The sequence below is a fragment of the Hemiscyllium ocellatum genome, chromosome 10, assembly GCF_020745735.1.
Source record: "Hemiscyllium ocellatum isolate sHemOce1 chromosome 10, sHemOce1.pat.X.cur, whole genome shotgun sequence".
In the NCBI taxonomy this organism is placed as follows: domain Eukaryota; kingdom Metazoa; phylum Chordata; class Chondrichthyes; order Orectolobiformes; family Hemiscylliidae; genus Hemiscyllium; species Hemiscyllium ocellatum.
The window spans coordinates 4,604,429-4,676,517 of NC_083410.1; the positions used below are offsets into that span (position 1 = coordinate 4,604,429).

The 72,089-nt window shown below is 44.7% G+C and overlaps 1 protein-coding gene across 3 annotated transcripts; it reads left to right on the forward strand.

The window, feature by feature from the left end:
* The first annotated feature begins 3,463 nt into the window (after positions 1-3,463).
* LOC132819314 (uncharacterized) lies at positions 3,464-39,509 on the forward strand. Of its 3 annotated transcripts, none has more exons than XM_060830764.1 (9): positions 3,464-3,598; positions 8,459-8,809; positions 18,161-18,505; positions 24,333-24,680; positions 32,114-32,233; positions 33,127-33,191; positions 34,926-34,967; positions 35,070-35,112; positions 35,763-39,509. In XM_060830764.1, the coding sequence occupies exons 1-9, from the start codon at positions 3,547-3,549 to the stop codon at positions 35,771-35,773; spliced, it is 1,377 nt and encodes a 458-aa protein (XP_060686747.1). In that variant the 5' UTR covers positions 3,464-3,546; the 3' UTR covers positions 35,774-39,509. The 3 variants fall into 3 exon arrangements, with proteins under 3 accessions (XP_060686747.1, XP_060686748.1, XP_060686749.1); XM_060830765.1 differs by having other exon boundaries at positions 35,079-35,112; XM_060830766.1 differs by lacking the exon at positions 32,114-32,233.
* The last annotated feature ends 32,580 nt before the right edge of the window (positions 39,510-72,089 follow it).

The following is a 72,089-nucleotide window of genomic DNA, read 5'->3' on the forward strand; positions in this document are numbered from 1 at the left end:
TCCCGCTCAATGCCTCCTCTCTCATTCATGCCCCTTCCCTCACTCACAGCCCCTTCCCGCTCAATGCCTCCTCTCTCATTCACAGCCCCTTCCCTCACTCACTGTCCCCTCCCTCACTCACAGCCCCTTCCCGCTCACTGACCCCTCCCTCGCTCGCAGCCCCTTCCCGCTCACTGCCCTCTCTCTCATTTATGTCCCCTCCCTCACTTGCCCACACCTCTCCACTCACTGCCCCCTTTGTCACTCACTCCCACAGTTCCCTCATTCACTGCCCTCTCCCTCACTCAGTCCCTGCCCCTCATTCACTGTCTTACCCTTCCCTCCTTACTCACGCATATCCCTCCCCACTCAGTGCACATTCACTCATTCCCTGACCCCTCTCTCACTCCTTCACCTACTCCCTGATGCCCACTCAATGCACCTCCTCCTCCCTCATTAACTCTTCTCTCCTTCCATCGATGATCTGAGGGATACCTCACCCTCGGGCAATGAAGTTGCTTCAATGCCCTCTGTTATTTTCTCACAGACTAGGGCCATCTGTCAGCTCTTTGTCTCTTTGACTGGAAGCTTGGTTTCTGATGCAGAGTGACACCAACAGTGTGGCTTCAATTCCCACCGTGGCTGATGTTATCATAAAGGACTCTCCTACTCAAACTCATTGTCACCTGAGGTGCTATGACCCTCACTTATCATCTCTCTCTCTCTCTCTCTGTGAAGAAAGAGCTGCCCTCTGGGACTTTGATGATGTTACCTTTTACCCTGACTGTATAGAGCACAGCGTTCCCCAGTGTAAACTCACAAATTGCAGTTGTGGATTGTGCTGTATTCAGCTGAAGGACTCTAACTGTAATATTGAAACCAATTTCCTGTTGTGTTTTTGATGAGTCAGCACAAGGTTTGGATGTATAGCAGGGAAAACACTGTGACTACATCACACTCACTGGGATTGAGTTATTTGCTGATGAACTATTTTCACTGTGACTTATTGTAAGTAGTTTGACCACAGTTATATGATATCTTAGGTGAGTTGGCCATGCTAAATTGCCCGTAGTGTGAGGTGCAGGGGTAAATGTAGGGGAATAGGTTTGGGTGGGTGTGCTTCGGCGGGTCGGTGTGGACTTGTTGGGCCGAAGGGCCTGTTTCCACACTGTAAGTAATCTAATCTAAACTAATCTAATCTAATCAAGATACAGTTGGAGGCGCTGGATGCTACAATAGCTATGGGCCCTGACACCATAGTGTCCAGCTATAGTACTGAACCCTTGTGCATCAGAACTTGCCGCACCCATAGCCAAGCTGTTCCAGTACAGTAACCCTGGCATTGATAGTGATCCCGTCTCGATTTCACCAGTTTCCTCAAATCCCCTCCCCCAACCTTATCCCAGATCCAACCCCCCAACTCGGCACCGCCCTCTTGAACTGTCCTACCTGTTCATCTTCCTTCGCACCTTTCCGCTCCAACCTACCATCATCACCCCCCACCTGCATCTAACCTTCACCTTTCCAGCTACCTTCCCCCAGCCCCATACTCCTCCCATTTAACTCTCAACACCCCTTGGGCTCCCCACCACCATCCCCCCCCCCCCCCCCACCTCCACCACCCCCACCACCCCCATTCCTGATGAAGAGCTTATACTCGAAATGTTGACTCTCCTGCTCCTCAGATGCTGCCTGACCAGCTGTGCTTTTCCAGCACCACACTTTTTGACCCTGATCTCCAGCATCTGCAGTTCCTCACTTTCTCCTGAAACTTGTCTACTATCTCCAAGTCACACAACAGGAAAGTGATAGAATACTTCCCACTGGCCTGGATGGGTATAACAATACTCTAGATGTCTGATACCATCCAGGAGAAAGCAGCCCACTTACAGTGATAGAGATATACAGTGTGGAAACAGACACTTCAGTCCAACCAGTCCATCCCAACAATAATTCCAATCAAAATTAGTCTTATCCCTCGGCACTTCAGCCATATCCCTCAAAACATTTCTTATTCATGTACTTATCCAAATGTCTGTTAAACATTGCAATTTTACCTGCATCTACCACTTTCGCTGGAAGTTTATTCCACACATGAAGCACTCTCTGTGTAAAAAACAAGTTAGCTTTCATGTTGTTTTTAAGTCTTTCACTCCTCACCTTAAAGATATGCCTGATAGTCTGGAAGCACCCCACTCCACATAAAAGAGACCGCTCATTCACCTTACCTATAACTCTCATTGTTTATAAACCTCTACAAGGTCATCCATCGATCTCTCTCGATTATCACCACATCCAGAAGCATCCACTCCCTCAGCCACCGACACTCAGTAGCAGCAGTGTGTATTATCTACAAGATGCACCGTAGAACCTCAACAAAGGTCCTCAGACAGCACCATCCAACCTCACGACCACTTCCACCTAGAAGGTCAAGGACAGCAGATACATGGGAACACCAACCCACTCACCAATAACCATCCTGACCTGGAAGTGCATTGTGTACGCTCAGTGTCACTGAGTCAAAATCCTGGAATTCCCTCCCTAAGGATATTGTGGGTCCACCTTCACCACACGGACTGCAGTGATTCAAGAAGGCAGCTCACCCCCAATTTCTCAATGGGGCAAGGGATAAACAATAAATGCTGGCTCAGCCAGTGACACCCCTGTTCCAGAAATGAATGAACAGATTTATTTATTTGAATATCCATTTCATCTGTGGTTGGTTTTGAAGATTCTGGGAAGTTTAAAGGAGAATTATCTGCAACTATCTTCAGGTAGAGCTGTGGAGTGGAGATTTCTTGTTCAGTGGAGATCTTATTGATTAATTACTGCAAAGTAGATTCGATATTACCAAAGGAAATTAGCTGTCTCCAATTACCCTGTTCCCTATTGCTTTAAATGATTGTAATGCTGAATTCATTGTTTGAATAAAGATGTTTAAGCAATTATTAGGAAGTTGGAGTCTCACATTTTGCTCCTCATACACCCAGGAATGAAATCAGAATCTGTGTGGCAATACTTCCACCAATCAGAATCCACGTTCAACCCAATTAGCAGTCTCCTTTCATACAGCATTAATGTTGCTTTCCCCTTGGGCTGCTATTTCTGTAAAGGGTCCTAATGGGAGAAAGTCAGAAACCTGTGACAAATCTCAGTCTTCATGGTTCCTGTAGGAGACAAGGTTACCTTGCGGGATAATTCCTACCAGAGACACAGTTCATGTTAGGGATATGAATGGACACAAGTGTGGACACCACTTTGCTGCTAGTACTGTGCTTGTAATGCTGAACCTATTCACTGTGGAACTCAACCTCACACCTCAGTAGCTCACTTGCGGCCGGAGGGAAGGACATAAACAGGAAGCATAGTCTCACTGCTGATCTGGAATGTGTCAATACATTTGCAGTAAATTCTTTCATTGTTGGTCAGCCCAGTTCCTCCTTCCTCTTTCTGTGCTGTACTTTATGCAAAAACCTCAAAGCATTCCATGTTACGGAGACCCTGAAACAGCAACATTACAACACAGTCTGAGATAGGACAGCAATTGAAAAAATACCTTTATTTGAAATGTTTTTACAGAAATTATTTGTCTTATTTCTAATGCTCTCTGTCACTGTGGGTAAGTAAATGCTTGGAATTGTTTCCATAGAGTTCTTGTTTGAGTTTCATTTTTGGATTGTGTGCTGGTGTTTGAGCTGTTATTTTGTAATTCACGATTTCCTATTTCAGGTGAAATTGGGCTTTCTCACAGTGCAATGGGAACATACAGTGTGAGATGTGACATTGAACAATGCTGTCTAGTTGTCCCACTCCTGGACGCCAGTGTCTGTCATTTCAGAATCCCATGTCAGCTCTGCACAAAGCTTCTGACTGGAGCATTGAACTTTTAAAAATCACCAAGTTATGGCAAAGTAAATGAACCTTCAGTATCTGTCCATCAAATAGACTCCTCAATACGCGATGTGATTCTGTGATACTTTTATGTTTCCTACTTTCACTAAAACAGTAGGGTAATGCCTTGGGGGAATGGATAGGAACTGGGGAATTGCCTTAATAATCCAAAAGAGATGATTGAGAAGGAACTGGGATGTTCAACCAGTCAGTGTGCCCCTCCGCGAGTCGACAAACCAATAGGATGCAAACTTGAACTGCTCAGACAAAGAGTGCTTCAGAAATCTGACATCGTCCTGCCTGGCTCATAATCCAGTGAGTTTACTGCAAGTCCCTCAAATGCTAACATATCTTTCCTGAGCTGGAGGGCTGAAACTGTTCATAATGTTCCAAATGCAGTCTGACCAGTGCCTTATACAGCCTCAACACTACACCCCTGCTCTTGTATTCCAGCCCTCTTGAAATGAACGCCAACACTGCATTTGCCTTCCTAACCGTAAACTGAACCTGGATGTTAACCTTAAGGGAATCCTGAACTACGATTCCAAAATCACTTTAAGCTTCAGATTTCTGAAGCCTTTTCCTTCTTAAAACGTAGTCTATGCATCTATTCTTCCTACCAAAGTGCATAACCTCACACTTTCCAACACTGTATTCGATCCGCCACTTCTTTACTCACGCTTTTAGCCTGTCCACATCAAGCTGCAGCCTCCTCACTTCTTCAACACTACCTGTCCCACCATATAGCTTTGTGTTATCTGCAACCATAGCAGCAATGCCCTCAGTTACGATGACCGTATCAATAATGTATAACATGAACAACTATGGACCTTCATTGACTCTTGTGGGACTCCATTAGTCACTGGTTAACATCCTTTAGCCTTACTCTCTGCCTTCTGCCAGCTGCAGTCCCTCTCCATACCAGTACCTTGCTCCTAACACTATGGGCTATGACATTATTTGGCAGCCTCCAGTGTTGCACCTTGTCAAACACTTTGTCGAAATTAAAATAGATCATGCGGAGGTATGTGGGTCTCTGGTCGAGTATGGTGGGAGAGGGATAGATCTCATTGCTGGGTCTGTCCATTCCACTGTGGGGTCATTGGGTTAGACTGAGGGAACTGGATACTAGATATTAGTGATAGGAGGTAGTGAAATGTGGATGAATTGAATTGTAGGGCTGTGGTAGCAAATGGTTTCAGGGGAAGGGAGTTATTGAATGTTCCAGAAACAGGAGCTTGGACAATGGGTGGAGGGAGTTGTGTGGATCAGGGCCAGGATGGTATGGGGATGGGAACGAGTGTAGACTCAAGGGGAAAGAGCAGAATCAGAGAATTATTACAGCACAGAAGGAGGCCATCCTGCCCATTGTGTCTGTACCAGCTCTTCAAACAATCATCGTTACCTTGTGCCAATCTCCTCTGTTTTCCCTGTATCCCTGCAGACCATTTCAGTCCAAATCTGTAATGAATCTCCTCTTGAAAGGCTCAGGTGAACCTGCCTCCACTACATTTCCAGGCAGGATCACATTTCCTTCGTTTGCAGATCACTTTAAACCTATGCCCCTCTTGTTCTTGTTCCTTTTACAGGCAGAAACCCCTTCTCCCTATCTACTCTGTCCAGCCTGATCATGATTTTGAAAATCTCAATCAGATTTTCCTCTCATCCTGCCTTCTCTCCAGAGAGAAAGTTCCCAACGTCTTCAATCTCTCTGCATCGCTGAAGTTCCTCATCCCTCGAATCATTCTGGTCAATCACTTCCTGCACACTCCGAGGACACTGCCTGCTTTATTAACCTCACTCTCCGTCTGTCTGTACAAGAGCAGGGAGCTGCTGTGGAACTTATACAAGACCCTTGTTCATTCCCAGCTGAAGTATTGTGTGCAGTTATAGGTCCCACACCACAGGAAGGATGTGACTGCTTTGGAGAGCGAATGTAAAAGTGATTTCTGAAACTGGTTTGAGGGATGAGGAAATTCAGCGATGAGGACAGATTGAAGACGTTGGGGCTGTTCTCTCTGGAGAGAAGGTGGATGAGAGGAAATTGATAAAAACTAAAGTTACTGTGGATGCTGGAAATCAGAAACAGAATTTGCTGGAAACGCTCCACAGGTCTGGCAGCATTTGTAGAGATGAGTCAAAGCTGACGTTTCAGCTCCAGTGACCTTTCCCCAGAAATTCTCATTTACAATTTTGAGCTCAACACTGAGTTCAACTCCGACAGATTGTGAACCCATTCCTTCCCTTTCCTTTGCTTGTTACATTCTCAGTCAGCATGTCCTCTCCCCTCTCCCCCATCTCCATGGAGTTATGTTCTTCCTAAGTGTCCCCTTCCAGAATAAAGTGTATCTGTCACTGTGTTCCTGGAGCTGACCTTCTCCTGCCCAGTGTCTCTCTCAGGGCAGGGAGCTCTGTGACAGAGTGTACACACTGCTGTGTTTGTGCATCGTTGGTGGAGTGGACAGTTGTGAATGTGATACCAATCAAGGGGCTGCTTCATCCTGGATGGTGTCAAGCTTCTTGGGTGTTGTTGGCACTGCGCCCATCCAGGCAAGTCATCCACCACACTCCTGACATGGGGCCTGCAGGTGGTGGACAGTCTTTGAGAAGTCAGATCAGTTACTCTGACCTGCACTTGTAGCCCCTGTGTTTGCATGATGAGTGCAGATACATTTCTGGTCATCGATAACTCCTCGATATTGATAGTGGGGGATTGTGTCATGGTGATACCATTGAATGTTAAGACACAACGATGAGATTGTCTCTTATTCGAGATGGGGCTCACTGCCTGGCAGTTTTACTTATCACACGTCAGCCCAAACCTGGTTATTGTCCAGACTTTGCTGCATTTCAACATGGACTGCTTCAGTGTCTGAGGAGTCACAAATGGTGCTGAACATTGTACAATCATTGGTGAACATTCCTATTTCTGACCTATCGTTGGAGGAAAGGTCATTAGGGCTAGAGGGAGCTGCAGTGCTCCCGGCTGAGCTCACCCTGCTCTTCGTTTGGAGATTCAGCCCATCCACAACATGAAACCATTTACTATTCCCCATCCTCAACTCCACCCTGGCCCCGAAGTGGATCCTCCCAATTGTTGCAGCCCTTAAGCCCTCATCCTGTGTCTCTCAGGTGGTGCAGTACAAATGTAATGAGGCAGACTTGATTCAGGAGTTCAAGGTCAAGGAATCCCGAGGACCAGTGACCATGATACAACAGAATTCACATGGCAGTTTGAGAAAGAGATGATTGAATCACATGTAACAGGATTACAACTGAGCAAAGATTAATACAAAGATGTGAGGGAGGAGCTGGCCAGAGTTGATTGGAAGGGAATTCAGAAGGGATGATGGTGGAACAGCAATGGCAGGGTTTCTGGGGAATTTGGGAGGCACAGCAGGAATTCATCCCAAGGAAGATGGAACATACTCAGCAGAGGATGAGGCAAACATGACTGACAGTACCCTCATTATGCCGTGGTCAAATGACATTTGTTGTCTTGCTCTTACCTTTCAAATCTCTAAAAAAATCTATTGCAATCCTCTTTTCACTGCTAGATAGCGTGCTCACATCTTTCATCTTCTCCACTTTGTTACTCTTTCAGTTATGTTCTGCTGGTGTTTAAAGATCTCCCAGTCCTCTCGTTTCCCACTCATCTTCTCCATATCGTCTGCTTTTTACTTTGCTTTTGTTCATCCCTGACTCCAGCCAGAACTTCAAGAGGATCCAGGGGCAGAGGTGAGTGTAGCAGAAGGGGCTGGGGAAGCTGAACGGTCTGAAAGAGAATAAATCACCCAGACCAGATGGAGTACAGTGCAAAGTTCCGAAGGAGATTTCAAAAAGATTTTAGAAAGACATGGGGGCAAGTCTTTAACACAGAGAGTGGTTTGGGCATGGAATGCACTTCCAGAGGAAGTGGTGCATGTGGGGACCGTTACAACATTTAAAAAATATTTATACAGGTGCATGAATGAAAAGGTTTGGAGGAATCTGAGCCAGGCACAGGCAGGTGGGACTGGTTCATTTGGGATTTTGATCGGATGGACTGGCTGGACCAAAGAGTGTGTTTCCAGGCTGTTTCACTCCATGAGATAGCTGAGGAGATTGTAGAGGAGATGGTGGTGATCTTTCAGGAATCACCCGAGTCAGGGAGGGACTCAGAGGACTGGAAAATGGCTAATGGAACACCCTGTGATAAAGATGGATAGGGTCCTGATTAGTAAGGGGAGCAAGGGTTAGAAGGAAAACGCAGGAGAATGGGATTGAGAAAAATATCAATTGTAATCAAATAGTGGTGCAGATATGATGGACTGAATGGCCTAATTTTGCTCCTCTATTTTATGGTCTCACTGTCCGAGTCCCACTCCACATCCTTGAGCACAAATTACTCTCTGAAGCTGTTGGTCAGTACGATATAACACGAAAGAGCAAAGCTCAGGTGTTGTCCAAAACAATTTGGTTTCTAATTAGTGGCTGGAATCCACAACAACTGTTGATTATATCCAGGAGATTTTGTCATGGCTTCGTTTCCAGGTGATTATTTTGAGGTTTCTCATCTGTTCTGATCTCAGTTATTTTCTATTCACAGGTCAGGATACAAGGACAGTTCTTATCCAATCCCCTGAAGCAGTGACAGTGCCTGAGGGTGGGACAGTGACATTTCGCTGTGACTTGCGAAGCAGCAATGTCAATTACACCGTGGACAGATATAATGTACACTGGCACCATTCCCGACGCTGGCCGGTCATACTGAGTCATTATGTGGGCGGCCGTGTTTACCGATCGAGAGGATTCTCTGAGCGGTTTCAGCTTTCCAGAAATGTGACCAGTAACAGCTACATTCTGACCATCACAGAGCTGCAGCTCAGTGACACCAATACCTACATCTGTCAGATTTGGGGGAACGTCTTTGGGAAAGGGACCCGGCTGAATGTGACCAGTAAGTATTCTCTAATACAGTATTCATTTGATTGCCTGTGATTTCACCATGGAAGCATCTTGTTTAATTTAACATTTTATAAACTTTATAACAGACCCAGGCCCCGAACTCAACCCCCTCCACAACCTCTTGGCCCCTCCCCCGGGTTCTCAGCCCATTCCTTCCCAAACCCTGACCCCAGCAAAAGCAGCAGTCGGCTCACTGCCCTGGATCACAGACCATTCCCCTGGCTCCTGCCAGTCAGTCAGGCAGTGACAGGGAGGGAGTGACAAAGAGGGAACGAGTGATAGAGTGGTGGACAAGGAAGGAGTGACAGAAAGGGAGCAGATGACAGGGAGGGAGTGACAGAGAGGGAGCCGGTGACATGGAGGGAGCGAGTGACAGGGAGGGAGTGACAGAGAGGGAGTTACATAGACAGAGAGGTAGAGGGAGGGAGTGACAGAGGGAGGGAGTGACAGAGGAACGGAGTGACAGGGAGTGACAGAGAGGGAGCAAGTGACAGAGAGGGAGTGACAGAGAGAGTGAGAAAGTGGGAGAGACAGGGAGGATGCGAGTGATCGAGAAGGAGTGACAGAAAATGAGTGACAGAGAGGGAGTGACACGTAGGGTGTGAGTAACAGAGAAAGAGCAAGTGAGAGGGAGGGAATGAAAGAGAGGGAGAGAGTGACAGAGAGGGAGCAAGTGATATGGAGCGAGTGACAGAGATGGAGCGAGTGACAGAGAAGGAGCGAGTGACAGAGAGGGAGTGACAGGAAGGGAACAAGTGACAGACAGGGAGTGACAAGGAGAGAGCAAGTGTCAGAGAAGGAGCAAGTGACAGAGAGAGAGGAAGTGAGAGAGAGGGACTGAGAGAGAGAGTGAGTGGCAGAGAGGGAGTGACAGAAACGGAGGGAGTGATAGAGAGGGAGTGATAGAGAGGGAATGATAGAGAGGGAGTGACAGGGAGATCGTGAATGACAGAAAGGGAGTGACAGGGAGGGAACGAGTGAGGCTGAGTGACAGTGAAAGAGGATGTACAGTAAAATCCTGTAATCCTGTACATGATTTTAAAGCAGTTTTGGAGAAGAACCGGCTGGGGTCTGAAGTCAATACGATTTCTCTCCTTGATGGAAGAATGGGGCAGTTCAGAGAAAGCTTTGTTATCCCCATGTAAAAGCTTAGTTAGTGACACTTCCACAGGAGGGTCTGCTTCAGAATCTGCAGTTTATTAAAAGACTGAGAAAGCCTAATCTCACGGGGTTGGATTTTCCAGTGAGGGGTAATCTCTCTCTAATTACCATTCCAACACTTCATTTTTCTACAATTAGAGGGAACACCACAAAACTAAGAGGAGATTTCAATCAGGACTCCTTCAGAAATGCAGACCCGTAATTCTATTCTGACAGTTCTTGTGGAGCACAGAATGTCACAGGAAGTCTAACAGCAGACTCCAATGTTACAGCTGTCAGCTGCCACCTTCTGCAATTCAAAAGGAAGCCCTCAATGTAATTTGAGGTTGAAATGTAAAGAATCACAGGCAGCCACTTTAGCAGCTGCTGTTAAAATGTAAGGACATCAGCTAAGTGTGAGGGTTCAGTGCTGGGAGGGTAGGAAGCCAGACTGGTAAAGGGATGGAGTAAGTAGGATGCCAGGGGTGAGAGTACCAGCTCAGTAGGATACCAACTAGGACGGGGTTAGAGTGACAGATGCAAGTGTGCCAGGTGGGAAAGGGTTCAGATGTGGAGTGGGGGAAGAGGGGAGCAAGTCAGGGAGTGGGGAGGGGACTTTTATTTAATTCATTCATGGGATGAGAGCACAGGGTTGGTTCAGCGAGCATTAACACCCAGTCAAATGAGACAGAGGGTAGATGGGAGTCAACCACATTGTTGTGTGTCTGGAGTCACATGTATGCCAGAGCAGATAAAGACAGCAGTTTCTTTCCCGAAAGAATATTAAAGAAACAGAATTGGCTTTGCTTTGGGTTTTAGATCTTTTGTAATGTCTTGTAGCTTTAGATAAAAATTGGATTGATTTATTTTAATTTTTCTTTTGTATTGTGAAATAAATTCCTGTTTTATTGTTGAAAAGAAAATTAACAGGCTTGTGTATCTTCATTCAGTGAATTACCAACAATTCAGCTAAAAGAAACACAACCTATTGGGCCTGATTTCATTTTGAGTTCTGTCTTATCCAGAGTTCTAATCTGCTGGGATCATAACGGCATGGTGATGTGAGAATTCCCTGAACTTCTTCATCTTTCCCTGTTACAAGTAACTCATGGATCGGTTTTCATGCTGGCAGAGCTATTTTGCTTCATCATCAATGGTTCTGTGTCCTTTATATGATGATTTTAACTGCAACAGAACTCCAATTGGACGAGAACAAAGGGCTGATACAAGTTCAGCTTAGATACACATGGAGTCTATTCCTCTAGCAACAAAACCATTGTTATGACTGATGTGATGGGTAGTGTCCTTGCCTCTGAATCAGACACCCTAGGATCAAGTCCACTCCAGGACCAATGGCCAAGGAAGATAATTCATAATAAGGCCAAATGAGTTTAGATTTTAGATTCCCTACAGTGTAGAAAAAGGCCCTTCGGCCCAACAAGTCCACACCGACCCTCCGAAGAGCAACCCACCCAGACCCATTCCCCTATATTTACCCCTTCACTGAACACTACAGGCAATTTAGCATGGCCAATTCACCTAACCTGCACGTTTTCGGACACATTTTTGTCGCTCGCTCCCTCTCACTCACTCCTTCCCTGTCACTCCCTCGCTGTCACTTGCTCCCTCTCTTTGTGGGAGTTGATGATCATTAAGCTGTAAATTCCTCTGATACCCCTATGGCAGGCAGGAAGAGTGGGAAATGTTAACTCATATTCTCTAAAAACAGATGCTGCCAGACCTGTAGAGTTTCTCCAGACCATACGCTTTCATTTCACATCTATCCTCAGACTCAAGCTGATAGAAAATGAACTCAATATCATTGGATTTTAATGTTTTTCTCCCCAGATCACTTCCTTTCCAGTTAATTTCCTCTAAAACCAAGTGCCATGACAGTTCGTCAAATGTCTGCACCTTCTCAGTTCTGTCAGGTAAAGGTTTTTTCACCAACTCAATCAACCTAGGATTGGAAAGTTCCTTGAAGACTGTCAATGCCAGCTGTAGGAAAGCTTTTGCCAGTTCCAGAGCCAAGACTTCAATGCAGAAGCAAACCTTATGCTTTTCTTCACTTGCTTTGTTCACTAAGACCACACCCAAATCCTCACTGCTTCTCTTTCAAATCATCCCTGGCCAAGCCCCCTAACCTTATTCCTCTTCCCTGGTATAGCTCTAGAAATCATGACCCACTAATCCAGGAGGCATCACAAATGGTCACGATTTTAAGAAGCACACAAATCCCACTTTTACCTCTTTTTTGGAACCAGAATCACAGAGAGCGCTGACCACGTGCCAGAACATCACAAGAATCACTACTCATTGCAGATGAATGGATGGCAGCTACTCATAAACACTTACAAACCTTCAATATACCGCTCTACTGTTTAATATTCTAATTCTGTTTTAAACTCCTCTTGCATACATATAAAGACAGAAAAAAAATGGGAGGGAAAGACTGGGAAAGCAGTTGACCGTCCCACTTCCCAGGGTTCACTGAGACAGTCCCTGTGGCTGGTTGGGGACTTGCTGTTCCTTGATCCTCCCTTTCCAATGCCTTTCACTGGTTTGAAACAGATTCAGGGAGTCTGGCTCACATTCTGGATCCACTCACTGTGGGATCAGTGTGATGGATTTCCGCTTGAGAGTCACCATAAAGACTCAATGGTTTCTCTTCAATTCAATCGCCTGAAACACATCACAGGTGGAGGCAACAACAACCTGCATTGAAATAGCTCCACTGTTACAACAAAGAACTCCCAAATTCCACGATTTAAAGAAAATAATATCAATTTATTCTTTAACTCTAAAGATCAATATTATACAACAATTATTCACAACGCTAGCCCCCCCCTTCTCTTAAGTGCTTATTATTTGCGCCTACCTCTAAAACAATATAGTGTTCCAATAAGACACGCATTAAAATTACATCACCTTTAGGTGGGTTTAAGCTAGCTCAGCAGGGGGATGGGAACTGAGGTGTAGTTCCAGTGCACAGGAGGATGAGAGTACGGAAGACACGGACAGGATTTCATGGTCGCAGGAATGTGCTGGCAGACAGTAAGCTGGTTTGAAGTGTGTTTACTTCAACACCAGAAATATCCGAAATAAGGTAGGTGAGCTTGCAGCATGGATAGGTACCCGGGACTTCGATGTTGTGGCCATTTCAGAAACATGGATAGAGCAGGGTCAGGAAAGAACGTTGTAGGTTCCAGGGATTAGAGCTTTCATTAAGAACAGGGAAGGTGGAAAAAGAGGGGAAGGTTTGGCCTTGTTAGTCAAGGACAGTATAATGGTCGCTTAAATAACTTTTGACAAGGACTCGTCTCCTGAGGTCATATGGGCTGACGTTAGAAACAGGAGAGGTCACACTGCTGGGAGATTTTTATACAGCTCTGCAGAATTCCAGGGATGCGCAGGAGACGATCGGCAAAACGATTCTGGGTAGGAGTGAAAGGAACAGGGTGGTCATTATGGGGGACTTTAACTTCTCCAACATTGACTGGAAATGCTACGACTCTCATACATCAGACGGATCCGTTTTTGTCCAATGTGTACAGGAGGGTTTCCTGACACAGTTTCCTGACACAGGGCCAACAAGAGGGGTGGTCACACTGGATCTGGTGCTTGGTAATGAATCAGGTCAGGTGTTTGATTTAGTGGCAGGTGAGCACTTTGGAGACAGTGACCATAGTTCAGTTACGTTTCATTTAGCGATGGAAAGGGATAGGTACATGTCACAGGGCAAAAGTTATCAATGAGGCACAGGCAATTATAATGTGATTGGGATTGAGAGTGATTTAGCAGTTTGGATTAAAAATTGGCTTGCTGTAAGAAGGCAGCGAGTGGCGTTTGATGGAAAATATTCAACCTGGAGTCCGGTTACTAATGGTATGCTACAAAGATCTGTTTTGGGACCACATTGGTTTATCATTTTTATAATTGATTTAGATACAGGCATAGTTGGATGGGTTAGTAAGTTTAGAGATGACACTAAAATTGGTGGAGTAGTGGACACTGTGGAAGAATATTGCAGGTTGCAGGGGGACTTGGATAAACTGCAGAATTGGGCTGAGAGGTGGCAAATGGAGTTCAATGCAGATAAATGTGAGGTGATTCACTTTGGGAAGAATAACAGGAAGGCAGAATACTGGGTCAATGGAAAGATACTTGGTGGTGTTGATGTGCAGGGGGATCTTGGAGTCCATGTGCATAGATCCCTGAAAGTTGCCACCCAGGGTGATAGTGCTGTTAAGAAGGTATACAGTGTGTTAGGCCTCATTGGTGGAGGGACTGAGTTCTGGAGCCGTAATGTCACTCTGAGGTTATACAAAATGCTAGTGTGGCCGACTTGGAATTTTGTGTTCAGTTCTGGACACCCCATTACAGGAAGAATGTGGAGGCAATGGAAAAGGTGCCGAGGAGATTTATCAGGGTGTTGCTTGGTCTGGAAGGAAGGTCTTATGAGGAAAGGCTGAGAGACTTGGGTCTGGTCTCATTGGAGAGAAGAAGACTAAGAGGGGATTTGATAGAGATATACAGGATGATCAGGCAATTAGATAGGGTAGGCAGTGAAAATCTTTTTCCTAGGATGATAACGTCAGCTTGTATAAGGGGCAAAGCTACAAATTGAGGGGTGATAGATTTAAGACAGGTGTCAGAGACTGGTTCTTTACTCAGAGAGTGGTAAGGGCATGGATTGCCCTGCCTGCCAATGTAGTTAACTCAGCCACATTAGGGAGATTTAAACAATCCTTGGATAAGCACATGGATGATGATGGGATAGTTACGTGGGATGGGCTTAGATTAGTTCACAGGTCAGCACAACATCGAAGGCCAAAGGGCCTATTCTGCGCTGGATTGTTCTATGTTCTATGTATTTTTCTTTTAACTCCTCACTTCCCTGGTCTTCCTTTGGCTTATCCACAACAGATCCTGCTAAATCGTTCCCAAGAACAAACTGTATTCCTGGAACTGACAATCTGTCAATCACTCCCACTGTTAATTCCCCAGAATTGAATTGGCTCTCCAACCTGATTTTCACAGGGGAATACCAACTTTCTGTCGATCTATTCCACAAATTACCACTCTCTCAGATAACATGTCAGAAAGAGTACAACTACATTCATCTCTTATGATTAAAGAATGATTAGAGACTGATTAGATCCCCTATCTCTCAAAATTGTAACTTCTTGCTCTTCTCCCCCTGTCCTTCCTGAATGAACTCCACCCACAGAGACAAAGTCTTCATTGAGATCGGGTACTAACTCAATACCCAGCCCCTGCTAGGTCTGTGCACACTCCTGCAGCTACTCGGCTCTTCTTCAGGTTTCCTTTACTATTTCCACAAATGCCACTGGCTTAGCCTCTTTTACCAAATCTTTTCCCACAGTGCCTTCTTTTAACGACTAGCACTTCGATTGTACATGTCCCACTGTAGCACAGTTGAAACACTTGAGGTCTTTCACCTCCTTATCACCCTCTTGGGCTTCATTTTTCACCTGTGGCAAACGATTACCAGTGTGCTCTAATCTCTGTTTTGTAGTGTCGGATCTCCCCTTCTCCCAACTTCTATCCCTCATAGGATGAAATTCTTGCCGGAAGCTTGCCTTAGGCATCAATGCCATCTGCCATCTCCACCACTCTTCTCACTTCCTGAGATTTCTATTCATCCACATGAATTCTTATCATGTCTAGAGTGAGTTTTTTAATTCCCCCAGCAGAATAATCTCTTTTAGAGCCTCATAGGTCTAATCTATTTTTATGACCCGCACCCGTCTATCAAAATGACTGTTTAATTCTTTCGAACTTTATGGTTCCTTCTTTATGTTTCTGAACCCCTATCTATACACCCCTGGTAACAATTCATAAGCACTCAAAATAGCCTCTTTGGCATCTACATAATCTCTTGACCCCTCAGCTGACAGCGCTGAAGAAACATCACTAGCAAATTCTCTCTCCCTTTCTTTCTCTCTTTCTTCTCTCTCTCTCCCTCTCTCTCCTTTCCTTTTCTCTCTTAGTTTGCTCAGTTAAGAACCTTCTCTCTCTTTTTCCTCACTTTTTATCTTTTCCTCTCTCTCTTTTTCTTCTCTCTTCTTTCCTCTCTCTCTCTTTCTTCTCTTATGGTTCTTCTTTCCCTTTCTTTATCTTCTAACTCCATTTCTCTCAATTTGAATTTACGTTTTTCTAACTTTACAGCACTTTCTGTTTCACTGATACAGCTAAGTGCTTGACTAACTCCATTACAATTTCAGCTCTCCTTTTGCCCCTGGTTAAACCTAATTCTAACCTATTTGCTAATTCTAAACGTATGCCCTTCCCCTGATTTTCTAAACTTTCTTCGCAAATTTGGCAAGCATCTTAAACCCTAGAGCTTCTTTAGCAATCTTAAGAGCCATTTCTCTCACTTTTAATTTAACCAACTTCAAGTAACTGAAATTAAATGAACTGTCTCACCTAAGTTTTATTTAAAGATCTAGGACACTAATTAGCAAGTGTTTAAATCTGCTGGGATCTTTCATAATGCAAATTTGGTCAAATCTGTCCAATTCTCAGACCGGATCTGTCTAAACCTGTTCAAATTTCAGAGCTGTGCCCAGAAACTGTTACAACACGGCATTGAGCCTGTCTGTTAATTAAACCAAACACTCTGAAAAGCTCAACTTGTCATGTAATCTGTCAAAATATTAGTGACAGTGAAACCCCAAATTCTTCTATTTAATGAAAATAATATTGTTTTATTCTTGAACTCTAAAAGTGAGCATTAAACAATAATTATTCACAACTCTAAGCTCTCTTTCTCTGAACTTCTTATTATCTGCCTCTAATTCTATAACAATATGCTGTTGCAATAAAAGGCTTATTAATTTCAAAACCACACAGCAGCTGTTGTCTTCGGAGAGTGCCTTCTTCTGGCTGAATGTCGCCCTTGGCTGTCTTCTTTCTTTTTACTCCAAATATGTTTCATCTAAAAAGGTACCTTCAATAGAGAGGTTTGGCAGTTGCTCTGTCTGATTTTCAAACTGCCTGCCTTTTTTATATCCCCAATATCAGATTGTCTCATTGGTTTGAGACTGTCAAAACAATAAATTCAAACTCAGATGTGATTTAGTATCCTGATGCATAATTTTAACTGATTCTTTAAATTAAAATTGTTGTCAAAACAGCAACCAACTTAGGTATCCATTTCACAGCCAAATGTTACATAGTTTCAATTTTCCAGTACACTTTGAGACTATCTTCTAGACAGACCACTGGTGCTTGTAAGACTCTCAGAGCAGAACAGCATTCGTTCTCTCTTAAAGGTACAGTACACACCTTCAACCTCATAACACCACTAAAAACAAAATTGCTCTCAAAGTATTTCACAAAAATATATATTGGGCCAAATCCAACAGAGGCAACAAGTGAAATGTCAGAAGAATGACACATATATTGGTCAAAATGCAGGGTTTCGAAAGATTTGCAAATTGGAGAGCAATCTGATTAATGGAACAGGTTTGAGAGAAGAGCCTCTGGCAGCTGAAGACGGTTGGGAGTTAGGAAGTGGATGAGATTCAAGCATTGGAGCAGCAAAGAACTGTGGGTTTTTAGATCTGGACAAGGTTTTAGAGATTGGATGGGACAAAGCTCTGCAGAACTTGGAAGCTGAGGGTGGAAGATCAATTCAGTGATTTGGGAGCCAGTGAGACAGTGTCTGACTCCAGCAATGGATCAGCAGGATTCAAGCTCAATGCTGTCAGTTGGGAGCTGGACTGTATGGATTTGAAAAGATCACTTTGAGAGCATTAGGATTGGATATTTGATGAAGAATCAGCAGCAGCAGCAGTAGCAGGGAGTACAAATAGATCTGGGGGAGCTTTTTGAGAAGGGTTTTGATGACAGTGAGTTCTGTGAGCTGCATTTTAAAGTATGAAGGAAGCTCATGGAGAGTGTTGAAGAAGAAATAAACAGGGACTGAGTCATTAGGAAATAAGAAGGCAGTGTGGGGAGAAGACTGGGAGGATTCTGCAGTGACTGGGGACCAGGGAGGGAGAAGCAACAAGTTTGTGAATGACGAGGAAGTGGCAGAGTTTTCCAGATTGGGCTGCTTGATAATAAATTGACAAATTACCCAAATGAACATGGACTCATATGTTTTTATTAGATATTTGAGATATTTACCAGACTTCAGGCTAATTTTAATTTATTCATACATTTTCTCTTAAAGGTGCAAATCCCCCAGTCCTTCTCCAGTCTCCGAGCCTGGAACATGTCACCGAGGGTCACACTGCCCAGTTACAGTGCACCATGAGGAACGCCACAGTGACACACACTGATGTTCACTGGAACCGCAAACAACCAGGGAAAAACGTGGAGAGGGTTTTAACACATGACGTGAGGAACATCACACAATGGAGCCAAGGATTCACTGAGCGATTCCAGTCTTCTAGAGACCCCTCCAATAACAGCTTCATTCTGACCATCACAAATCTGCAGCCCAGTGACACTGCGGTCTATTACTGTAGAGTGTGGGGAGATATCAGTGGGAATGGAACCCAGCTGACTGTAACAGGTAAGTATATAAAAAATTGTTTGAAACAAAATGGCATCAAAACAGTGAACTCAGTAACAGTATTCCCACTATAGAGGAGACAGGATTGGAGACTTGGAGTTGTGATGTTGTCAGCTTATCTCTGACCCATATTCCATGGAGCTGTGAATCTTCCCTGGGCATGACATTGAGGAATTCATCTTCTTTCACAATTTCTCCTTTGATCAGAATCAACTAGCTTCTCAAACTCAATGGAAATACTTTTTTAAAATATTAATTAACTTGTAGGATATGGATCTCACTGGCTGGATCAGCATTTATTGCCTGTCCCTAGTTGCCCATGAAAATGTGGTGCTGAGCTGCCATCTTGAACTGCTGCAGTCCGTGTGCTGGGGGGAGACCCACAATGACCTTAGGGAGGGAATTGTATTATTTTGACTGAGTGACACTGAAGGAACTGCAAAATATTTCCAAGTCAGAATGGTGTGTAGCTTGGAGGAGACCATGGAGCTGGTGTGGTTCCGATGTGTCTGCTGCCCTTGTCTCTCTAGATAGAAGTGGTCATGGGTTAGGAAGGTCCTGTTATAGCATATTTGTGAATTTTTGCAGTACATCTTGTAAATAATACTCACTGCTGCTGCTGAGCATTGGTGATTGAAGGACTGGACACTTGTAGAAGTGGCGTCAAAAAAGCACCTGCTTTGCCTTGGATGGTCAGTTACTATTCTATCATTTATGAAATTTCTGAGTAATCTGCAAACTTAGAAATTATCGCTTGTATTCCCAAATCCATGATAAATAGAATCATAGAATTCTCTCCATGGCATTAACATCCTTCCTTAAACAAATTGCCCAGAACTGAACAAAGCGCTCTAAATATGGCCTGACCAATGATTTGTAGAGTAGTCGTATCACTTCCTTGCTTTTATACCCTGTGCTTCTCTCTATAAACCCAGAGATCCTATTAGCCTTCTGAACAACTACTTGAACTTACTTGGCCACCTTCAGAGGACCATGCATTGAATGCCAAGGTCCCTCTGCTCCTGTACTCCCCTCAACATTGTACCATTGAGCCTGTAGTATCTCTCTGTGCTTCCCATATAGAAATACATTACCTCCCATTTCTCTCCACTTAGCTTCATCTTGTCGGGTGTTTGCCCATTGGACCAATTTATCAATGACCCTATGAATTTGCTCAGCACCATTCCTCCAATTCGCTATTTTCTCTACCTCAGTATCTGGGACACCACATAGTCACAGTTGTCCACACACTCACACACCTTGCATCACAACAGTGAGACTCCATTGCAAATTCTTCTCAGCATTGTCCCAGTCTTTCAAGAGTAATTTAAGAAGAAGAACACGGATAAACTAAAATAATATTTTTAAACAGCACTTTTCAGAACCTCAAGAGGTCCCAACATAATTTACAATCAATGGCATGCGTTAGTTTCTTGGAAAAATACACAGGAAGATACCACAAACATTGTCTAATAAAGCAGAGTCAACAAGGGCTTTGTGGAAAGGGAAATCTTGTCTTCCTAATTTATCAGAGATTTTTGAGCAAGACATGATGAGGATAGATAGAGGGTAACCAGTGGATGTGTTATATTTGGACTCTCAGAAAGCATTTGACAAAGTACCTCCCAAAAGGTTAAGTATTCAGAGAACAGCCCATGGTCGTGGTCATTGGTGTGAATAGAGAATTGGGAAATGAGCAGAAAACAGGGAGTGGTGAGAAGGGCTTTTTTGTCAGATTGATGGGGGGGTTTCACAGGCATCAGTGAAGGGACCACAACTGTTTAAAATATATATGATTGACTGGGCAGAAGGAAGTGCATGTACTTTAGCCAAATTTCCAAATGACAGAAAAAATATGTGGAAAGGCAGTTTGACAGAGGGATATAAACAGTTTATAAAGAGATATTGTTTGGTTAAATAAGTGGGAAAATGTTGACAAATAGAGTAACAGGGAAATGGGAAGCTGTTCATTTTGAGATAGACAACAAAAGAACACATTTTTACACACAGAAATTGCAGAGAGCTGTAACACAAAGGGAATGGGGGGATCTAGTGTGTGAAACACAGAAAGCTAGTACACAGGGGCAGCAGGTAATCAGGAAAGCTCATGCAATGTTGGCCCTCAGTTCAATGGGGTTGGAGTATGAGAGTCAGGAAGTCTTACTGCAATTTTTAAATGCTGTGGAGACTACATCAACAGTAGTATCAACAGTTTTGGTTCCCATATTCCAGAAAAGATAACATTTCATTGAAGACAGTTCAATGCAATTACACTGAGATGATCACTTGTTTGGAGGGATTGTCATTTGAGCAAAGGCTGAACAGGTTGGGCTTCCCCTCATTGGAGTTTAGGAGAATGATAGGTGATCTCATTGAAACATACAGGATTTATGAGGTGCCTGATGGGGTCAATGCTGAGAGGATGTTTCCCCTCAGGGGAGAGTCTAGGACCAGAGGGCATCATCTCAGAATAAAGCGACATAGAACATGGTGCGTGACCTGTGAACTATTCTCAGCTCGCCCCCCTCCCAAACTATCCCAAAATCATCCATGTGCTTATCTAAGGATTGTTTAGGTCTCCCTAATGTGGCTGAGTTGACTGCCTTAGCAGGTAGGGCATTCCACTCTCTGCGTAAAGAAATTGCCTCTGATGTCTGTCTTAAATCTATCACCCCTCAATTTGTACTTATGCCCCCTCATACAAGCTGTTATCATCATCCTAGGAAAAAGACTTTCACTGTCTACCCTATCTAATCCTCTGATCATCTTGTATGCCTCTGTCAAATCCCCTCTTAGCCTTCTTCTTTCCAATGAGAACAGACCCAAGTTTCTCAGTCTATCCTTATAAGTCCTTCCCTCCAGACCAGGCAACGTTCTGGTAATCTCCTCTGCACCTTTTCCAATGCTTCCACATCCTTCCTGAAATATGGGGACCAGAAATGTAAGCAATATTCTAAGTGTGGCCGCACCAGCATTTTGTATAGTTGCAGCATGATATTGCAGCTCCAGAACACATTCCCTCTTCCAATGAAACCTAACACACTGTATGCCTTATTAAGCAGCATTATCCACCTGGGTGGCAACTTTCAGGGACCTATGTACATGGACACCAAGATCCCTCTGCACCTCCACACTACCAAGAATCTTTCCATTGATCCAGTATTCTGCCTTCCTGTTATTTTTCCCAAAGTGCATCACCTCACATTTACCTGCATTGAACTCCATTTGCCACCTCTCAGCCCAATTCTGCAGTTTATCCAAGTCCCCCTACAACCTGTAACATTCTTCCAAATTGTCCACTACTCCATCAACTTTAGTGTCACCTGCAAACTTACTAATCCATCCACCTGTGCCTGCGTCTAAGTCATTTATAAAAATGACAAACAGCAGTGGTCCCAAAACAGATCCTTGTGGCACACCACTAGTAACCGGACTCCAGGTTGAATATTTTCCATCAACACCACTTGCTGCCTTCTTCCAGAAAGCCAGTTTCTAATCCAAACTGCTGAATCACCCTCAATTCCATGCTTCTGCATTTTCTCCAACAGCCTACCATGTGGAACCTTATCAAAGGCTTTACTGAAGTCCATGTATACCACGTCAACTGCCCTACCCTCATCTATATGCTTGGTCACCTTCTCAAAAAACTCAATGAGGTTTGTGAGACATAACCAGCCCTTAACGAAACCATGTTGACTATCTGAAACCAAATTGTTGCTTGCTAGATGATTATAAATCTTATCTCCTTTAATTCTTTCCAAAACATTTCCTACAACAGAAGTAAGGCTCACTCTATAATTACCTGGGCCATCTCTGCTGACCTTCTTGAACAAGGGCACAACATTTGCAATCCTCCTCCTCTGGTACTAAACCTGTAGACAATGACCACTCAAATATCAAAGCCAAAGGCTATGCTATCTCCTCCCTAGCTTCCCAGAGAATCCTCGGATACATCCCATCCGGCCCAGGGGACTTGTCTACTTTCACTCTTCCGGAATTGATAACACCCATTTGTAACTAACCTCCATCCTTTCTAGTCTAATATCTCGCACCTCATTCTTCTTCTCTACAATATTCTCCTTTTCCTCAGTGAAAACCAATGAGAAATGTTCGTTTAGCACCTCTACGATCTCCACAGGGTCCACACTCAACTTCCCACTTCTGTCTTTGACTGGCCCTATTCCTACCCTCATCATCCTTTTATTCCTCACATACCTATAGAAAGCTTTAGGGTTCTCCTTTGTTCTATTTGCTAAAGACTGCTCATGTCCTCTCTTTGCTCTTCTTAACTCTCTCTTTAAATCCTTCCTAGCTGATCTGTAACTCTCCATCACATCATCTGAACCATCTTGCCTCATCAACACATAAGCCGCCTCCTTCTTCTTAACAAGATATGCAATTTCTATAGTAAACCAAAGCTCTCTTACCTTATCACGTTCTCCCTGCCTGACAGGGGCATACCTATCAATGATACGTAATATCTGTTCCTTAAACCAGCTCCATATTTCCATTCTCTACATCCCCTGCATTTTGCGACCCCATTCTATGCATCCTAATTCTTGCCTAATTGCATTAGAATTGCCCTTGCCCCATCGATAACTTTTGACCTGTGGCATGTACCTATCCCTTTCCATCACTAAACTAAACATAACTGGATTATGGTCACTCTTTCTAAAAGTGCTCACCTACAACTAAATCAAACACCTGGCCTGCTTCATTACCAAGCTCCAGATCCAGTGTGGCCTCCCCTCTTGTCAGCCCTTTGACATACTGTGTCAGGAAATCCTCCTGTACACATTGGACAATAACTGATCCATCCGACATACCAGTGTTCTACCATTTCCAGTCAATTTGGGAAAGTTAACGTCCCCCATAATGACCATCCTGTTCCTTTAACTCCTACTCAGAATAATTTTGCTAATCCTCTCTTCCACCTCCTGTGGGGGGCCTATAAAAACTCCAAGCAGTGTGACCTCTCCTCTCCTGTTTCTAACCTCAGCCCACACTACCTCAGTAGACAAGTCCTCATCAAAAATTCTCTCAGCTACCATTATACTGTCCATGACTAACAAAGCCACGCCTCCCCCTCTTTTACCACCTTGCCTGTTCTTAATGAAGGCACCAACTTAAGACTGAGATAAGGAGGAATTTCTTCTCTCAGAGGGTTCTGAATCTGTAGATCATCTTGGGGCTGTGAGGGCAGAGACCTTGCATAAAGTTCAGGCTGAGAGACTTAGATTCTTGTTCAGTCGGGGAAATTCAGGGGAAATATGGGGACAACATAGGAGTGTGGATGTGAGGAGAGTCTCATCAGCTGTGATTCTAATGATGGTGGAAGAGACTTAAGGGGCTGAATTGCCTACATCTATTCCTATTTCTAACAAACAGCATTAAAAGAAATACTCCTGTCATCTGCTTCAGAGATGTATATTTCCTGAACACTGGGTGAACTCCTGTGTTGATCCTTGAATGATACCCTGGGATATTTCACAACCTCCTGTAAGGACAGACGTGGTTTAACACCTCAGGTCAGTGCTGCCTGTTCCAAACACACTGCCTTGGTGCTGCTCTGGATGGCCCCAATGTCTGCTCAACCCTCTGGAGGGGAGGCACTCCCATCACCTTCTGCCTCAGAGACAGAGAGCTCCCAATAAATCACAGCTGAGAGAATGCACCCTATTGAGTTGCACTGTTTCTAGCCCCGTACCTTAAATATGTAGTGTACTAAACACCAGGTGACTGTCAACATTTTTGATATATTCCTAAAATTTGAAAGATGAAGTAATATATTTCTCTCTGCTAATCTCCATCTGTTTCCCACACACAGATCCATTGGCTGATCCAGTCCTCATTCAGGAACCAGTGGTCAGCAAGGTAGCAGAGGGTGAAACTGCCGAGTTCCAGTGTGCCATGTACAATGCCAGTGTGATTGACACTGATGTCCACTGGCACTATCAACGACCTGGCAGCAAGAGGGAGTGGATGATAAGCCACTTTGTGAATGGCACCCTTACCACGGCCCACGGTTTCCACGATCGGATTCTGCTTTCCAGGAATGTCCGCAGGAACAGTTACATTCTGAGCCTTGTAAATGTGACTTGGAATGATACTGCTGTGTACAGCTGCAGTGTGTGGGGCTACATCTATGGAGCAGGGAGCCAGCTCAAAATAACTGGTAAGTCAATGGGAGGGAACACAGGCAGCTGCACAGACCCAACTGGGAACTGTTTTACCTTCACACTGTAGAGCAGACAAGTGGAATCTTATAATTTCATCCAACATGTTTCATATTGGGTCATGGAATGGGCAGTGGGAAGGTTAGTTCCAGAGGCAAAATACAAAGGTTGAATTGTGGAAATATGAGAATGGATTGATACTTTTTCTATCATGCCATGGATATGGGTGTGACTGGGCAGGACCAACATTTACTGCTCCTCACTCATTGCCCTTCAGAACGTAGCAGTGAGCTGCCTCTCTGAACATCTGCAGCTTTGATCCTATTGAGAATTTTGATCAGCTATTTCAGAGGGCAGATTGGAGCTGGTCACATTTCTGGATTCAGATACAGGCCAGACTAAAGATTGCAGATTACTGCCCCTCAAGGTTATCAGTGAAGTGGATGGCTGTTTTCATTGACTCGCTGGGCCTGTCCTTAGTTGCCCCTTAAGAAGGTCATGGTGAGCAGCCCTCTTGAACCACTGCAATCCATCTGCTATTGGTGAAGCCTCAATACATACAGGAAGGGAAGTCCAGGATTTTGACCTAACCACAATGAAAGAAAGGTGATAATATATCCAAGTTGGCATGCGAGTGGCTTGGAGGGATGCCAGCAGGAGTTGGTGTACCAATCTATACGCTGCCCTTGTCCATCTAGATGGAAGTGGTTGTGGCTTTGGAAGATGCTGTCAGGGAATCTTTGGTGAGTTTCTGCAGTGCATCTTGTAGATAGTACACGCTGCTGCTACTGAATGTTGGTGGAGGGAGTGGATATTTCTCTGGTGGATGCAACTATGAAGAAGCAAGCTGCTTTGTTGAGAATAGTGAAACCTTCTTGCATGATATTTGTGCCCTTAGTAGCCAAATTTCTTGACAGATTTCCATCATAAATGTGACTTTTGCCTTGTAAATGGTGGACAGACTTTGGGGAGTCAGGAGGTGAGTTACTCGCTGCAGGATGCACATTTCTGACCTGATCTTACAGATATTGTATTGATGTCTCATGATCCTTCTTCAGCACAGTTAAGAGAAGTCATTTCAGACTCAAAACGTAACTCTGATTCTCTCTCCATCGATGCTGTCAGACCTGCTGTGTTTCTCCAGAACTTTCAGTTTTATTTCCGATTTCCAGCATCAACAGTATTTTGTTTCTCCCTGATGAATGAGAGCCCATTCTCAACGCTGGGAAAGTTAAAATGTTCATTTCCTCAACTCCAGGACAATGTACAATCAGTGCTCCAGGCAGGGACTAACACAATACCTGACATGGTTTGATGATTTGCGTACAGTTTTTTTTTTGAAGTGTGGTATCTATCAACATCTGGCTGGGAGCAGCCATGTTGGATGGACAGCCCAGAAGGCAGCTGTGAGGACAGCTCCAGGCATTGAGCGGGCAGTGAACACAAACTCTGTTTCTCTCTCCTCAGGCACCGCTAGAGCTGATAAGTTTCTCCAACACTCCCTGCTTATGTCTCTCATTCTTTGAGGTTTTTGATGATACAGGAGGAGGTAGTCACAACTTTCGGGAAGATAAAGCCAATGAGTTTCTCTTTTTCCTGCGGAATGTTCACTGACTTTCAAAAGGCTTCTCGTGGCTCTTCAAATCAGTGCAGAGAGATTCTAATCGCCGGTTAATCTGCAAAGGACGTCACAAGACCGAGGAGAGGCATTTTGAGATTCTGGCAGGATGGTGGTTCAGTGGTTAGCACTGCTGCCTCACAGCACTAGGGACCTGGGTTCAACTTCAGTCTCAGGTGACTCTATGTGTGGAGTTTCCACGTTGTCCCTGTGTCTGCACGGATTTCCTCTGGCTGCTGCAGTTTCCTCCCACTGTCCAAAGATGTGTAGGTTAGGTGGATTGGCCATGCTAAATTGCCCGAGTCTGTAGGTATGTGCTGGCTAGGTGAGTTAGCCAGAGTAAATGATGGGTTTTGGCGATAGAGTGGCGATAGACTTAGAAGGTCAGTGCAGGCTTAATGAGCAACTGACCTCTACCTGCACGGTAGGGATTCGATGAATCTATGAGCAAATTGTGTGTATTCCTCCCAAAAGATGCAAATCCCCCAGTCCTTCATGAGTCTCCAATCCTGGAACGTGTCACCAAGGGTCACACTGCCCAATTACAGGGCACCATGAGGAACACTGCAGCGACACACACCAATGTTTACTGGTACCAGGGCAGACCGGGAATAACACAGAGTAGCTTTTAACATACACCATGAGGAACATCACACAATGGAGCCCAGGATTCACTGAACAATTCCAGTCTTCTAGAGACTCCTCCAATAACAGCTTCATTCTGACCATCACAAATCTGCAGCCCAGAGACACTGGGGTCTATCATTGTGAAGTGTAGGGAGATATCAGTGGGACAGGAACCCAGGTGACTATAACAGGTACGTCCTGTTGACCACGACACTAACTCTGATGGACAGGTTGGTATAGGGGGATCATTTTAGTCTTCATCTTACAGTTTTAATATGTTTTTTTAAAATGACAACAAGAACCTTTTTTACTCGAACGTGAACTTCACTTGGTACTCATTAGGAAGACATTTCCTATTAGCTAATTGTTGGTGGAACATTTAACTTTGCAATTGAAAGTCTCTGGAGCCCAGTGAACTCCTCCTCATTTGATGGGGGTGTTTGTGGTGATGAGTCCGTTTCTCTGTCGAGGGGACACTCCTCAGTAAGGTGCAGTATAGTCTGTGTCTCTCCACAAGTGTGTGACAGAAGGCTTTGGGCTGAAGCCCCCTGAGGGAGGGAGTTAGCTGCTTCAGGGACTCTGGCTGTTCTCATCCTGTTCAGCAAGGCCCACTCTCAGTATGGGAGCTCCAAGGTTGCCTTTTGACAGATGGCCTTTGACACAAGGGGAGAATGGGTCAGTGATATCCCACTGTCTCCATCGTCTTAATCTGAAGGACATCTTGTTGGTGGACCTTGCTCAGGAATGTTGCGCCATATGGAACACTCTGATGGAGAGGGAACACCATGTGGATCATTGTGGAGTCCGGAAAGGAGAGGGAGCACAGATCACTTCATCCAGCTTGTGGGTTTTCATCAATCACTAGAGGTGTCGGGGGAGGGGGAGGGAAGTTTGTGAGGACAGGAGGCTGGGGGAGATCTGTTGACGAAAAAGTTCCAGTAACGAAACACATTGTTACCTTCAGTGCACTGTCAGCGAGACGTGGGAGATGATGCAGAGGGTCAGACAGATGACCAGTAGCCTGTTGTATGGAGGCTCACATCCACCATCAGTGCTGTGCTTCCACTCACTCTCATTTTAATTCTCACGCCCACTGTTTCAGTGAAACTCAGAATCAGCTCCAGGGAAACCATTTCATCATTTGACCTGGAATCTTATAATGCTGCAAACTCATTTGTCCTCTAACCTGAGAGGAAATCATTGATAGGCTTACTTCTGGAAATCCTGATGAAATCCTTGGCTTTGAACAGCAGATGTTTGTTGTAGTGACTTTGGCAAACCATCCCATCATTTCAAATCAACACATGTTCCACTCCTGGTCAAAGGCTGTTTCTGTTTGGTGTTCCTTTCCATAACTTGGCTTGCTCAACTATATGTTATGATCACTCTTGCAGACAACGTTTTCTGATGTCTTGACATTTCTTGCTGTAGAGAATACCTTGATTTCTTTCACAAAAAAGGAATTTTTTTGCTTGATCTACTACTGTTTTGGGAGTGTACCTGCCGTTCTTTGTACCTCATCTGGAACACAGACTATACCATTGTCATATCTGATCAGTGTAATCCTGAAACTCTGTCTGCACAGTAGCATCTTTGACATGCCTTTCAAACCCAATAACTAATGGTCAATCTTGACCTGAAATTTCACCCCCACAATATAATCTGCGAAACGTTCACACCCCTATGGGCCTGCCAATGTTCCTGCCTAAATGATTGTGGAACAGTGTTCAGTGCCCAAAAAAGATGTTGACATAAGATAATCCGTTTTTTATGTTGTCAGTTGGGATTGGAGAAGGAATAACTTTTGATCCTGTGAACGATGTATCCACAGCTACCAAAATGAAAAAGCTCAGATTGGAATGCACTAAAACACCAGGACAGAGTAGTTTTACATGAATACTTCAAAAGCTGCAGTCTGTACTTACTTCAGTAGTAAAGAGTCGAACAGTCAGACAGATACAGTCCCTTCACTACAACTTGTCCACGCTGACCAGGTATCCAAAACTGAACTACTGTCAGGTGCCTGCGTTTCACCTATGTCCCTTGAAACCTTTCCAATCCAAGTAGCTATCCAAATGCCTTTTCAAAGTAACTATACTCACCTCGACTACTTCCTCTGGCTCTCACTGCGTATACGCAGCACCCTCTGCAACAAAACGTTGCTCCTCAGTTACCAACCTATGCAGCCTCTCCTTATAATTCAAACCCTCCAGTCTGGCAACATCCTTGTAAATGGTTTCTGCACAACATCCTTCCCATAACAGAGTCACAAGAATCATATTCGAACAGTGTTGTACTAGAAAAGCACAGCTGGTCATGCAGCGTCCTAGGAGCAAGAGAATCGACGTTTCAGGCATAATCCCTTCATCAGGTTGATTTCATCATTCCTGGTAAAGAGCTTATGCAAGAAATGCCGATTTTCCTGCTCCTCGGATGCTGCCTGATTGGCTGTGCTTTTCCAGCATCACACTCTCGACTCTGATCTCCAGCACCTGCAGTCCTCACTTTTTCCTCCAACAAGAATCAAATGCAGTATTCTAAACAGCATTCCATACATCACAAAAGCCTTGTAGAGCCGCAACATGTCATTGCAAGCTCTTTTACACTTTCAGTAAGACAAGCTGAGTTACAGATTAATTTTCTCACTGATTCACCATGCCTCAAAAGCATTCTATCTTACGGACATCAGTGCTGGAAATTCACTGATAGTCCTTGTCTTCCTTTGATACACCATGAATCCTAGTTCTTGGAAAATGCAAGTTCAGAATCTCATCACCTGCCATGGTAACTGGCATTTCCTCATTTCAAGCACAGTGACCAATGGGGTGCCACCGCGATCGGTGCTGGGTCCACAGCTTTTCGTCAATTGTGTAAATGATTTGGATGTGAAGAGAGGAGGTATGGTTCGTAAGTTTGAAAATGATACCAAAATTGGAATGTTGTGGATAGCAAGGAAAGTTACCTCAGAGTAGAACAGGATCTCGATCAGATGGGCCAATGGGCCCAGGAGTGGCAGATGCAGTTTAATTTAGGGAAATGAGAGGTGCTGCATTTTGGAAAGGCAAATCAGAGCATGACTTCTCCACATCATGGGAATGTCCTGGGAGTGTAGCTGAACAAAGAGACCTTGGAATACAGTTTCACAGTCCCTTAAAAGTGGAATCACATGTAGATAGGATAGTCAAGAAGGTGTTTGGTATGCTTGCCTTCATTGGTCAGTGCATTGCGTTTTGGAGTTGGGAGGTCACGTTGTGGCTGTACACGACATTGGTTGGGCCATTTTTGGAATACTGCATGCAGAGACAACATTTTCATGCAGAGCATAGTGCATGTATGGAATTGAGCTGCCAGAGGAAGTGGTGGAGGCTGGTACAATTACAATATTTAAAAGGCAGCTGGATGGGTGTATGAAGAGGAAGTCTTTAGAAGGATATGGGCCAAATGCTGGTAAATGGGACTAGATTTATCTAGACTACCTGGTCGGCATCAACAAGTTGGACCAAAAGATCTGTTACTGTGCTGTACAGTTCCATCAGACTATGACCCAGTGAGTAGGGCCTGCATTCCGTTGTGCATTGACACATTCCTCAGCCTTTGGTTATGTTCCCCCTTCACATTGCCACACATGTGGATGTCCTCATAACTCCATTGTTCTCTTGAATGAGATCCACACAAAATCTCAGTCCTCCATTTGTCTTTACAACAGTTATTAATGCTGAGAACCATTGTGTCTGCATTTTGACCGGGGAATGACCCCACTATCAATCATGGTGTCCAATGAGGGATTACTTTTCCCTTCAGAGGGTGAGGAGTTTTCCAGGTAGTTCAAAAGCTGATAGGTTTTGTGTCTTCTGACTGAATAATGTGATACCCCTGCCTTTGTTTATCTAAATCTTTAACTACCTTTTGAAATGCTTGCTGACATTCTCTGATCTTCATTCTGATGTATCGTACCCACACTCTCTCGGAGACCTGGGCACATATTTACATTTCTGCTTAGCAATGAGGCAGGCTGATTGTCCAGGAGACATGATGCTTCAGTGCAATGTCACTCACTGTGAGTAATCTTCACTGTGATCAGTCCTCACTCCTGAGGATCTCTGCCTCTTGGTCCTTGGAGATGTTTCTGACTCTCACTGACTTCAACTGAGGCGAGCTGTCAGCCCGGAATTGAAACAGCTGCTCCTGCATCATGTTTCCATCCTGATCCAAAGCCACGCACCTTCAAGTTAATGGTTCAGACTCTCTTTGACTCACTCCACAGATGCAGGCTTCACCTTTCGTTCTTTATCTTTAGTTTCTTTGAACTCTCTCCTTGTTGAATGACTTCCATTTCTCTGGACATTCTCCTCTTGCAGGAACTAGGTTTTCGAGTGAAGATGCTGTTTCCACACAGTATTTTCTCAAGCTGCCAAACTGACCACACACTGAGAGCACTCCATCACACTCTGCTGGACTGTCATTGGACTGTCATTGTGTTTGGCTCGATACAACATCTATTCGAATTCACCAATGATGTTGATGACTGCCCTTCTGAAGTGTGAGCTTTTGGGTGGGTGTCAACACCAGCTTGGAACCTGGCCCTCTGATCATATCAGAAAATTCTCAACATTTCCTCACGGAACTGACTGATTGTGGAGCCTGATGTCTCTCTGTGCATCAAAGCAAATTATCTGTTCCAACAGGACATTCTTGAGGTCAAACACCTTTCTAAGAGCTGCTTCATCTTTCCTCAGAGTTCAGGCATGCATTTTGTGGACTGTGAACCAAAAATGGGAGGAGATATTGCTTTAAATTAAAGAAACTATGTGAGAAGTTGTGTGTAGCTTTAATAAACGTTACTGCAACACATGAAACATTGCCTGAAGCAGCGGGCAGAAAATGATCATTTCATCAACATGTCATAAAGCAAGCAATGTTTGTGATTCTGAGGGGAGCTAGAATATGGCTGCTCAGAGTTTTTCTTTTTTCATCCAATTACAAAGACTCTGGGAATAGTGGGGCTTGAGTTTGAACTCCCTGCTCCAGTGATGTACAACACCATCATGGGCCTTCTGCAGGGAAGTATAATTTGGTGGTGTCTTGTGTATGCATATGTAAAGAGTGATCACACAACCACCAATCACTGGTGGCCACTACTTCCCACCTCTGGTCAAGTCAGCTTAAGCATGTCATTTCCTTCCACAGAAATAACTCACCTCTGGAAGACAAAACTTGTTTGGTTTATTCTGGGAGCTCTGTTTGGAATTACGGGAATAATTTTATTCATTGGATTCACACGTCTGAGAAAAAAGCAGTTTTCCACATGTGAGTCAATTGTTCACTTTGTCTTGATTATTGTAGGTGGTCATGTTTGAGCCATTCATGGAATGTTGGCTGTTTCCTTCCCGAATGGACATTATGTACCAGATGGGCATTTACAACATTCAAAGACAGTTTCACGGTCACCATCACTGAGAGCAGGATTCAATTCCAGAACTTGTTTTAACAATAAGTTGAACTGAAATTTCATCAAGTGCTCTGTTGGGTTTGGAAACAATTGCACATTAGATTTATAAGATCCAGGTAAAGTCACCATAATCCCAATGGACTGTAGTGCTGTTCCCTCATTAAACAAAAACAACTCAGGGTGGTCTAACCTGAGGGTCACCTTGCCTCAGACGACAGGTTGAGAAGGACAGTCTGACATCGTGTCCTCAGCTGCTGATGTCAATGTGCTTCAAAAACCAGCCATACAGCCAGCTGAGCTAACCAACCTCCAGAAATGAGCATGTGATAGAGAGGATTAGATAATGTTAACAGAAGCAGTCAGGTGACAGATTCTGGAGAATGAAGAAGTACTGTATCCCAGACAGAAATGTTCTATCTCCCAGTCTACTGTGTAAATATAGAAAACTTTATATTAACCTCCCAGAGTCCAATGACAGTCACTCTGAGAGTAAGGAAACCAGCCACAAATTATCTGAAGAGACATCCAACTCAGATCCTAAACTGGAACTAAATCTGAAAACTCCCAGAGCATTAGCCTGGGCCCCTGGATCCCTGTAGAACAGTAACATTACCGCTCTGTCCCCATCTGCCCGACTAGAACAGGAAAGACCAGAACTAAATGTTCAGCAAGCCAGCAATGGAGAGGTTCTTGGCAGCAGATCAATGTGGTGAAAATGACTGCAACTGATGTTTGATCATTGCTTTCACAGCACAATCTGGAGCAGCTGATGACCCGGACACAACTGCAGATTATAAAAATGCGAGAACACTGCAGGTGAGTTCAGGTGGTTTTCAAGGACGTTGGATTCTGTCATGGGAAGGCTTGAGCTGATGAGACATGTCTGACCGTGATTTTGAGTCTTTTGTCACTAAGCGTTGGATTTCAGTGTTAGAGTGGGAGGTATGACATAGATCACTTCCCAACTTAAAAACCCGAGCTCCTCACCCGTGCCCAAACCCACAGGATGTGGTGAGGCAATCCACACCCACCAAAACCTCCAAGGGGCCTGACTTGATTGTGAGTAGCTATAGACCAGAAGATAAGAGTAGAATTATGCCATTCAGCCCAACCAGTCTGCTCCACCATTCAGTCACGGCTGATACCTTTCTCCATTCTCCTCCTGCCTTTTCCCCATAACTCTTGAACCCATTAGTCATTCGTAATCTCTTAGATGTCTCTCAGCTTATCTTAAATACACTCAATGACTCAGCCTTTTCATCGCTCTGTGGTAATGAGTTCCCTAGATTCACCACGCTCTGGATGAAAACATTCCTCCTTTTCTCAGTTCAAAAGAGTTGTCGCTTCACCCTGAGGCTGTGTCCTTGGGTCCTAGTTTCTCCGATTAGGGGAAACAGTTCCTCCACATCCATTCTATCCCGGCCCCTCAATATTCTGTAAGTTTCAATCAGATCCCCTCCGTCCCTTTCAAGTCCAGCGAGTACAGACCCAGAGTCCTCTTCCTCTCCTAAGATGACAAGCCTGTCATTCCCCGGGTCACTCTTGTAAACCTCTTCTGTACACCATCCAATACCAGCTCATTTCTCGGAAATGGAGCCCAAAATTGCTCACAATATCCCAAATGCAGTCTGACTTAAACATTTTACAGTCTCAGCTTTACACCTCTATCTGCTGTTCTGTTCCAGCTTGATTGAAATAAATATTAACATTGTATTTAGCTTCCTAACTGCCAACAGAACCTGCATGTTAATCTGAAGATGACTCCAAAATCCTTTTATGCTTCAGATTTGCGAACAGTTTCACCCTTTAGAAAATATTCTACCCTCCCAAGAGGGCAGGATGGAGGGTTTACAGAAACCATATGGAACAAGAACAGGAGTCGGCCCCTCGAACCTGCTCTACCATTTAATAGCATCATGGCTGATCACTGCGTCTTTGGTGAAGGGGCAGGTGTTACTTGAGGACACTCTCATTTGTGAGAAATGGTGCCCCCTCTGGGAGGGACAAGGTGCAATGGAGACTTCCATTTCACCAGAAACCTCCTGCCCCCCCACATCATCCTTTTTATCCACATAAAAAGGATTGCTGGGAATGGATATCCAGGACTCTGTAGCCTAAGGGCCACAGTGGGCACTGTGTACACCTTTCCAATCTAATCTTTCACATCCTCAGCTCATGAAAGGTAACTTTATACCTTCACGGTTTGAACCTATGGCTGGGAGCATGGAATCTGCTCTGAAACAATTCCTCACCCCCTGAGCTGATTGAGATTTGATGCACATCCCAGAATTTTATTTTTATAGCTGTATGATTCCTTCCACCAGAGTCCATGTGATTGGGTCACATTATTATCAATTTGGGGAATATCCTTCACTTTCGGTTTCTCTGCATGTACAGTTATAAGCCTGCTTGGCTCTGACTAATAGCTGTTCCTGGTTTAAGAATGGTGTGTAGCTAACTGAATAAACAACTAAAGATGGTGCATCATCCCAGGGAACTCAGGAACCAACAGTAACAATGTGTTAAACACTACTCTGCATTTCATTCCAGAACTCAAAAGATTTTCCAGAAGATTCCAATGCTACGTACACGGTGAGAATATAAAATTTCTAAATATGGAAAATTTACAAACAGCCTTACATTGTGCATCTGTTACTCAGTCCCAGTTTGTAAAATTTCTCTGTTTTCTGTTAGACGCTACAGCCAGTGGATCAGTCTGTTTACAGCGACCTTAAAGGTATGTTGCTGGAACACTAACAAGGGCTCAGGAGAATCTTGTGGATCGGTTACATTCTGTATCAATGAGGAAAAGTGTGGGAAAGTTTCACTGAAATGAACAGCAGCACTGTAAAAAGCAGCAGAGAGCAGTCAGTCCCATGTGGTGGCAGGACATCATTCGAGCCGTGCGTCACTGTATGGAAATGCACCTTTCAGATGTCATTGACACACACAGACACAGACACATGCACACACCCACAGTGACCAGTCCCTGCAATCAAGAGAGACCGTGCTAACCGGTCCCAGTGACCATACTGACCAGTCCCTGGGACTGTGAGTCAACATACTGACCAGACCATGGGACCAGGAGTGACTACACTGACCAGTCCCTGTGATTGGGAGTAACTGCACTGACCAGTCCCTGTGATTGGGTGTAACTGCACTGACCAGTCCCTGTGACCAGGAGTGACTGCACTGACCAGTCCCTGTGGCTGAGAGTGACCTCACTGATCAGTCCCTGTGACCATCGGGTCCTGTATTAAAGCTCACTGCAGCTAATGATGCTGAACACTCGGAGCAGCTCACTCAATCCTGAGACCTCACACATTCACTGAAAATGTCTTTTATTGTCACATTTCACATTATCAATGTTTGATTTTACTGAAACAGGTAAGAAATAAACAGCTGACGGTTGAACTGCTGAATAAGTCCTTCCTGGGGGATGAAGACACCCATTGGACATTTTGATCAAGAAAGATCATTGGACCAAACAAGTCTGTTCTCCATCCCCAATCCCTAATCCCCTCTCCTGTTCCAGAAGCTGATCTGATTCACTGCGGCTCCCAGTTTCTCTCTTCATATCAGCACCTCTCATTGGTTACACATTCCACAACTGGATCCATCTTTGAGTAGTTTTCATTGACTCTTTCCTGAAATGTGGGTCTCATTGGCAAGGCCAGCATTTGTTCCCAATCCCTAACTGCCCTTAAGCTGATTGCTTCTTGGGGCCATTTCAGGGGGCAGTTAAGAGTCAGATATATTACTGTGGGTCTGGAGTCACATGTAGGCCAGGTTAAGGATGGCACATTTCCATCCCAAAAGGGCGTTAGGGACCTAGGTGGGATTTTACAATCCTCAGTGATAGTTTCATGGTCACCAGCACTGAGATCAGCTTTCTACTTAACTTTATGAATTGAATTTGATTTCCATCAGCTGCTGGAGCAGATATTAACCATGTTCACAGATCATTAGCCAGTGTTTCTTGATTATTCAACCAGTGATAATTCTGCCTGACCACAATCTCAGAATGAACATTACCCAGTGGGGTTCAGACCGGCTTTAATTATTGCCACCTTCACCGTCTTCTGTTCCTCATAGTTTTTCATCAGTTTCCTTTGAAACCCGCCTTCACCATCGTAAGAAGTTTAATTTGATCAAACTGAATTCTTCTGCCTTGCTTCCACACTGCCCCACCCCCCCCCCCATCATTCCCTGGCCACTCCCTCATTCACTGACCCTACCCCACTTATTGATCCCTCCCTCACTCACCTACCCTCCCTCACTCACAGCCCCTTCCTGCTCACTGCACCTTCTCTCATTCACATCCCCTCCCTCACTTGCCCACACCTCTCCACTCACTGCCCCCTCCCTCACTCACCCACTCTTCTTCACTCACAGCCCCTTCCCCCTCAATGCCCCCTCCCTCTCTCACCTCCCCTCTCTCACTAACAGCCCCTTCCCACTCAATGCCTCCTCTCTCATTCACGTGCCCTTCACTTGCCCACACCTCTCCACTCAATGCCCCCTCCTTCACTCACCCCCACAGTTCCCTCATTCACTGCCCTTTCCCTCACTCGATCCCTGCCCCTCATTCACTGTCTTACCCCTCCCTCCTTACTCACTCATATCCCTCCCCACTCAGTGCACATTCACCCATTCCCTGACCCCTCCCTCACTCCCTCACCTACTCCCTGATGCCCCCTCATTGCACCTCCTCCTCCCTCATTAACTCTTCTCTCCTTCCTTTGATGATCTGAGGAATACCTCACTCTCAGGCAATGAAGTTGCTTCAATGCCCTCTGTATTTTCTCACAGACCAGGGCCACCTGTCAGCTCCTTGTCTCTTTGACTGGAAGCTTGGTTTCTGATGCAAAGAGACACCAACAGCATGGGTTCAATTCCCACACTGGCTGATGTTATCATGAAGGACTCTCCTTCTCAACCTCACTGTCACCTGAGGCGCGATGACCCTCACTCGTCATCTCTGTCTCTCTCTCTCTCTCTGTGATGAAAGAGCTGCCTCTGGGACTTTAATGATGTTACCTTTTACCCTGACTGTATAAAGCACAGCGTTCCCCAGTGTCAACTCACAAATTGCAGTTTTGGATTGTGCTGTATTCGGCTGAAGGACTCTAACTGTAATATTGAAACCAATTTCCTGTTGTGTTTTTGATGAGTCAGAAAAAGATTTGGATGTATAGCAGGGAAAACACTGTGACTGCATAACACTCACTGGGATTGAGTTATTTGCTGATGAACTATTTTCACTGTGACTTAATGTAAATGGTTTGACCACAGTTATATGATATCTTAGGTGAGTTGGCCATGCTAAATTGCCCGTAGTGTTAGGTGCAGGGGTAAATGTAGGGGAATAGGTCTGGGTGGGTGCGCTTCGGCGGGTCGGTGTGGACTTGTTGGGCCAAAGGGCCTGTTTCCACACTGTGGAAAGTAATCTAATCTAAACTAATCTAATCAAGATACAGTTGGAGGCGCTGGATGCTGCAATAGCTATGGGCCCTGACACCATAGTGTCCAGCTATAGTACTGAACCCTTGTGCACCAGAACTTGCCGCACCCATAGCCAAGCTGTTCCGGTACAGTAACCCTGGCGTAACTCGATTTCACCAGTTTCCTCAACTCTTCTCCCCCTACCTTATCCTAGATCCAACCTCCCAATTCAGCACCACCCTCTTGAACTGTCCTACCTGTTCATCCTCCTTCCCATCTTTCCGCTCCAACCTCCATTCCAACCTATCACCATCACCCTCCCAACTACATCCAACTTTCACCTTCCCAGATACCTTCCCCCAGTCCCATACACCTCCCATTTATTTCTCACTCCCCCTTGGGACTCCCACATTCCTGATGAAGAGCTTATACACGAAACATCGACTCACCTGCTCCTCAGATGCTGCTTGATCGGCTGTGCTTTTCCAGCACCACACTTTTTGACCCTGATCTCCAGCATCTGCAGTTCCTCACTTTCTCCCGAAGATTGTCTACTATCTGCAAGCCACACAACAGGAAAGTGATAGAATACTCCCCACTTGCCTGGATGGGTACAACAATACTCCAGATGTTTAATACCACTCAGGCGAAAGCAGCCCATTTACAGTTATAGAGTTAGATAGCATGGAAACAGACACTTCAGTCCAACCAGTCCATCCCAACAATAATTCCAATCTAAATTAGTCCCATCCCTCTAGACTTCACCCACATCCCTCAAAACATTTCTTATTCATGTACTTATCCAAATGTCTTTTAAACATTGCAACTATACCCACAACTACCACTGCCACTGGAATTTTATTCCACACACAAAGCACTCTCTGTGTAAAAAGTAAGTTGCCCCCTCATGTTGTTTTTAAATATTTCACTCCTCACCTGAACGATATGCCTGGTAGTCTTGAAACCCCCCATTCTACAGAAAAGAGACCTCTCATTCACGTTATCTATAACTCTCATTGTTTATAAACCTCTACAAGGTCACCCATCGATCTCTCTCAATTATCACCACATCCAGAAGCATAGACTCCCTCAGCCACCGACACTCAGTAGCAGCAGTGTGTATTATCTACAAGATGCACCGTAGAACCTCAACAAAGGTCCTCAGACAGCACCATCCAACCTCATGGCCACTTCCACCTAGAAGGTCAAGGACAGCAGATACATGGGAACACCAACTCATGCGCCAATAACCATCCTGACCTGGAAGTGTATTGTGTACGCTCAGTGTCACTGAGTCAAAATCCTGGAATTCCCTCCCTAAGGATATTGTGGGTCCACCTTCACCACATGGACTGCAGTGATTCAAGAAGGCAGCTCACCCCCAATTTCTCAATGGGGCAAGGGATAAACAATAAATGCTGGCTCAGCCAGTGACACCCCTGTTCCAGAAATGAATGAACAGATTCCAGGATATTTATTTGAATATCCATTTCATCTGTTGTTGGATTTGAAGATTCTGGGAAGTTTAAAGGAGAATTATCTACAACTATCTTCAAGTAGAGCTGTGGAGTGGAGATTTCTTGTTCAGTGGAGGTTTTATTGATTAATTACTGCAATGTAGATTTGATATTACCAAAGGGATTTAGCTGTCTCCAAATACCCTGTTCCCTATTGCTTTAAATGATTGTAATGCTGAATTCATTGTTTGAATAAAGATGTTTAAGCAATTATTAGGAAATTGGAGTCTCACATTTTGCTCCTCATACACCCAGGAATGAAATCAGAATGTGTGTGGCAACACTTCCACCAATCAGAATCCACATTCAACCCAATTAGCAGTCTCCTTTCATACAGCATTAATGTTGCTTTCCCCTTGGGCTGCTATTTCTGTGAAGGATCCTGATGGGAGAAAGGCAGAAATCTGTGACAAAATTCAGTCTTCATGGTTCCTGTAAGAGACAAGGTTACTTTGCAGGATGGTTCTAATCAGAGAGAAAGTTCATGTTGGGGATGACACAGTGTGGACACCACTTTGCTGCTAGTATTGTGTCTGTAATGCTAAAAGTATTCACTGTGGAGCTCAACCTCACACCTCAGTAGCTCACTTGCTTCCAGACAGAAGGACATAAACAGGAAGCATAGTCTCACTGCTGATCTGGAATGTGTTAATACATTTGCAGTAAATTCTTTCATTGTTGGCCAGCCCAGTTCCTCCTTCCTCTTTCTGTGCTGTACTTTATGCAAAAACCCCAAGACATTCCATGTTACGGAGACCCTGAAACAGCAACATTACAACACAGTCTGAGATAGGACAGCAATTGAAAAAATACATTTATTTGAAATGTTTTTACAGAAATTCTTTGTTTTATCTCTAATGCTCTCTGTCACAGTGGGTAAGTAAATCCTTGGGATTGGTTCCGTAGAGTTCTTGTTTGAGTTTCATTTTTGGATTGTGTGCTGGTGTTTGAGCCGGTATTTATTTATTCATGATTTCCTATTTAAGGTGAAATTGGGCTTTCTCACAGTGCAATGGGAACATACAATGTGAGATGTGACACTGTATAATGCTGTCCAGTTGTCCCACTCCTGGGCTCCAATGTCTGTCATTTGAGAATCCCATGTCAGCTCTGCACAAAGATTCTGACTGAAGCACTGAACCTTTAAAAATGACCACATTATACAAAGGAAATGAACCTTCAGTATCTGTCCGTCAAATAGACTCCTCAGTACGCAATGTGACTCTGTGATACTTTTGTGTGTTTCCTACTTTCACTGATACAGTGGGGTAATGCCTTGGGGGAATGGATAGGAACTGGGGAATTGTTTAAATAATCCAACAGAGATGATTGGAAAGGAGTTAGGACGTTTACCCAGTCAGTGTGCCCCTCCGCGAGACTCTTAGTCGACAAACTAACAAGAGGCTAACTTGAATTGCTCCAACCAAGAATGCCTCAGAAATCTGACATCATCCTGCCTGGCTCATGATCCAGGGAGGAAAAGTGAGAACTGCAGATGCTGGAGATCAGAGCTGAAAAATATGTTGCTGGTCAGGCAGGATTCAAGGAGCAGGAGAATCAATGTTTCAGGCATAAGCCCTTCTTCAGGAATGAGGAGGGTGTGCCAAGCAGGCTAAGATAAAAGGTAGGGAGGAGGGACTTGGATGAGGGGCATTGGGAATGCGATAGGTGGAAGGAGGTTAAGGTGAGGGTGGTAGGCCGGAAATGGGTGGGGGTGGAGAGGTCGGGAAGAAGACTGCAGGTCAAGAAGGCAGTGTTGAGTCCGAGGGTTGGGACTGAGATAAGGTGGGGGGAGGGGAAATGAGGAAGCTGGAGAAATCTGCATTCATCCCTTGTGGTTGGAAGGTTCCTAGGCGGAAGATGAGGCGCTCTTCCTCCAGGCGTCATGTTGCCATGGTCTGGCGATGGAGGAGGCCAAGGACCTGCATGTCCTTGGCGGAGTGGGAGGGGGAGTTAAAGTGTTCAGCCACAGGGTGGTTGGGTTGGTTGGCGCGGGTGTCCCAGAGGTGTTCTCTGAAACGTTACGCAAGTAGGCGGCATGTCTCCCCAATGTAGAGGAGGCCACATCAGGTGCAGTGGATGCAGTAAATGATGTGTGTGGAGGTGCAGGTGAATTTGTGACGGATATGGAAGGATCCCTTTGGGCCTTGGAGGGCAGTGAGGGGGGAGGTGTGGGCACAAGCTTTGCATTTCTTGCGGTTTCTGGGGAAGGTGCCGGGAGTGGAGGTTGGGTTGGTGGGGGATGTGGGCCTGACAAGGGGTTCGCGAAGGGAGTGGTCTTTCCGGAACACTGATAGGGGAGGGGAGGGAAATATATCCTTTTGGTGGAGTCTGTTTGGAGGTGGCGGAAATAACAAAGAATGGTCTGATGTATCTGGAGATTGTTGGGGTGGTAGGTGAGGACCAGTGGGGTTCTGTCCTGGTGGCGATTGTAGGGGGGTGTTCAAGGACGGAGGAGTGGGAAGTGGAGGAGATGCGGTGGAGAGCATCGTCAACCACGTCTGAGGGGAAATTGTGGTTGTTGAAGAAGGAGGCCATCTGGGTTGTTCGGCATTGGAATTGGTCCTCCTGGGAGCAGATGCGGCGGAGGCGAAGAAATTGGAAATATGGGATGGCGTTTTTACAGGGGGGCAGGGTGGGAGGAGGTGTAATCTAGGTAGCTGTGGGAGTCGGTCGGTTTATAGTAAATGTCCGTATTGAGTCGGTTCCCCAAGATAGAAATTGAGAGGGGAGGGAGGAGACTGAGATGGTCCAAGTAAATTTGAGGTCGGGGTGGACGGTGTTAGTAAAGTGGATGAACTGCTCAACCTCCTCGTGGGAGCACGAGGTAGTGCTGATACAGTCATCGATGTAGTGGAGGAAAAGGTGGGAGGTGGTGCCTATGTAGCAGCGCCTTATCTTCACCATGGACATCCAGTCCCTATACACCTCCATCCCCCATCATGAAGGCCTCAACGCCCTCAGCTTCTTCCTTTCCCGCTGACCCAACCAGTACCCTTCCACTGACACCCTCCTTTGACTGACTGAACTGGTCCTCACTCTGAACAACTTCTCTTTCCAATCCTCCCACTTCCTCCAAACCAAAGGAGTTGCCATGGGCACCCGCATGGGCCTCAGCTATGCCTGCCTCTTCGTCGGATATGTGGAACAGTTCATCTTCTGCATCTACACAGGCACCACCCCCCACCTTTTCCTCCGCTACATCGATGAATGTATCAGCGCTACCTCGTGCTTCCACGAGGAGGTTGAACAGTTCATCCACTTTACTAACACCTTCCATCCCGACCTCAAATTTACCTGGACCATCTCAGACTCCTCCCTCCCCTTCCTAGACCTCTCCATTTCTATCTCGGGCGACTGACTCAACACGGACATTTACTATAAACCGACCGACTCCCTCAGCTACCTAGATTACACCTCCCCCCACCCTGTCCCCTGTAAAAACGCCATCCCATAATCCCAATTCTTTTGCCTCTGCCGCATCTTCTCCCAGGAGGACCAGTTCCAATACCAAACAACATGGATGACCTCCTTCTTCAACGACCACAATTTCCCCTCAGACGTGGTTGACGATGATCTCCACTGCATCTCCTCCACTTCCTGCTCCTCCGCCCTTGAACTCCGCCCCTACAATCGCCACCAAGACAGAACCCCACTGGTCCTCATCTAACACCCCAACAACCTCCAGATACATTGTATCATCCTTCGTCATTTCCGCCACCTCTAGACAGACCCCACCACCAAGGATATCTTTCCCTCCCCTCCCCTATCAGTGTTCCGGAAAGACCACACCCTCCGCAACTCCCTCGTCAGGTCCACACCCCCCACCAACCCAACCTCCACTCCCAGCACCTTCCCCTGCAACCATAAGAAATGCAAAACTTGTGCCCACACCTCCTCCCTCACTTCCCTCCATAGCCCCAAGGGAACCTTCCATACCCGTCACATATTCACCTGCACCTCCACACACATCATTTACTGCATCCGCAGCACCTGATGTGTCCTCCTCTACATTGGGGAGACAGGCCGCCTACTTGCGTAACGTTTCAGAGAACACCTCTGGGACACCCGCACCAACCAACCCAACCACCCTGTGGCAGAGCACGTTAACTCCCCCTCCCACTCTGCCAAGGACATGCAGGACCTTGGCCTCCTTCATCGCCAGACCATGGCAACATGACGCCTGGAGGAAGAGTGCCTCATCTTCTGCCTAGGAATCCTCCAACCACAAGGGATGAATGCAGATTTCTCCAGCTTCCTCATTTCCCCTCCCCCCACCTTATATCAGCCCCAACCCTCGGACTCAGCACCGCCTTCTTGACTTGCAATCTTCTTCCCCACCTCTCAGCCCCCATCCCCTCTCCAGCCTATCACCCTCACCTTAACATCCTTCCACCTATCACATTTCCAATGCCTTTCATCCAAGTCCCTCCTCCCTACCTTTTATCTTAGCTTGCTTGGCACACCTTCCTCATTCCTTAAAAAGGGCTTATGCCCAAAACGTCGATTCTCCTGTTCCTTGGATGCTGCCTGACCTGCTGCGCTTTTCCAGCAACACATTTTTCAGCTCATGATCCAGTGAGTTTACTGCAAGTCCCTCAAATGCCAACATATCTTTCCTTAAGTACATTGCCAAAACTGTTCATAATGTTCCAAATGCAGTCTGACCAGAGCCTTATACAGCCTCAACACTACACCCCTGCTCTTGTATTCCAGCCCTCTTGAAATGAATGCCAACACTGCATTTGCCTTCCTAACCGTAAACTGAACCTGGATGTTAACCTTAAGGGAATCCTGAACTACGATTCCAAAATCACTTTAAGCTTCAGATTTCTGAAGCCTTTTCCTTCTTAAAACGTAGTCTATGCATCTATTCTTCCGACCAAAGTGCATAACCTCACACTTTCCAACACTGTATTTGATCCGCCACTTCTTTACTCACGCTTTTAGCCTGTCCACATCAAGCTGCAGCCTCCTCACTTCTTCAGCACTACCTGTCTCACCATATAGCTTTGTACCATCTGCAACTTTAGCAGCAATGCCCTCAGTTGCAATGACCATATCAATAATGTATAACATGACCAACTCTAGACCCCACTCTAGACACTAATGGGACTCCATTAGTCGCTGGTTAACATCCTTTCACCTTACTCTCTGCCTTCTGCCAGCCAGCCAATCCCACTCCATGCCAGTACCTTGTTCCTAACACTATGGGCTATGACATTATTTGGCAGCCTCTGGTGTTGCACCTTGTCAAAGACTTTGTTGAAATTAAAGCAGATCATGCAGAGGAATGGGGTTTCTAGTCAAGTATGGTGGGAGAGGGATAGGTCTCATTGATGGGTCTGTCCATTCCACTGTGGGGTCATTGGGTTAGACTGAGGGCACTGGATACTGGATATTAGTGATAGGAGGTAGTGAAATGTGGATGAATTGAATTGTAGGGCTGTGGTAGCAAATGGTTTCGGGCGTGGGGAGTTAATGAATGTTCCAGACACAGGAGCTTGGACAATGGGTGGAGGGAGCTATGTGGATCAGGGCCACGATGGTATGGGGATGGGAACGAGTGTCGGCTCAAGGCGAAAGAGCAGAATCCGAGAATTATTACAGCACGGAAGGAGGCCATCCTGCCCATTGTGACTGTACCAGCCCGTCAAATGATCATCATTTCCTTGTGCCAATCTCCTCTGTTTTCCCTGTATCCCTGCCGAGCATTTCAATCCAAATCAGTAACAAATCTCCACTTGAAAGGCTCAGGTGAACCTGCCTCCACCACAGTTCCAGGCAGGATCACATTTCCTTCCTTTGCTGATCACTTTAAACCTATGCCCCTCTTGTTCTTGTTCCTTTGACAGACAGAAACATCTCCCTGTCTACTCTGTCCAGCCTGATCATGATTTTGAAAATCTCAGTAAGATTTCCTCTCAGCCGCCTTCTCTCTAGAGAGAAAGTTCCCAACGTCTTCAATCTCTCTGCATCCCTGAAGTTCCTCATCCCTTGAACTATTCTTGTAAATCACTTCCTGCACACTCCGAGGACACTGCCTGCTTTATTAACCTCACTCTCCGTCTGTCTGTACAAGAGCAGGGAGCTGCTGTGGAACTTATACAAGACCCTTGTTCATTCCCAGCTGAAGTATTGTGTTGTTGTGGTTCTGTTCGCTGAGCTGGGAATTTGTGTTGCAGACGTTTCGTCCCCTGTCTAGGTGACATCCTCAGTGCTTTGGAGCCTCCTGTGAAGCGCTTCTGTGATCCTTACTCCGGCATTTGTAGTGGTTTGAATCTGCCGCTTCCAGTTGTCAGTTCCAGCTGTCCGCTGCAGTGGCCAGTATATTGGGTCCAGGTCGATTGGGTCCATTCCTAGACGTGATGGTACAGAGAACATCTAACGGAGAATTCAGCACAAAGGTATATAGGAAAGCCACACACACAGACCAAGTCCTGAACTACAAAAGCAATCACACCAACACACACAAAAGAAGTTGCATCAAGACACTATTCGAACGGGCCACAACACACCGCAGTACACCAGAACTGCAAAAAGAGGAAGAAGAACACCTATACAATGTATTCGCCAAAAACGGATATCCGCGCAATTTCATCAACAGATGCCTAAGGGAAAGACAACGGAACGAGGACATGCCGCAACCCAAAGGACTAGCCACACTACCATACATCAAGAGCATTTCCGAACTGACAGCCAGACTACTGCGACCACTAGGACTCATAATAGCACACAAACCAACAGCCACTCTCAGACAACAACTCACCAGAACGAAGGACCCGATACCCAGCATGAGCAAAACCAATGTAGTGTACAAAATCCCATGCGAGGACTGCTCAAAACACTACATAGGACAAACAGGAAGACAGCTAATGATCTGCATCCATGAACACCAACCAGCCACAAAATGACACAACCAGCTATCCTTAGTAGCCACACACTCAGATGACAAGCAACATGAGTTCGACTGGGACAACAGTACTATTATAGGACAAGCCAAACAGAGAACAGCCAGGGAATTCCTAGAGGCATAGCACTCATCCACAGATTCAATCAATAAGCACATCGACATGGATCCAATATACCGACCGCTGCAACGGACAGCTGGAACTGACAACCAGAAGTGGCAGATTCAAACCACTACAAATGCCGAAGGAAAGATCACAGAAGCGCTTCACAAGAGACTCCCAAGCATTGAGGATGTCACCTAGACAGGGGACGAAACGTCTGCAACACAAATTCCCAGCTCGGCGAACAGAACCACAACAACGAGCACCAGAGCTACAAATCTTCTCCCAAACTTTGAAGTATTGTGTGCAGTTATAGGTCCCACACCACAGGAAGGATGTGACTGCTTTGGAGAGCGAATGTAAAAGTGATTTATGAAAATGGTTTGAGGGATGAGGAAATTCAGCGATGAGGACAGATTGAAGACGTTGGAGCTGTTCTCTCTGGAGAGAAGGTGGATGAGAGGAAATCTGATAAAAACCAAAGTTACTGTGGATGCTGGAAATCAGAAACAGAATTTGCTGGAAAAGCTCCACAGCATTTGTAGAGATGAATCAAAGCTAATGTCTCAGCTCCAGTGACCTTTCCCCAGAAATTCTCATTTACAACTTTGAGCTCAATACTGAGTTCAACTCCTACAAATTGTGAACCCATTCCCTCCCTTTCTTTTGCTTGTTACATTCTTTGTCAGCATGTCCTCTCCCCCATCTCCATGGAGCTATGTTCTTCCTGAATGTCCCCTTCCAGAAGGAAGTGTATCTGTCACTGGTCACTGTGTTCCTGGAGCCGACTTTCTCCTGCCCAGTGTCTCTCTCAGGGCAGGTAGCTCTGTGTCAGTGTGAACACGCTGCTGTGTTTGTGCGTCGGTGGTGGAGTGGACAGTTGTGGACGTGATACCAGTCAAGAGGTTGCTTCATCCTGGATGGTATCAAGCTTCTTGGGTGTTGTTGGAACTGCACCCATCCAGGCAAGTCATCCACCACACTCCTGACTGGGGGTTGCAGGTGGTGGACAGTCTTTGAGGAGTCAAGAGGTCAGTTACTTACTGCAGGATACCTAGGGTCTGACCTGCTCTCGTAGCCCATTTGTTTATCTGATGAGTGCAGATGGGTTTCGGGTCATCGATAACTCCTCGATATTGATAGTGGGGGATTGTCTCATGGCAATACCAATGAATGTTAAGGAACAATAATGAGATTGCCCCTTAATCAAGATGGGGTCACTGCCTGACACATGTGTGATGCAGGTTTTACTTATCACACGTCAGCCCAAACCTGGATATTGTCCAGACCTTGCTGCATTTCAACATGGGCTGCTTCAGTGTCTGAGGAGTCACAAATGGTCCTGAACATTGTGCAATCATTGACAAGCATCCTCATTTCTGACCTACTGATGGAGGAAAGACCATTGGTGGTTGCACCTTAGGGCTAGAGGGAGCTGCAGTGCTCCCAACTGAGCTCACCCTACTCTTCATTTGGAGATTCAGCCCATCCACAACAGGAAACATTTACTATCCCCCATCCTCAACTCCACCCTGGCCCTGAAGTGGATCCTCCCAATTGTTGCAGCCCTCAAGCCCTCATCCCTGTCTCTCTCAGACGGTGTAGTACAAATGTAATGAGACAGACTTGATTCAGGAGTTCAAGGTCAAGGAATCCTGAGGAACCAGTGACCCTGAGATGCTAGAATTTACATGGCAGTTTGAGAAGGAGATGATTGAATCACATGTAACAGAGTTACAACTGAGCAAAGATTAGTACAAAGACATGAGGAAGGAGTTGGCCAGACTTGATTGGAAGGTAATTCAGAAGGGAAGATGGTGCAGCAGCAATGGCAGGGTTTCTGGGGTAATTTGGGAGACACAGCAGGAATTCATCCCAAGGAAGATGGAACATACTCAGCAGAGGCTGAGGCAAACATGACTGTCAGTACCCTCATTATGCCCTGGTCAAATGACCTTTGTTGTCTCTCTCTTACATTTCAAATCGTTAAAAAAAAATCTGTTGCAATCCTCTTTTCACTTCTAGATCGCGTGTTCACATCTTTCATCTTCTCCACCTCATTGCTTTTTCAGTTATGCTCTGCTGGTCCTTAAAGGTTTCCCAGTCCTCTGGCTTCCCACTCATCTTCACCATGTATTCGACTTTTTATTTTACATTTCTGACTCCAGCCAGAACTTCAAGAGAATCCAGGGACAGAGGTGAGTGTAGCAGAAGAGGCTGGGGAAGCTGAAGGTATTTATATAAGTGCATGAATGAGAAAGGTTTGGACGGTTGTGAGCCAGGCACAGGCAGGTGGGAATAGTTCATTTTGGGATTTTGATTGGGATGGACTGGTTGGAGTGAAAGGTGTGTTTCTGGGCCGTATATCCCTAAAGCTCAGCTAAGGAGATTAGAGGGGAGATGGTGGTGATCATTCAGGAATCATTCGTGTCAGGGAGAGTCCCAGAGTAAATGTTTAATGGAACACCCCTGTGATAAAGATGGATAGGGTCCTTATTAGTAAGGGGATCAAGGGTTACAGGGAAAACACAGGAGAATGGGATTGAGAACCATATCAGTCGTGATCAAACAGTGGAACAGATATGATGGATCGAATGGCCTAATTCTGTTCCTCTACTTTATGGTCTCATTGTCCGAGTTCCACTCCACAGCCTTGAGCACAATATACTCTCTGAAGCTGTTGGTCAGTACAATGTGACACGAAAGAGCAAAGCTCAGAAGTTGTCTAAAACAGTTTGGTTTCTAATTAGTGACTAGAATCCACAACAACTGTTGATTATATCCAGGAGATTTTATCATGCCTGAATTTCCAGGTGATTGTTTTTCAGGTTTCTCATCTGTTCTGGTCTCAGTTATTTTCTATTCACAGGTCAGGATACATGGACAGTTCTTATCCAATCCCCTGAAGCTGTGACAGTGCCTGAGGGTAGGACAGTGACATTTTATTGTGATCTGTGGAGCAGTAATGTCGATTACACTGTGGACAAATGTAATGTACACTGGAACCATTCCCGAGATGGGCCGATCATATTGGCACTTATCCAAACGGCGGTGTTTCCCAATCGAGAGGATTCTCTGAGCGGTTTCAGCTTTCCAGAACTGTGACCAGTAACAGCTACATTCTGACCATCAGAGAGCTGCAGCCCACAGGCCTCGGGGACCGAGGTCAACCGAGGCAAGAGCGAGGCCATGCTCTTCGGGAACTGGGCCGACCAATCCTTCATCCCATTCACCGTCAGGACTGACCACCTGAAGGTGCTGGGTTTTTGGTTCGGAGGGGCTGGGGCACGCGCCAAGTCTTGGGGGGAGTGTATCAAGAAAGTGAGGCAGAAACTGGGCACATGGAAGCTACGGTTGCTCTGCATCGTGGGTAAAAACCTGGTCATCAGGCGTGAGGCACTGTCAGTGTTGTTATACATGGCATAAGTCTGGCCTACTCCCAGAAACTGTGCCGCCACAGTCACCTGGGCCATCTTCATTTTGTATGGAGATCAAAGATGGCCATGGTCTGACGGGACTCGATGTACAAAGCTCTGGGCAACAGGGAAAAAAAACACACCCAATGCCACCCTCACCCTGATGGCCACCTTTGTGTATGGCTGCATCAGGCTGTGCGTGGATCCCCATACGCAAACACCAAGTGTCACTACGTACTGAGGTTCTACCTGTCCTTGGTGTTGCGAAGAATGGGCCTGGCCTCGCTGCCGCGGAACACTCCGAGTAGTTGGACCGTTCTGTATTACCTGTCCTTCGTGGAGAAGTTTATGAAGAACAACACCTTTGACCACAAGTCCATCAGGAAGTGGTCAGCATGTAGTGTCCTTGAGACCCTTCAGGAAAAGGAGAGGGTGGATCCTATTGAGCAGTTCCCTCAGCAGACTATCAAAGCCATTTGACAGAATGCCTCATCACCAGAACTTTCCAACAAGCACCAAGACATGGCTTGGCTGGTGGTGAGAAGGGCTCTGCCTTTATGCACGCCCAGACTCTCAGCCGCACCGCACGCTGCCCTTGAAGCAGCTACAGGGGGGTCGAGACTGTCACACACCTCCTTCTGGAATGCGCCTACGCAAAACAAGTCTGGAGACGAAGTTTGTCCCAAGCAACACTGTGACGCGGGACTCCGTGCTATATGGTATCTTCCACGGAACGCACAGCGAGACGAACCTCAACTATGCCTGGAGGATCATCAACTCGGTGAAAGACACCCTTTGGTCTGTCTGAAACCTGATGATCCTCTAGCTGAAGGAGCTGACCCAGACTGAGTGTTGCGAACTGACACATTCCAAGGTCCAGGACTACGTGTTGAGGGACTCGCTGAAGCTTGGGGCAGCTGCCGCCAAGGCCCGGCAGAGAAAGACCACCGTGTAACGTCTGCCTGCCAAAGAAATGGGGGCCCACGCAGTAAGTGGGCTCCAATGACGCCTCAGCTAAATATATGGATATATGAATGGTAAACACACAGACCTATATATACAAATGATTAATTCCAAACTCTGTATGTAAAGAAATAGAATGTGTACATATGTGTGGCACCACCAAATTACAGATCGTCAAAATATTTTATGAATCAAGTATATTTTTGAAATATAACAAAATCAGAGAGCTGCAGCTCAATGACACCAATACCTACATCTTTCAAATTTAGGGGAAAGTCTTTGGGAAAGGTACCCGGCTGAATGTGACCAGTAAGTATTCTCTAATACAGTATTGATTTGATTGCCAGTGATTTCACCATGGAAGTAACCCGTTTAAATGTACATTTTATAAACTTTGTAACAGACCCAGTCCCAAACTCTCAACCCCCTCCACAGCCTCTTGGCCCCTCCCATGGGTTCTCAGCCCATTCCGTCCCAAACCTTGACCCCAGCAGAAGCAGCACAGTCAGCTCACTGCCCTGGATCATGGACCATTCCCCTGGCTCCTGCCAGTCAGTCAGGGAGTGACAGGGTGGGAGTGACAGAGTGGGAGTGACAGAGAGGGATTGACGGGGAGGGAATGACAGGAATGGAGCGAGTGACAGAGAGCGAGTGACAGAGAGGGGGTAACAGAGAGGGAGGGAGTGACAGAGATGGAGTGATAGAGATGGAGTAAGTGACAGAGAGGGAGTGACAGAGAGGGAGGGGGTGACAGGGAGGGAGTGAATGATAGACAGGGAACGAGAGACAGAGAGGGAGCGAGTGAGGCTGCGTGACAGTAAGAGTAAGGATGGGGGAACAGTGAGAGTGAACATGTAATGTTTAGTGCAGGTCAATGAAAGTGAGTGAGTGAGTGCATGAGAGTGAGTAATCATGACTGAGGAGCGATGGTGAATATGGAGTGAGAGTGAGTAAGTATGAGTGAGTGATGGTGGGGAATGAGCAAGTGATGGTGAATGAGGGTCAGTAAGAATCAATGAGAGTGAATAAGGGAGAGTAAGTGATTCTGGGAAGTGAGTGTCGAAGCTGTGAGTGAGGCACGAGTGATTTATGAGTCAGGGTGACTGAGGGTTCAGTGAGAAGTGTCAGAGGAATGAGAGAGTGCGAATGTGTCAGGTGGATGTGACGGTGAGTGAGGGTCAGAGGTGAGAATAATTGCAGATTGATTTTCAATGAGAATAAGCCATTAATTACAGGATTTTCAACTTGTTTTGGAGGAGAACTGGCTGGAGTCTGAAGTCAATACGATTTCTCTCCTTGATGGAAGAATGGGGCAGTTCAGAGAAAGCTTTGTTATCCCCATGTAAAAGATTAGTTCGTGACACTTCCACAGGAGGGTCTGCTTCAGAAGCTGAGTTTATTAGAAGACTGAAAAGTCTAATCTCAGTGTTGGATTTTCCAGTGAGGGGCAATCTCTCTCCAATTACCATTCCAACACTTCATTTTTACACAAAAGGAGGAACTTCCACATAACTGAGAGGAGATTTCAATCAGGACTCCTTCAGAAATGCAGAACTGTATTTTTATTCTGACAGTTTTTGTGGAGCACAGAATGTCACTGCCAGCTGTAGGAAACCTTTTGCCAGTTCCAAAGCCAAGACTTCAATGCAGAAGCAAACCTTATGCTTTTCTTCACTTGCTTTGTTCACTAAGACCACACCCAAATCCTCACTGCTTCTCTTTCAAATCATTCCTGGCCAAGCCCCCTAACCTTATTCCTCTTCCCTGGTATAGCTCTAGAAATCATGACCCACTAATCCAGGAGGCATCACAAATGGTCACGATTTTAAGAGGCACGCAAATCCCACTTTTAACTTTTTTTTGGAACCAAATTCACAGAGAGCACTGACCAAGTACCAGAACATCACAAGAATTAATACTCATTGCAGATGAATGGACTGCACCTACTCATAAACACTTACAAACCTTCACCATATCCCTCTACTGTTTAATATTCAAACTCTGTTATAAACTCCTCTTGCATATATCTACAGACAAAAACAAAATAACCATGGGTGTGATGGGTGGAGGGTAAGACTGGGAAAGCAGTTGACCGTCCCACTTCCCAGGGTTCACTGAGACAGTCCCTATGGCTGGTTGGGGACTTGCTGTTCCTTGATGCTCCCTTTCCAATGCTTTCACTGGTTTGAAACAGATTCAGGGAGTCTGGCTCACATTCTGGATCCACTCACTGTGGGATCAGTGTGATGGATTTCCGCTTGAGAGTCACCATACAGACTCAATAGTTTCTCTTCAATTCAATCGCCTGAAACACATCACAGGTGGAGGCAACAACAACCTGCATTGAAATAGCTCCACTGTTATGACAGAGAACTCTCAAATTCCACAATTTAAAGAAAATAATATCACGAGTTTATCATTTAACTCAAAAGTTCAATATTAAACAACAATTATTCATAACACTAAGACCCTCCCCCTCTTAAATGCTTATTATGTGTCCCCAACTCTAAAACAATATACTGTTCCAATAAGGCACACAGTAAAATTACATCAACTTTATTTCAAAATCATACAATGGCTGTCATCTTCCGACTGAAGGACTCCCTGGACTGTCTTCTTCCTTTTTACTCCGAATATGTGTCATATAAAAAGGTACCTTCAACAGAGAGATTTTCCTAATTGCTTGGATCTGTGTTGATGACAGTTGTTCTGTACAATTTTCAAAATGACTGCCTTTCTATATTCCCAGCATTGGATTGAATCATTGGTTTGATGTTGGCAAAACAAGAAATTCATACACAATTGGTTTTTAGTATCCTGGGGCATAATTTAAACTGATTGTTAAATTCAAATTGTTGTCAAAAGAGCAACCAACTCAGGTATCTATTTCACAGCCAAAACTACATAGTTTCAATTTTCCAGTACACTCTGAGACTGCCATCTAGCCATATGACAGGTGCTTGTTAGTTCTCAGTGTAGAACAGCATTCACTTTCTCTTAAAGGTACACACCTTCAACTTCACATCACCTCGCCAATTAAGAACACAAAATGAATCATCATAATGAAAATGATTGCCTTTTTAAAATTTTTAATCCCATTACACTGAAATACATGGATCTGAAATCAAAGTTCACATTAATTTCTGCACAAATACATGTAACATTGGAATCTGTCCAATTTTATTGATACTTTGTGCTTTAAATCTGTGACAACACATCTGCTATCACATTTTTACAACCTGCAACATGTACAGTTTGTAAATCAAAGGTCTGCTGCCTAAGACTCCCAAGAAATAGTCTCATTTTTTTTTTGTCTTTAAATCATTTCAAGAATGTCAGAGGATTGTGATCCGTGTACACAACTGGCTCCGACACATTGTTCATCACATAAACTCAATAATTCTCTTTCCATGGCTGAGTATTTTCTCTGGTAAGTGTTCAGTTTCTTTGAAAAGGATCCAACTGGCCATTCAATTCCATCATCATCTTCCTGTAGCAGTACAGCTCCAACTCCTGTATCGTTAGCATCGAATGCAACTTTGAAGGGTTTCAAAAAATTTGATGTAGCTAAAACTGGTACCGTGGTTAATACTACTTTTAAATTGTCAAATGCCTCCTGGCATTGTTCTGTCCACTGAAATTTTGTGTTCATTCGTAAATCTGTTAGCAGTGGAACCACGCTGCTGAAGATTCGAACAAACATTTCGTAGAATCCGCCTTGCCCAAAAATCAAAGCACCTCTTTCTTTGAGGATGGTGGTGGAAATTCCTCAATGGCTTTCATCTTCACATTAATTGGAATCAGCCTTCCATGACACATGTTATGACCCAAGGCCATCACCTCTGCCTTCACGAATTCTGTTTTCTTTAAGTTTATTAACAGATTTGCTTCTCATAACAATTCAAAGAGCTCTGCCAACTGTACCACATGATCTTTCCATGACTCACGAAAGATCAATACATCATCTAGATAAACTGCACAGTTGCATTAATCCAGCCACAACTCTGTTCATGAGTCTTTGGAATGTGGCTGGTGCATCCTTCATTCCAAAAGGAATCACTTTGAATTGATATACCCCATTTGGGGTTACAAGTGCAGTAACTTATTTTGCTTTGTCTGATAAAGGTACCTGCCAATAACCACATAGTAAGTCCAACTTTGCGATGTAACTGGCTTGTCCAACTTTCTCTATAAAATCCTCCAATCTTGGTATTGGATATGAATCCAATTTTGTTATGGTATTGACCTCCCAGGAGTCCACACAAAATAGTTGCATCCTATCAGGTTTGGGAACTAACACAATTGGTGAACTTCACTCCCTCTGACTAGGATTCAATGATAACTTATTTGAGCATCGCATCCACTTCCTTCTGGACCTGTGTGGCTTTGAAAGGATTAAGTCTGTAGGGGTGTTGTTCCATTAGATCAGCATTTCCTACTTCCACATCGTGCACAACAGTATGAGTGTTCCCCGTCTAATTCCTGTATATGTCCTCATACTGCTGTGATAAACCTTTCAACTGGGCTCTTCACTCCAGGGACAGATAGTTCACTAATCTATCCCACTCCTCAAAGGCTTGCTCATTATTTAACGTATTTTGAGACACATCAAACTCCATTACATATGGATTTGGTTCCTCATTCTGTGGGGCAGTAACTAACACCTGTTTCTCCAGTTCCCTGTCTCTATTATAATAAGGTTTCAACAAATACACATGACATATCTGATACAGATTATTTTCTCTCCGGCATCTTTACCAGATAGATTACTTGAGTTATTTTTTTTCTCAGTTTGATAGGGATCACTATACCTGGCTTTAAAGGGATCGCCTACCACTGTTAACAATACTAATGCATCATCCCCATGAGAAAATGTCCAATTGTTAGAGATTTTATCTGCCACCTGCTTCAAAGAACAAAGAACAAAAAAAATACAGCCCAGAAACAGGCCCTTCAGCCCTCAAGTCTTGAACCGATCCAAATCCACTGTCTAAACCTATCGCCCAATTCCTGAACATCTGTATCTCTCTGCTCCCCACCTACTCATGCATCTGTCCAGACGCACCTTAAATGAATCAACCGTGCCTGTCTCTACTACATCTGCTGGCAATGTGTTCCAGGCACGCATCACCCTCTGTGTAAAGTACTTGCCACGTATATCCCCCTTAAAGTTTTCATCTCTCACCTTGAACGCATGATCTCTCATTATTGAATCCCTCAACCTGGGAAAAGCGTATCTCTATCTACCCTGTCTATACCCTTCATAATTTTGAAGACCTCAATCAGCTCTCCCCTCAAGCTCCTTTTTTCTAATGCTTTATTAGAACTAAACAACAGCTTCATTCTACGCTGCGCCCTCTTCAGCTGCAGTTTTGCTAACTCACTTACCTGATTTAATCTCTCCCTTGTCTCAGATACATAATCCAAGTGTGAGAGCTCCGATTTTGGCCCTGTTAATTTTTCTTTAACTAATTTCAAAGGCCCTCTCACTTCATGTCCAAACATTAACTCAAAGGGAGTAAACTGAGTCAATTCATTTGGGGCATCTTTAATGGCAAACATTACGAATGGGATACCTTTATCCCAATCATTTGTGTAATCCTGACAGTACATTCTTAACATGGTCTTCAGGGTCTGATGCCACCTTTCCAAAGCTCCCTGGGATTCAGGATGGTATGCACTTGATTAAAAGTGCTGTATGCCTAAGCTATCCATGACTTCCTTAAACAGCTTAGCAGTAAGATTCCATAGCCCATACCATGAAAAGAAAGATACTGACCCTCTGCCACTCTTGTTGCATTTATATTCCGTAATGGAATTGGCTCTGGAAATCTGGTGGACACATCCATTATGGTTAGGAAGCACTGGTTCCCAATTTTAGTTTTCCAGAGGGGACCTACACAATCAATCATAACCCACATGAAAGGTTCTTCACATGCAGGAATTGTGCTGGTTTTATTACTGCCGGTGGCTTACCTACTATATCACACACGACACATACAGCAGGACTTAACCACATCCTTGTGCATTCCAGGCCAATAAAAATGCTTTTGTATCTTTGCCTGAGTCTTACTCACACCTCGGTGACCTCCTTCTGGTAATTTGTGTGCTTCCCGAAGCACTTCTTGTCAGGATGTTACCAGCAACACAATCTGGTGAACTTCTGCCCATCTCTCCTCTGCACTAACCTGCCGTGATCTCCATTTTCATCTTAGGGTTTTATCTTTAAGATAATAACACTCAGGAATACGTTCTGATTTCTTTTCTCAATATACATCAACATATGTGTCTTTTATTGTCTCGACTTTCTGTTGTAAGCCGATTAGCCTTTCAGGATTAGTACTTCTGCCTGACCCTCTGCCTGTTAAGGTTTTCCTGCACATTTACATTAAACAGAGCATGCACTAACTGAATTTCAACTATTTCATTTTTCTCTTTAGTTTTTGCTTCTTACTGTGCCTTATGATAGTGGGATCTTGTTACTTCACAGTCTGGAAAAATTCCACATAGGTACCAACGACATAGGTCGGAAGAGGGAAAGAGATGTAAGGCAGGCCTTCAGGAAGATAGGGTGGAAGCTGAGAGCTAAAACAAACAGATTTGTTATCTCTGGTTTGTTACCCATGCCACGTGATAGCGAGGTAAGGAATAGTGAGAGATATCAGTTGAACACGTGGCGGCAGGGATGGTGCAGGAGGGAGGATATCAAGTAAATGGATAATTGGGGCTCATACTGGGGAAGGTGAGACTTGTACAAACAGGACAGTCTTCGCTGGAATCAGAGGGGTACTAATATCCTGAGTGGGAAATCTGCTGGTGCTATTCAGGTGGGTTTAAACTAGCTCAGCAGGGGGATAGGAACCTGAGGTGTAGTGTACTTCCAGTGCACAGGAGGATGAGAGTAGGAAGGACAGGGACAGGATTCAGGGTCGCAGGAATGTGCTGGCAGACAGCAAGCTGCATTGACTGGAAATGTTACAACTCTAGTACATCAGATGGATCAGTTTTTGTCCAATGTGTGCAGGAGGGTTTCCTGACACAGTATGTCAAAGGGCCGACAAGAGGGGAGGCCACACTGGATCTGGTGCTTGGTAATGAACCAGGCCAGGTGTTTGATTTAGTGACAGGTGAGCACTTTGGAGAGAGCGACAATAATTCAGTTATGTTTCATTTAGCGATGGAAAGGGATAGATACATGTCACAGGGCAAGAGTTATTGATGGGGCACGGGCAATTATAATGTGATTAGGCAAGAATTAGGATGCATAGAATGGGGTAGCAAAATGTGGTGGATGGAGACAATAGAAATGTAGAGCTGGTTTAAGGAACAGATATTGTATGTCCTTGATAGATATGTCCCTGTCAGGCAGGGAGGAAGTGATAAGGTAAGGGAACCATGGTTTACTACAGAAATTGCAACTCTTCTTAAGCAGAAGGAGGCTTATGTGATGATGAGACGAGATGGTTGAGATGAGGCGATGGAGAGTGACAGAGTAGCTAGGAAGAATTTAAAGAGAGAGTTAAGAAGAGCAAAAACAGAACATGAGCAGTCTTTAGCAAGTAGAATAAAGGAAAACCCTAAAACTTTCTATAGGAATGTGAGGGATAAAAGTATGACTTGGGTAGGATTAGGGCCAGCCAAAGACAGAAGTGGGAAGTTGAGTGTGGACCCTGTGGAGATCAGAGAAGTGCTAAACGAATATATCTCATTGATTTTCACCCAGGAAAAGGAGAATATTGTAGAGGAGAAGGATCAGATACAATATATTAGATTAGAAAGAATCGAGGTTAGTAAGGAAGAAGTATTATCAATTCTAGAAGGAGTGAAAGTAAACAAGTCCCCTGGGCTAGATGGGATTCATCCAAGGATTCTCTGGGAAGCTAGGGAGGAGGTATTGGGGCCTTTGGCTTTGATCTTTCAGTCATCATTGTTTACAGGATTAGTCCCAAAGGATTAGGGAATTGCAAATGTTGTGCCCATGTTCAAGAAGGGCAGTAGAGATGACCCTGGTAATTATAGACGAGTGAGCCCTATGGCTGTTGTCGGAAACGTTTTGGAAAGGATTATGAGAGATAGGATTTATAATCATCTAGCAAACAACTTGATTGCAGATAGTCAACATGGTTTCATCAAGGGTTGGTCATGTCTCACAAACCTCATTGAGATTTTTGAGAAGGTGACCAAACAAGTGGATTAGAGTATCGCAGTTGATGTGGTATACGTGGACTTCAGTAAAGCCTTTGATTAGTTCCACATGGTAGGCTGTTGGGAGAAAATGTAGTGGCATGGGATTGAGGGTGACTTAGCAGTTTAGAATCAAAACTGTCTTTCTGTAAGAAGGCAGCGAGTGGTGGTTGATGGAAAATATTCAGCTTGGACTCTGGTTACTAGTGGTGTACCACAAGGGTCAGTTTTGGGACCACTGCTGTTTGTCATTTTTATAAATGACTTAGACGCAGGCATAGGTGGATGGATTAGTAAGTTTGCAGGTGACACTAAAGTTGGTGGAGTAGTGGACAGTGTGGAAGAATGTTGCAGGTTGCAGGGGCAACTTAGACAAACTACAGAATTGGGCTCAGAGGTGGCAAACGGAGTTCAATGCAGATATGTGTGAGATAATTCTCTTTGGGAAGAATATTGTGTCAATGGAAAGATTCTTGGTAGTGTGGACGTGCAGAGGGATCTTGGAGTGCATGTACATAGATCCCTGAAAGTTCCCACCCAGGTTGATAGTGCTGTTAAGAAGGCAAACATTGTGTTAGGTTTCATTGGTCGAGGTATTGAGTTCTAAAGTCATAATGTCATGCTGCAGCTATACAAAATGCTAGTGCGGCCATTTTGGAATATACTGTACAGTTCTGGTCATTCCATTAGAGGAAGGATGTGGCAGCGTTGGAATAGGTGGAGAGGAGATTTACCAAAATGTTGTCTGGTCTGGAGGGAAGGTCTTATGAGGAAAGGCTGAGAGACTTGGGTCTGTTCTTATTGGAGAGAAGAAGGCTAAGAGACAATTTGATAGAGACATACAGGATAATGAGAGGCATAGATTGAGTCGATAGCCAGAGACTATTTCCCAGGGCAGAAATGGCTAACACGAGGGGTCATAATTTTAAGCTGGTTGGAGGAAAGTATAGAGGGTATGTCAGAGGCGAGTTCTTTACACAGAGAGTTGTGAGAGCATGGAATGCATTGCCAGCAGCAATTGTGGAAGCAAGGTCATTGGGGACATTTAAGAGACTGCTGGACATGCATATGGTCACAGAAATTTGAGGATGCATACATGAGGATCAATGGTCGGCACAACATCGTGGGCTGAAGGGCCTATTCTGTACTGTACTGTTCTATGTTCTATGATCAGAGGATTAGATAGTGTAGGCAGTGAAGGTTTTTCTCCTAGGATGATGATGTCAGCTTGTATGAGGCGGCATAGCTACAAATTGAGGGGTGATAGATTTAGATACATGTCAGAGACTGGTTCTTTACTCAGAGAATGGTAAGGGCATGGAATGCCCTGCCTGCCAGTGTAATTAACTCAGCCACATTGAGGAGATTTAAACAAGTTTTGGATAAGCATATGGATGATGATAGGATAGTGTCGTGGGATGGGCTTAGATTAGTTCACAGGTCAACGCAACATCGAGGGCCGAAGAATCTGTTCTGTGCTGTCTGGTTCTATGTTCTGTGTATTTTTCTTTTAAGTCCTCAGTTCCCTGATCTTCCTTTGACTTCTCCACAACAAGAGGTGTCACTCCCACCTTGAATCCAGCTAAATCATTCCCAAGAACAAACTTTATTCCTGGAACTTACACTCTGTCAATCACTCCCACTGTTACTTCCCCAGTCGTGAGTTGGCTCTCCAACCTGATCTTTCACAAGGGAACGCTAACTTTCTGTCCATCTATTCCACAAATTACCACTCTCTCGGATAACCTGTCAGAAAGAGTGCAAATACATTCATCTCTTACGATTAAAGAATGATTAGATTCCCTATCTCTCAAAATTATAACTTCTTGCCCTTCTCCCCCTGTCCTTCCTGAGTAAACTCTACCCACAGAGACAAAGTCTTCATCGAGATCGGGTACTAACTCAATACCCAGCCACTGCCAGGTCTGTGCACACTCCTGCACCTCCTTGGTTCTTCTTCAGGTTTCCTTTACTATCTCCATGAATGCCACTGGCTTAGCCTCTTTTACCACATCTTTTCTCACTGTGCCTTCCTTTAACGACCAGCACTGTGATTGTACATGTCCCACTGTAGCACAGTCGAAACGCCCGAAACCCTTCACCTCCTTTTCACCCTCTTGGGCTTCATTTCTCAACTATGGTAAACTATTACCAGTGTGCTGTAATCTTTGTTTTGTAGTGTCGGTTCTCCCAACTTCTATCCCTCACAGGATGAAATTCTTACTGGAAGCTTGCCTGATGGAGCAATGCGTATTCATCTGTCCTCTCTGCCACTCTTCTCACTTCCTGAACTTTCTGCTCATCCATATGAATTCTTATCATCTCTGCACATGAGTTTTTAAATTCCCCTGCAGAATAGTCTCTCTGAGAGCCTCACAGGTCGTATCTATTTTTAAGGCCCGCACCCGTCTATCAAAATGAATATGTTTAATTCTTTTGAACTTAACAAAAGTCTGACCTGGTTACTTCTTTATATTTCTGAACCCCTATCCATACACCCCTGGTAACAATTCATAAGCACTCAAAATAGCCTGTTTGGCATCTGCATAATCTCTTGACCCCTCATCTGACAGCGCTGAAGAAACATCACTAGCACTGCTGGCCAGCTTAGTCTGAACTAGCATTACACAAAGCTTCTTTGATCACTCCATCTGCCTCGCAAATTTTTCAAATGAAATAAAAATGTCTTTGATCCCTTTCTCATCAAAATGTGGCAATATTTTAACATATTTGTACATATCACTACCTTCTCTCTTCATCTCCATTCTGTTTACTTTACTTTCCTGATAAATTCACAACTCCTGAAGTTCAAATTCTCTCTCCCTTTCTTTCTCTGTGTGTATCTCTCTCTCTCTTTCTATTTCTCTAAATCTCTCCTACGCTCCCTGTTTGTCGTCTCTCTCTTTCTTTACTCAGATAAGAACCTTCTCTCTCTTTCTTTTTCTTCACTTTTTATCTTTTTCCTCAGTTTTACTTCTCTCTCCCTTTCTCTCTCTCTCTTTTCTTCTCTTATGGTTCTTCCTTCCTTTTCTTTATCTTCTAACTCCATTTCTCTCAATTTCAATTTAAGTTTTTCTAATTTTACTGCACTTGTCTGTTTCATTGATACAGCTAAGTGCTTGACAAGACAATTCCAGCTCTCCTTTTGTCCCTAGTTAAACCTAACTCTAATCTATTTGCTAATTCTAAACATATGTCCTTCCCCTGATTTTCTAAACTCTCTTGGCAAATTTGGCAAGTATCTTAAACCCCAGAACTTTTTTTAGCAATCTTAAGAGCCATTTCTCTCACTTTTAATTTACCCAACCACAAGCAACCGAAAATAAACAAATTGTCTCACCTAAGTTTTATTTAAAGATCTCGGACACTAATCAGCAAGTGTTTAAATCTGCTGGGATCTTTCATAACACAAATCTGGTCAAATCTGTCCAAATCTCAGATTGGATCTGTCTAAACCTGTTCAAATCTCAGAACTGAGCCCCAGAACTGTTACAACATGGCAGTGAGCCCATCTGTTAATTAAACCAAACACTCAGAAAAGCTCAACCTGTCGCGTAATCTGTTAAAATATGAGTGACTGAGAAATCCCAAATTCTGCTATTTAAAGAAAATAATATTGATTTATTCTTTAACCCTAAAAGTGAGCATTAAACAACAACTATTCACAACTCTAAGCCCCCTTTCGCTGAAATGCTTATTATCTGCCTCCAATTCTACAACAATATACCACTCAAATAAACCACATTAAAATTACATCAACTTAATTTTAAAACCACACAGCGGCTGATGTCTTAGGAGTCTGTCTTCTTCCAGCTGAAGATCTCCCTGGGCCGTCTTCTTTCTATTTACTCCAAATGTGTTTCATCTAAAAAGGTATCTTCTGTCAAGAGTTTTTCCTAATTTTGTGGATCTGTGTTGATGGTAGTTGCTCTGTCCAAGTTTCAAAATGCTTGCCTTTTTATATCCCCAATATCGGATTGTCTCATTGATTTGAGGTTGTCAAAATAATAAATTCAAACTCAGATGTGTTTTAGTATCATGGTGCATAATTTTAACTGATTTTTTAAATTCAAATTGTTGTCAAAACGGCAACCAACTCAAGTATCCATTTCACAACCAAGTGTTACATAGTTTCAATTTTCTAGTTCACTTTGAGACTGTCATCTCATCGTACTACAGGTGCTTGTAAGACTCTCAGGGCAGAACAGCATTCGTTCTCTCTTAAAGGTACAGTACACACCTTCAACTTCATAACACCACTAACAACAAAATTGCTCTCAAAATGTTTCACAAAAATATATATTGGGCAAAATCCAACAGAGGCAACAAGTGAAATGTCAGGAGAATTGACACACGTTGGTCAAAATGTTGGGTTTTGAAAGATTTGGGAAATTTGTGAATGAGGAGGAAGTGGCAGAAGCAGTGGCAGCTGAACATTTCACCTTAATCTTCAATTTAAAGTCATCCTTGAGTTTTCCAGCTTGGGCAGCTTGATAATAGATGGAGAAAATACCGAAGGTAACATGGACTCAAATGTTTTTATTAGACATATGAGATATTTACCAGGCTTCAGACTAATTTTAATTTATTCACATGTTTTCTCTTCAAGGTGCAAATGTCCCAGTCCTTCTCCAGTCTCTGAGCCTGAGAACATGTCACCAAGGGTCACACCGCCCGGTTACAGTGCACCATGAGGAATGGTGCAGTAACACAAACTGATGTTACTGGTATCAGGAAAAATCAGGGAAAAACACCGAGTGAGTTTTAACACATGACACGAGGAACTTCACATGATGGAGCTCAGGATTCACTGAGCGATTCCAATCTTCCAGAGCCCCCTCCAATGAGACCTTCATTCTGACCATCACAAACGTACAGCCCAGTGACACTGCAGTCTATTACTGCAAAGTGTGGGGAGATATCAGTGGGAATGGATCCCAGCTGACTGAAACAGGTAAGTATATGAAAATTTGCTTTAAACAAAATAATATCAAACTATGAACTCAGTAACTGTACTCCCACTAGAGAGGAGACAGGATTGGAGACCTGGGGTTGTGCTGTTGTCAGCATATCTCTGACCCATATTCCATGGAGCTGTGAATTCTCCCTGGGCATGACGTTGAGGAATTCATCTTCTTTCACAATTTCTTCTTGGATTAGGATTGACCAGTTTCTCAAACTCAATGAAAATACTTTTTAAAAAAATTAATTAACTTGTAGGATATGGATCTCAGCATTTATTGCCTGTCCCTAGCTGTCCATGAGAACATGGCGCTGAGCTGCCATCTTGAACCACTGCAGTGCCTGTGCTGAGGGGAAACCCACAATGACCTTAGAGAGAGAATTTCAGGATTTTGACCCAGTGAAACTGAAGGAACTACAATATATTTCCAAGTCAGGATGGTGCGTAGCTTGGAGGGGAACTTGTAGCTGTGAGTGTTCTCATGTATCTGCTGCCCTTGTCTTTCTAGATAGAAGTGGTCATGGGTTAGGAAGGTTCTGTGTTAGCATATCTGTGAATTTCTACAGTGTATCCTGTAAATAATACTCACTGCTGCTGCTGAGCATTGGTGATGGAGGGACTGGATGCTTGTGGAAGTGGTGTCAATAAAGCAGGTTGCTTTGCCCTGGATGGTCTGTTACTACTCTACTGTTTATGAAATTTCTGAGTAATCTGCAAATTTAGAAATTATCGCTCGTATGCCCAAATCCATGATAAATAGAATTATAGGATTATATGGTACACAAAGAGGCAATTTGATTCTTCTTTACCCTGTCAAAATTGTTCATAATTATGTACGTTCAATTAGGTTACCTGTTAACCTTTTCTGCTCCAATGACAATAAGCTCAATCTCTCTAATCATCCATTGCATCTATAATCTCTCATTCCTAACACCATTCCAGTAAATCCCCTTTGAACTCTCTCCAGGGTATTAACATCCTTCCTTAAACAAATTGCCTAGAACTGAACAAAACACTCCAAATGTGGCCTGACCAATGATTTGCAGAGGTGTATATATTCCAAGCTACCACAAAGTACGATCTCCGGGACAACAAAGAGACAGGTCGAGTCCATCATCGATTTCCTCAGCCATCTCGAATAAGTACTTTAACTGGCATAAGCAAGTTTCTAAATGACAGAAAAAAATGTATGGAAAGGCAGTTTGACAGAGGGATATATACAGTTTACAGACAGATAGTTATTGGCTAAATAAGTGGAAAAGAGTTAATAGAGTAACATGCTGGAAAATGGGAAGCTGTTCATTTTGTAAGGAGCAACAAAAGAACAGAATATTACTTAAATAGAGGAAAATTACTGAAAGTTGCAATGTGAAGGGAATGGGGGGATCTAGTGTTGAGAAACACAGAAGGCAAGTACACAGGGGCAGCAGGTAATCAGGAATGCTAATGGTTGTTGGCCCTTAATTCAACGGGGTTGGAGTATGAGAGTCAGGATGTCTTACCGCAACTGGAGATACTGTGAAGACTACATCAACAGTAGTATCAACAGTTTTGGTTCACTTATTCCAGAAAAGTTATCATTTCATTGGAGACAGTTTAGTGCAATTACCCTAAGATGATCATTTGTTTGGAGGGACTGTCGTTTGATCAAAGGCTAAACAGGTTGGACTTCCCCTCACTGGAGTTTAGAAGAATGAGAGGTGATCCCATTGAAGCACACAGGATTCATGAGGTGCCTGATGGGGTCAATGCTGAGAGGATGTTTCCCCTCAGGGTAGAGTCCAGGACCAGAGGGCATCATCTCAGAATAAAGGGACACCAACTTAAGACTGAGGTAAGGAACAATTTCTTCTCTCAGAGGGTTTTGAATCTCTAGCTCATCTTGACACAGGGAGCTGTGGGGGCAGAGTCCTTGCATAAAGTCCAGGCTGAGAGAGTTAGATTCTTGATCAGTCGGGGAAATCTAGGCGAAATATGGGGACAACATAGGAGAGTAGATGTGAGGAATGTCACAGACATGATTCTAGTGATGAAAAAGGCTTGAGGAGCTGAATGGCCGACATGTATTCCTATTTCTAACAAACAGCAGTGAAAGTAATAGTTCCATCATCTGCTTCAGAGATGTATATTTCCTGAACACTGGATGAACTCCTGTGTTGACCCTTGAATGATATCCTGGGATATTTCACATCCTCCTGTAAGGACAGACTTGGTTTAACACCTCAGGTCAGTGCTGCCTGTTCCAAACACACTGCCTTGGTGCTGCTCTAGCTGGCCCCAATGTCTGGAGGGGGAGGCAATCCCATCACCTTCTGCCTCAGAGACAGAGAGCTCCCAATAAACTACAGCTGACAGACTGCACCCTGTTGAGTTGTACTGTATAGAGCCCCATACCTTAAATGTGTAGTGCATTAAACACCAGGTTACTGTCAACATTTTTGATATATTCCTAAAATTTGAAAGATGAAGTAATATATTTTTCCGCTAATCTCCAGCTGTTTCCCACACACAGACCCATTGGCTGATCCAGTCCTCATTCAGGATCCAGTGGTCAGCAAGGTAGCAGAGGGTGAAACTGCCGAGTTCCAGTGTGCCATGTACAATGCCAGTGTGATTGACACTGATATTCACTGGCACTACCAGCAACCTGGCAGCAACAGGGAGTGGGTGATAAACCCCTTTGTGAATGGCACCCTTCCCAAGGCCCACGGTTTCCACAATCAGGTTCAGCTTTCCAGGAATGTCCGCAGGAACATTTACATTCTGAGCCTTGTAAATGTGACTCGGAATGATACTGCTGTGTACAGCTGCAGTGTGTGGGGCTACATCTATGGAGCAGGGAGCCAGCTCAATGTAACTGGTAAGTCAATGGCAGGGAACACAGGCAGCTGCACAGACCCAACCGCGAACTGTTTTACATCCACACTGTAGAGCAAACAAGTGGAATTGTATCATTTCATCCATCATGTTTCATGTTAGAACATGGAATGGGCAGTGGGACGGTTAGTTCGAGAGGCAAAACGGATAGGTTGAATCATGGAAATATGAGAATGAATTAGAGTCATATAGTCATAGAGATGTACAACACAGAAACAGACCCTTCAGTCCAACTTGTCCATACCAACCAGATATCCCAACCTAAACTAGTCCCACCTGCCAGCATCTGGCACATATCCCTTCAAACCCTTCCTATTCATATACCCATCCAGATGTCTTTTAAATGTTGCAATTGTACTATAGACAATAGACAATAGGTGCAGGATTAGGCCATTTGGCCATTCAAGCCAGCACCACCATTCATTATGATCATGGCTGATCATCCACAATCAGTATCCTGTTCCTGCTTTATCCCCATAACCCTTGATTTCACTATCTTTCAGAGCTCTATCCATCTATTTCTTGAAAGGATCCAGAGACTTGGCCTCCACAGCCTTCTGGGGCAGAGCATTCCATACACCTACCACTCTCTGGGTGAAGATGATTCTCCTCAACTCTGTTCTAAATGGTCTACCCCTTATTTTTAAACTATGTCCTCTGGTTCTGGACTCACTCATCAGTGGAAACATGTTTCCTGCCTCCAGAGTTTCAAATCCTTTAATAATCTTACACATCTCAATCAGATCCCCTCTCATCCTTCTAAACTCAAGTGTATACAAGCCCAGTCGTTCCAATCTTACAACATATGATAGTCCTGCCATTCTGGGAATTGACATTGTGAAACTACGCTGCACTCCCTCAATAGCCAGAATGTCCTTCCTCAAACTTGGAGACCAAAACTGCACACAGTACTCCAGGTGCGGTCTCACCATGGCCCTGCACAGCTGCTCCTACATTCAATTCCTCTTGTTATGAAGGCCAGCATGCCATTAACTTTCTTCACTATACCTGCACGCTTGCTTTCATTGACTGATGTACAAGAACGCCTAGATCCCGTTGTACTTCCCCTTTACCTAAATTGACTCCATTTAGATAGTAATCTGCTTTCCTGTTCTTGCCACCAAAGTGGATAACCACACATTTATCCACATTAAAGTGCATCTGCCATGCATCCGTCCACTCACCAAGCCTGTCTAAGTCACCCTGTATTCTATTCTCCCTCTCAAATTGCAAATAAAACTTATCATATTATGGTCACTACCTCGTAATGGCTCCCTTACTTTGAGAAAAACATTAGGTCTGCAGATGCTGGAGATCACAGCTGAAAATGTGTTGCTGGTCAAAGCACAGCAGGCCAGGCAGCATCTCAGGAATAGAGAATTCGACGTTTCGAGCATAAGCCCTTCATCAGGAATAAGAGAGAGAGAGCCAAGCAGGCTAAGATAAAAGGTAGGGAGGAGGGACTTGGGGGAGGGGCGATGGAGGTGGGATAGGTGGAAGGAGGTCAAGGTGAGGGTGATAGGCCGGAGTGGGGTGGGGGCGGAGAGGTCAGGAAGAGGATTGCAGGTTAGGAGGGCGGTGCTGAGTTGAGGGAACCGACTGAGACAAGGTGGGGGGAGGGGAACTGAGGAAACTGGAGAAATCTGAAGTGTTAACACTTTAACTCTCCCTCCCACTCCACCGAGGACATGCAGGTCCTTGGACTCCTCCACTGGCAGAACATAACAACACGACGGCTGGAGGAGGAGCGCCTCATCTTCCGCCTGGGAACCCTCCAACCACAAGGAATGAACTCAGATTTCTCCAGTTTCCTCAGTTCCCCTCCCCCCACCTTGTCTCAGTCGGTTCCCTCAACTCAGCACCGCCCTCCTAACCTGCAATCTTCTTCCTGACCTCTCCGCCCCCACCCCACTCCGGCCTATCACCCTCACCTTGACCTCCTTCCACCTATCCCACCTCCATCGCCCCTCCCCCAAGTCCCTCCTCCCTACCTTTTATCTTAGCCTGCTTGGCTACTCTCTCTCATTCCTGATGAAGGGCTTATGCTCGAAACGTCGAATTCTCTATTCCTGAGATGCTGCCTGGCCTGCTGTGCTTTGACCAGCAACACATTTTCAGCCCTTACTTTGAGATCCCTGATCAAATCCAGTTCATTGCACAACACCAGATCCAGAATTGCCTTCTCCCTGGTAGGCTCCAGTACAAGCTGCTCTAAGAATGCATCTCAGAGGCACTCCACAAACTCCCTTTCTTGGGGTCCAGTACCATCCTGATTCCCCCAGTCTACCTGCATGTTGAAATCCCCCATTACAACCGTCGCAATACCTTTGCAACAGACCAATTTCAACTCCTTATTCAACTTCAACCCTACATCCAAACTACTGTGTAGGGGCATGTAGATAACTCCCATTAGGGTCTTTCTACCCTCAGAACTTCTCAGTCTAACTGAGTCTACATCACACTGACTCTACATCTCCTGATTCTAGTCCCCCCTCACAAGGGGCTGAATATCATTCCTCACCAACAGGTCCACCCCATCCCCTCTGCCTGTCAGTCTATCCTTTCGATAGCACGTATAGCCTTGAATATTCATTTCCTAGGCCCTGTCCACTTGAAGCTACGTCTCAGTTATCCCCACAACATCATACCTGCCAATTTCCAACTGAGCCTCAAGCTCATCTACCTTATTTCTTATGCTTCATGAATTCATATATATTTTTAATTTGTTATTCCCCTCATCCTTTCTATCAATCCCTATTTCACTTGACCATACTGTATGATCTCTTTTTGAGTTTTCTGCTCCGTTGATTCTGTTGTCTTTCTTAACTTCTCTTATTCTCACTTTCCCTTTAACTTCCTCCTTAAATTTCCAGCTTGTCCCCTCCCCCACACTACTTAGTTTAAACACACCTAGTTGCTGTGGCAACTAGCCTCCACCACTTTTTCTGGCTGCTCATTCCATACACTTACCACCTTTCTGTGTGAAAACGTTGCCCCTTAAGTCACTTTTATATCTTTCCCCTCTCACCTTAAACTTATGCCCTCTATTTCTGGACTGCCCCATCCCAGGGAAAAGACTTTGTCTATTTATCCTATCCATGGTCCTCATGATTGTATAAACCTCTATACGGTCACCCCTCAGCCTCCAATGCTCCAAGGAAAACAGCCTCACCCAATGACTCAGACCCTCCAACCCTGACAATGTCCTTGTAAATCTTTTCTGAACCCTTTCAAGTTTCATAATATCTTTTGATAGGAAGGAGACCAGAATTGATATCTTTTCTATCATGCCATGGATATGGGTGTGACTGGGTTGGACCAGTATTTACTGCTTCTCACTCATTGCCCCTCACAGCAGTGAGCTGCCTCTCTGAACATCTGCAGGATTAAAGTTTTGATTCCATTGAGAATGTTGCTCAGCTATTTCAGAGGGCAGATTGGAGCTGACCACATTTCTGGATTCAGACGCAGGCCAGACTAAAGATTACAGATTGCTGCCCCTCAAGGATATCAGTGAACTGAATGGCTGTTTTCACTGACTCGCTGGGCCTGTCCCTAGTTGCCCCTTGAGAAGATCATGGTGAGTGGCCCTCTTGAACCGCTGCAGTCCAATAGAGCCTCAATACTCACAGGGAGGGAAGTCCAGTATTGTGACACAGCCACAATGAAAGAAAGGTGGTAATATATCCAAGTTGGGATGGCGAGTAGCTTGGAGCATGCCAGCAGGAGTTGGTGTACCCATACATATGCTGCCCTTGTCCAACTGGATGGAAGTGGTTGTGGCTTTGAAGTTGCTGTCTGGGAATCTTTGGTGAGTTTCTGCAGCGCATCTCGTAGGTGGTACACACTTCTGCTACTGAACGTTGGTGGTGGAGTGCGTGGATATTTCAGTGGTGGGTGCAACTATGGAGAAGCAAGCTGCTTTGTTGAGAATATTGAAAACTTCTTCCATGATATTTGAGCCCCAATTATCCAAATAACTACAGTTTTTCATCACAAATGTGACTTTTGTCTTGTAAGCGGTGGACCGAATTTGGGGAGTCAGGAGGTGAGTTACTTGCTGCAGGATTCAAGTTTCTGACCTTATGTTGCAGATATTGTATTGTTAGAACATAGAACATAGAACAATACAGCACAGAATCATGATGTCTCATGATTCTTCTTCAGCCCCATTAAGAGAAGTCATTTCAGACTCAAAACGTAACTCTGATTCTCTCTCCATCGATGCTGTCAGACCTGCTGTGTTTCTCCAGAACTTTCAGTTTTATTTCCGATTTCCAGCATCAACAGTATTTTGTTTCTCCCTGATGAATGAGAGCCCATTCTCAACGCTGGGAAAGTTAAAATGTTCATTTCCTCAGCTCCAGGACAATGTACAATCAGTGCTCCAGGCAGGGACGAACACAATACCTGACATGGTTTGAGGCTTTGGATGCAGTTTTTTTTTAAGTGTGGCATCAATCAACATCTGGCTGGGAGCAGCCATGTTGGATGGACAGCCCAGAAGGCAGCTGTGAGGACAGCTCCAGGCATTGAGCTGAGTGGGCAGTAAACACAAACTCTGTTTCTCTCTCATCAGGCACTGCCAGACCTGATAAGTTTCTCCAACACTCCCTGCTTATGTCTCTCATTCTTTGAGGTTTTTGATGATACAGGAGGAGGTAGTCACACCTTTTGGGAAGATACTGCCAATGAGTTTCTCTTTGCTCTGTAGAATGTTCACTGACTTTCAAAAGGCTTCTCGTGGCTCTTCAAATCAGTGCAGAGAGATTCTAATCGCGGGTTAATCTGCAAAGGACGTCATGAGACCGAGGAGAGGCATTTTCTGAGATTCTGGCAGCATGGTGGTTCAGTGGTTAGCACTGCTGCCTCACAGTACTAGGGACCTGGGTTCAACTTCAGCCTCAGGCGACTCTATGTGTGGAGTTTCCACATTGTCCCCACGTCTGCACAAATTTCCTCTGGCTGCTGCAGTTTCCTACCACTGTCCAAAGGTGTGTAGGTTCGGTGGATTGGCCATGCTAAATTGCCCCTGAGTCTGCAGGTATGTGCTGGCTAGGTGAGTTAGCCAGAGTGAATAATGGGTTTTGGCAATAGAGTGGCTGAGGTGAGTCTGACTGGGATATCATTTAGGCTTAATGGTCAACTGCCCTATACCTGCACGGTAGGGATTCAATGAATTTATGATCCAATTTGTGTGTATTCCTCCCAAAAGATGCAAATCCCCCAGTCCTTTACCAGTTTCCGATCCTGGAATGTGTCACCAAGGGTCACACTGCCCAATTACAGGGCACCATGAGGAACACTGCAGTGACACACACCAATGTTTACCAGGG

Bases quoted from the DNA above. Each gene is read 5' to 3' on its own strand.
- LOC132819314 (XM_060830764.1), top strand. From the start codon at position 3,547: ATGTTTTTACAGAAATTATTTGTCTTATTTCTAATGCTCTCTGTCACT. The intron at 8,810-18,160 runs GTAAGTATTCTC...TTTCTCTTAAAG, and splicing joins GACCCGGCTGAATGTGACCA to GTGCAAATCCCCCAGTCCTT. The intron at 24,681-32,113 runs GTAAGTCAATGG...TTCCTTCCACAG, and splicing joins GAGCCAGCTCAAAATAACTG to AAATAACTCACCTCTGGAAG.